This window comes from Malus sylvestris, chromosome 15 (assembly GCF_916048215.2).
Source record: "Malus sylvestris chromosome 15, drMalSylv7.2, whole genome shotgun sequence".
NCBI lineage: Eukaryota > Viridiplantae > Streptophyta > Magnoliopsida > Rosales > Rosaceae > Malus > Malus sylvestris.
In genome coordinates this window covers 41897956-41970044 of record NC_062274.1, presented here as the reverse complement: position 1 = coordinate 41970044, position 72089 = coordinate 41897956, and the positions used below count along the sequence as shown (strand labels likewise).

At 37.0% G+C, this 72089-nt stretch overlaps 4 protein-coding genes and 3 long non-coding RNA genes across 7 annotated transcripts; 3 read left to right on the top strand and 4 right to left on the bottom strand.

Moving 5' to 3' along the window:
- Positions 1–5130: 5130 nt before the first annotated feature.
- LOC126605024 (protein NODULATION SIGNALING PATHWAY 2-like) lies at positions 5131–6959 on the top strand. The gene has a single exon (XM_050272375.1). It carries the CDS (start codon positions 5271–5273, stop codon positions 6810–6812), a length of 1542 nt encoding a protein of 513 aa, XP_050128332.1. The 5' UTR covers positions 5131–5270; the 3' UTR covers positions 6813–6959.
- Positions 6960–13877: 6918 nt separating this feature from the next.
- On the bottom strand, positions 13878–15691 carry LOC126605025 (uncharacterized). The gene is made up of 5 exons (XR_007616821.1): positions 15521–15691; positions 15324–15389; positions 15143–15222; positions 14316–14360; positions 13878–14131 (listed from the first exon to the last, which is right to left on the bottom strand). It is a non-coding gene; the product is annotated as an uncharacterized LOC126605025 (long non-coding RNA).
- Positions 15692–58316: 42625 nt separating this feature from the next.
- Positions 58317–60633, bottom strand: LOC126604028 (uncharacterized). Its single transcript, XR_007616460.1, has 2 exons — positions 60313–60633; positions 58317–58593 (listed from the first exon to the last, which is right to left on the bottom strand). It is a non-coding gene; the product is annotated as an uncharacterized LOC126604028 (long non-coding RNA).
- On the bottom strand, positions 58888–60023 carry LOC126604029 (uncharacterized). Its single transcript, XR_007616461.1, has 3 exons — positions 60009–60023; positions 59542–59615; positions 58888–59183 (listed from the first exon to the last, which is right to left on the bottom strand). It is a non-coding gene; the product is annotated as an uncharacterized LOC126604029 (long non-coding RNA).
- Positions 60634–60821: 188 nt separating the features above from the next.
- Positions 60822–63633, top strand: LOC126604027 (uncharacterized). The gene is made up of 2 exons (XM_050271079.1): positions 60822–61141; positions 62101–63633. The coding sequence occupies exons 1-2, from the start codon at positions 60917–60919 to the stop codon at positions 63247–63249; spliced, it is 1374 nt and encodes a 457-aa protein (XP_050127036.1). The 5' UTR covers positions 60822–60916; the 3' UTR covers positions 63250–63633.
- Positions 63634–64419: 786 nt separating this feature from the next.
- LOC126602983 (uncharacterized) lies at positions 64420–66428 on the top strand. The gene is made up of 3 exons (XM_050269770.1): positions 64420–65023; positions 65600–65783; positions 66394–66428. Exons 1-3 carry the CDS (start codon positions 64742–64744, stop codon positions 66426–66428), a joined length of 501 nt encoding a protein of 166 aa, XP_050125727.1. The 5' UTR covers positions 64420–64741.
- A 408-nt stretch (positions 66429–66836) lies between these two features.
- On the bottom strand, positions 66837–68216 carry LOC126605013 (uncharacterized). The gene has a single exon (XM_050272364.1). The coding sequence runs from the start codon at positions 68204–68206 to the stop codon at positions 67478–67480; it is 729 nt and encodes a 242-aa protein (XP_050128321.1). The 5' UTR covers positions 68207–68216; the 3' UTR covers positions 66837–67477.
- Positions 68217–72089: the final 3873 nt, after the last annotated feature.

Below are 72089 nucleotides of genomic sequence, written 5' to 3'. Positions count from 1 at the left end.
TATAAAGTTAAAGATAATATATAATTGGTGCCAGGACTACTCTTGCGTAACAAGAAACAAAGTGATACCCTACATGGTTCCAATCATTAACCAACCATATGTTTCTCTAACCTACAGCTAGAAGATCCGCATGGGGTGGTGAAACCCTTGGTGTTGTCTCTAACACATTCACAAAGACATTCTCCCTGTAAAGTAGTAATTGAAAGTGAAAGAAAGCGAACTTAGTGGGTCAGACAATCAAGATTTGAGCAATTCAAACTAATAAACAAAACACCTCTCCCTCTTTCTCTCGTTTTGGACTGTTACGATTCAAACCCATCGCTTTCGCATAAAATTAGTTTGAAGTAAGTTGAGCTTGAGCCGGTCGAGCCGGCAAAAGTGACGTGACAAGGATGCTGATGTGGTGATTTTGCATGGCAGTCAAACAATCAGAGGAAGCTTTTGAACCCTTTGCAATAGCTGAATCGTAAGTGACACAAACAAAGGTTGTGTTTTATGGAGCTTTTGTCCAAAATCCCTTTTCGCAACGGAGCTTTCAGTTTGATGATTTCTACGCGAATACAAGTAGTCGCTCTCCTGCGTTACACTTCAGGGATTGCTTGCTTAATTTGCTGTGGAGGACTTGTTTTTTCTCGTATTTCCACTTGTTTCCACTATGCTTTTCTTAATTTTAACACTTCCCCATCACTTGGTTATACGGTTTAGTGATGTTTCTCTTCATTTGTAGATGAGAGGTCTTAAGTTTGAATATAATGGATGACAAATTCAATACCAATTTATCTTTTCACTCCTTATTGTAAATATATTGTTGTACAAAAAACATTCCTCCAACTCTCCATGGATGCTTAATAATTATTGTATTCTCACAGTGCATAAGCAAGCGAGTTTACTTACTTAATACATGTGGTATGCAAATATTTTTTGCTTTTATCAATCGGTTTGAATTTACAAAATCTCTTTCAATTTCAACATTGAAAAGAGAAACAACTAAACTCATAGGTAATTGATACAAATAAAATTCTTTTAGAGGTTTTACACAAATTCTTGATAACATCACACATTTAAGAAAAACACTTCAAACTCTTTCTTTACAATAACTTGTTCTTTCTCTTTCTTTGTAATTACAAGATTATCTACATTAAGAAGAGGAAGGTTTAGCTTTACAATGGGATAACAATAATATGGCTCAAACTCAAATCTCAATACTTTGTACCTATTAAGGGTAAAAATGTAATACAATTAGTAATATAGTTAGGTAGTTAGTATTTGGTTAAAGTAGTTAGGATTTCTATATAAACAGTATGTGTAATCTTCTTTTGATTAATTAATACAAAACCTATTTCTCTATCTAAACTCTCTCTCTCATATCTCTCATTCATCTTTCTGTTCATCTTTTCTACTTGTTTTTCCTTTCAATTCTCAACCATTGCAATGTAGTTAACAATACCTTCATAGGATTTCACAATTATAAATTAATTAAAAAATAACAAGCAGATGTATAAAAGTGATATTTCTTGTCAATTGAGCTGATGACATATTTTCTATAAAAACTTAGAATTATTTGCGGGTGTTTTTCTTTCTAATTTACTATTCACACACACACACACACACACAGAGATATATATATGGGACACTTTGAATGCGGTCCTTAATTACCAATGTTCTTTGATTGAAACCTTGGTGGTTTTTAACTTTTGATTGAAGTCCCTCACATTAATGACATTAATGCAATAATGTATTTTTATGTAGGTTATTATATTTTTAAATTAAAAATAAAATTTGTAGTTATTTATATTAATGAGATTTTAAATGAAACCCATATTTTATGGGATTAAAAATATTAAAGATGAATTATACTCTCCAATATATTTTGTGTGTGTGTGTGTATGTATATATGTGTGTGTGTGTGTGTGTGTGTGTGTGTGTATACATGGGTACATTCATCAAAACTAACCAAAAAATTATTGTACCAAAGCATGGGTATATTTTTCAAAAGCACAAAAAAAAAAGCCTTAATAACATTATTAAATTTCTTCTATTAAACTTGACATGGATACATTCTCAAATCAACGAAAATAGAATGTATCCATATAAGTTTAAAAATGGATTAGAGAAAAGTTTGAATGAAATTTTATATAAAAAAAAATGGGTACATTTTAAATTAAAAAAAGGGTACATTTTTAACAAATTGGTATATTTAAGAATGGATACATATAAGCTTAAAAAATTGAAATTTTTTTATAAAAATTTAATGGGTACAAACTTATTCTAGTTTTATTTATTTTTATTTGGGAAATGTTTGAATTGAAAATTAATTAGGAGTTTAATAAGGGTGTGAGTATTAAAACTCTAAATCAATTACTTTTTTTTTTTTATAAAGATTATGTAACTTACATGTAATTCATTAATATATTAATGATAGGGACTTTGATCAAAATCTAAAAACTGATAAGGTCTTAGTTAATGGACATTAGAAACTAGGGACCGGAAACTAATTTTTCCTATATATATATATATGAGATTTATCCTACCACCCTTTGCACTTCGCTATTCCATGAAAATAATGAAAAAATTGGTCGGGAGGTTTTTTCTCATGGAAAAAACGTGGAGTGTCGCACGAATATGTTTATGTACTGGAAACACATGTTTAAGTTTTTTTTTTTTTTTTGGTTAAATATAAGATATAAGTCTTTTTTTTTTTTTTGGTAAAGTCACATGTTTAAGCCTTAAATGCATCCAATCCCGCAGAAAAGGATCAAAATATATATATGTTTTATTTATGTGTGGCACTTTTCTCGAAGTTTGAGGAACAATAGTCTCGCTTTCTTAAATATATTAGTTAGCCACACTTTATTGACAAAAAATGGACACTGTTCTAGACTCTTGTACACGTTTTTGGTATGCTTATTATGTATCATAAAACTTAACATTTTTATTTAAGCAAAAATTAAACTGATAAACGTTTCTTTTATTTGGCAGAATAGCTAATGCAGAATATGAGAGATGGACGATGAGGGCAATAGAAAATAAGAAATTCATTGAGAGTAGTCGAACTATTAAGGATGTGTTTGGATGAGGAATTTTGTTGAAGTGATGAAGTAATAAACTATAAAATGATATTAAAAATGCACTACATGATCATTACAAGGGCACTTATGAGGAATTTATAAATGACTCATTTTATGTAGTTATTTACCAATCCCTCTCACATGTTTTTTGTTATTTTCATGAAGTGCATTTCTAGTCCTCTCTAACTAACATTGTGTCCTTAGAATTTGAAAGTCCCTCGCCAAAACATAGCAAAAAAGAGTGGTATTTAAATGAGGTGGAAAATAAATTTTTTTTGTTTTAAAACATTTTGACCTTAAACATCATTACCAGATTACCTTTAATATTTTCAATTATTTTATTTTACTTTTTATAAAAACAATATGTCATTAGTTAAACTCTTAAATATAGACGATATTATCTACATTTAGGGTGGAGAAAGCGGGCTATACTTTAATCATACATCTAGATGTTTACAGATATCTAAGACATTAACAACGAAAGTAAAAAACCCGAAATACAAAATCTACAAGCATCACCACTAAACTAAACTCAAAAACTAAGCTCATAAAACCCAAAATAACCCGAACCCTAAAGTAACCTATAACTCTAAACCTTGACTGCCACACGAATTGAAGCCAGGCCCTAGAACTCGTCACGTATTGCCATATACAATCTGTGAAACAATTGACGGATCTATCGAATGGAACTTGATCTCCAATAATTCAATTGCGTGTAAAAATAAAAACATTTGAAGTTCATGTGAAGTAATAAGTCTGCAAACTCCTCCTACCTATATATGTACTTGGACAATTTCTTATGTTTGATATTTTATCTTTACTCAAAAACTATATTAAAATTCTTTGACGTATTATGTTATGTTACCTATTTATGTGTCAAATGATGTTAAAAAAAATATATATCATACAAATAGAAAGAGAATCAGTCAACATTGCAAAAGGAAATGTGATCACTGGGTATAGCTTTCAATATGCAATCTTCTCAACTTAAAGAAAGCCTTAGTTTGAAATTTTTTGCTTGAATTTTCAAAATATGATCAATTTTGAAGACTTAAATAAGCGAAAAATAAAAGAAATGAAGTATTTTACTCATTAAATGAAATTTTATCTTTAGTACACCAAATTCTCACCGAAACACACAACAAATTCGCGCACCAAACTTATAATTCTACTTGCTCATTCACTATCACAAACATGTTTAGCAAAATAAGACCGATGCCAATTAACTCGAACGTTTACTGTATCCATTTGAAACTGCAATTTGAACTTAAAACAAACTATCTCTAATTAGTTGCTTAAACTGAATTATTAATTAGTATTGTCACTGATATTTTAAATAAAAAATGGTGCTTTGAGATTTGAAGTTAAACCGCATAAACAAATGAAAATAAAATAAACCATAAACATAAAAAGATACCCCCAATGCAAATTATTTTAATTAATTAGGTGGTTTGATTTTCTTTTTCCTTTTCTTTTTTTTTTTTTTTTTTTTTGTAAACTAGTTGGCTTAGGTTTGAAAAGAGTAATGCTATGAAGACAAAATTTGAAAACTAAATTACATGTTACCAATAAAAAAATTGAGCATGTTTATTGCCTAAGTAAAAATCCAAGTGTAATGGTAAGAAGACTAAATTTGCAAACGAAATGATATGGAATTCGATGATTTGATTTTGGGAAGTGTTATTGGCTCTCCAAAAATCTCATTTTACACTCCTCACAAGTGTATTTTTTTTTCCAAATATAGAAAGTTTGGAGTGTAAAATGAGATTTTTAGAGTGCCAAAAACAATTCCCTTGATTATTAATTAAATATTGATTACTGTACTTATTTCTTATTGGGTGACACACCATATGGTTTATAAATTTAATCTATAAATTTAGTTTTTCTAATATTACCCCAACAAATTTAATCACCTAACATTACTCGTTTGAAAATATGTTAAAACTTAGGGGCAGCAGTGTAAAGTGAATTAAATATATTTAACTAATCATGTCTGATTAAGTCCCGCAGTGTATAAAACCAAGCTCAACCTTGGGCAGGATGATCATGATGAGCCCATCAATTAGTCGATATTGATATCTTAAGTATTAGCTTAACATACTCCAAACTCTCTTGTTCCACATCCTTTTTCTCCTCTGATCCCTCTATCTACCACCACTTCTCCACCAAAACAAAAACCTATTAACCCGTTAACCTAACTGCATGACCCAGTTGCTGTTGAGCTCAGCTATGGCTATTGCCATTGATGGGCATGACCTCGATCTCGATTTATCCGGCTCCAGCACCACCACCACAAGCACCAACACCGTTTCCACCGACAACTGGTACAACTGGTCTCCGGTGGTGGACTGGGATGCTCTGGAACCGACGGACCATCTCACGGGCGAAGACTTTCATGGGCTCATTGAGTCGATGATGGAAGACCAAGACGGCAGCACCGAGGTGAACTTGTCGTCGGCCCAGAACGAGCATCTAGAATTAGAAGCATCTAATGACACAACGTCGTCGGCAGAAATGATGACGTTAACGGACGAAGATGGCAGCGCTAACGGCGAGGACTCGAAGGGGTTGAGGCTTGTCCATCTGTTGATGGCGGCGGCGGAGGCGCTGACCGGCGCAAACAAGAGCCGAGATTTGGCTCGGGTGATATTGTTTCGGCTCAAGGAGTTGGTCTCTCCAACTGACGGTTCTAACATGGAGAGGTTGGCGGCGTATTTTACCGAGGCCCTCCAGGGTTTGCTAGAAGGCGCCGGGGGTTTGCATGGTAAGAATTTGATTGGGAATGGGGCCTACCGCGATCACGGCCACCATCCGACTGACGACGTGATCGCTGCGTTTCAACTGCTCCAGGACATGTCGCCTTATGTTAAGTTTGGGCACTTCACAGCCAATCAGGCGATTTTAGAGGCCGTGGCCCACGATAGCCGGGTCCACGTTGTGGATTATGACATCATGGAAGGGATCCAATGGGCATCGTTGATGCAGGCCTTGGTATCCCGGAAGGAGGGCCCACCTACCCCACATCTTAGGATCACGGCCTTGTCGAGGGGTGGCAGCGGGAGGCGGTCGATCGGGACTGTTCAAGAGACCGGTCGTCGTTTGACCGCATTTGCAGTGTCGATTGGTCAGCCATTTTCTTTTCACCAATGTAGATTGGATTCTGATGAGACGTTTCGACCGTCCGCTTTGAAATTAGTTAAAGGAGAGGCCTTGGTGATCAATTGTATGCTAAACCTCCCACATTTTAATTACCGTTCTCAAGATTCAATTGCTTCGTTTTTATCTGGATCCAAGACCCTTAATCCGAGACTAGTCACTTTAGTCGAGGAAGAAGTGCGGCCAGCAGGGGACGGAGGCTTTGTGGCCCGCTTCATGGATTCATTGTATCATTACTCGGCGGTATACGACTCCCTCGAGGCCGGCTTCCCAATGCAAAACCGAGCCCGAGCCCTAGTGGAGAGAGTGTTCTTGGGCCCTCGAATAGCCGGGTCATTAGCTCGTATCTACCGTGCTAATGAGGAAGTGGGTTGCTCTTGGTGGGAGTGGTTGGGCGCAGTAGGGTTTAAGCCAATGCCAATAAGCTTTGCCAATCATTGTCAAGCAAAACTTTTGTTGGGTTTATTTAATGATGGTTATAGGGCGGAGGAGGTGGCCAATCATAGGCTGGTTTTAGGTTGGAAGTCTCGTTGCTTACTCTCAGCCTCCATTTGGATGTCACCCTCAGAACCTGATGTTATCAATTAGCTCCTTCAAGTTTTTTATTTTCCTTTCAGCCCCTTTTTTCTCACTAATAAATTATCTTTTTCCAATTTAGCTAAACTGCCAGCAAAATTTAGAACCAAATGGTGGTCAAATTATTGTAGCAAAACAAAATTTCGGGATTTCATTTCAGGCCAATGCAGTTGAGAGCTCTTTTAAGTATGTCTACCTTGTTGTGTTTGGGACTTTTAAAGCTTTAAGATAAAAAAAGGATTTGGTTCTCTTGAGAATAATGGGAAGGATGCAATATTTTGTGAATATATGTAAATGGCAGTTTATCAAGGAGGTAGACAGGAATGTACATGTTAATCTTGCACATAAAATATTAATAATATGGGAAGTAATTTTCGTACACATTTTTCTTTTTATGCACATCTCTTTTTACTTTGTCCATCAATGCACATATATCATTTTCATACAGATTAAGATGCTCTGATAAAAAACAATTATTCACGCACATAAACAACTAGGTGCGTTAGCATCTGAAAAATAAAGTAAAAAACCTTGTCGTTTAATTGGTTTTGTTTGAACAACTAGTAATAAACATTCCCAAAGGTCTTGCAAATAAGCTAGTAAAATGTTCCTCTTCACATTCTACCACTGCATGGATTAATATTCTATTTCACTTTTGAAGTCAATAGTCCCTTGTACTTTCGCGTTCACATTAGAACCAGAGTTATCCCCTTTACACTTTTTAAAACAAAAATTCATTTTACAGCTGGCCTTTAGCTCACAAAAAGAAATTTACTTTAGCAAAAACAGCTTAAGAAACAAGGAAATATGGGTTAGTCTTTGTTTCTCTCTCTCTCTCTCTCTCTATCTATCTTTCTCTCACTCTCTCACTCTCCAGCTTAAGCCTTAAGAACCAATGAAATATTAGGGGTGCAAACGGTTTTGTGTGGTTTAGGGTAAAACCAAAATCGAAACCAAAACCAAAACCAAAATTTAATTTGGCTCCATTCGGTGTAGTTTTGAGGTAGAATCAAAATGGAGTCAAACCATTTCGCTTTGGTTTAGTTCGGTATCAAATGGTTTTGGTTTCAGTTTGCACCTCACTTGTACCAAGTCACTACTTTGGTTTTGGTTTCATGCAATTCAACAAAAAAAAAAAGTTGGTGTTTCAAGTCACTACTTTGAAATTTTGAACCGTTCAACCCTTTCCCACTCGCTTTCCTTTTGGACACTTAGTCTTCGAAGGTTTAGGAAACCTTTGAGCTTGTGAAAGGGCTTGAGAAGGCACTCAAGCTTGAGAATGTACTTGAGAAGACCTTGAACTTTGTGAAAGTAAAACCGATGAATAAGAAGCCATTGAACCTTGTGAACGAGAAGCTTGAGATAGACTTGGAGCTAGTTGTTGGTATTGTGGATTTTATTAGAGAGGCAATGCTTGAATTCGAATTGATCAACTCTACACAATACAAAAATATAAACAATATAAATTACATTAGTTGTTATGAACTTTAAAAAGTCTAAAAATATTTTTATATTATGCGGTTTTTGGTTTGGTTTCAAACTGAAACCGTTTCAAAATTGTAAAAATCGAACTGTTTAGTGCGATTCGGTTCAGTCTGTATTTTGGTTTCGGTTTTCAGTTCCAAGTGTCCACCCCTATGAAATAGGTTAGTTTTTGGTTTTCTCTCTCTCCCAAAAAAGTTACCCTTAAATCGAACAATATTTTTGTATTGTGTTTATATTCACCCATAACATCGTAAATTAACAGTATAATATGATGCTGACATTGTAAACCAACTTGTTACAGTAACAACAATGTCATTCTATGTCATTCTATGTTAGTAATAATAGCGTCCTTATTCTATGTGACCTTGGACTATAAACTATGATGATTTTAGTGTAACTTTAAATTTCTTGTCAAACGTTACATGTTAAAACATTAAACGTTAAGATAGGAAGTCCAAAACTGAATAACAATAATGAGTCATTTCATGATATTCATGAATAAAAACTAATGTCTATGTACTATAACACGATGCTCATGGCATAACAATCAACTTTGGTAGTAAAATAACTAATATCTAAACAAAGATAATCACTTAGCACTACGGTCTCGTGATATTCCTCTTCACTTGGAAGTGAGAGGTCTTAGGTTCGAATCTCGTGGATGACGAATTCAATACCAAATTAGGCTGCATATTGTGTGACTTAGCCAAACTCCCCCTCTCCTTAGTGTAAAAATATCGATATAGATAGTGAGACATCAAACTTCAGATGGCTTTTTTTTTTTTTTTTCAAAAGTTAATTTATCAAGTGAAAGTTTTATTCATAACGCAAAGGAGTTCAAACGTCAAACAATTGCAAATAAAACTGATTTTGAACCTACATGGAACCCAATAATTTAACCCTAGATTATTGACTGATATAAATAGAATTAATGGGTGTTGGTAGTTGGGATATATCGATCTCCTCCATGTGTTACCCATCCCTACTTATGGGACAATATCGTAGGCAAAGCAGATTATTCTCGGAATATGAATTTAAACAAGCACTAAATTTGGATTTTCAGTACACCCGTGTACGTACATGACAAAATAGCTTGAGATGCTCGGTGTTCCCATCCAAAGCACACGTCACCAGAAATTGTGCTCCCAGGCAATTGCTCAGAACCTTCAAACAATGCAGCGCCCACTCTTTCATAGATTAATGGTAATTAGGGTTTTTTAATTACACCAGATGCATTAATTATTTTCGTCAATAGCTCGTAAACTTTAGATAACAACAATTTAAAGTACATTGTTCTCTGCCCGGAAAGAAGTCTTTTCAACTGCAATAAAAAAGGATGGAATTAGGTCATCGGATTGGCGCTTATGTGGTGCTAGTTGAAGACTCTCCGACACCAGTTAAATCTTGTTAATGAAATGAAACAATAGTTGTTTTTAGGAGGGTTATGCATGAGAGTATCTTTCAAATCCCAATGAAAAAGTGCATAGTACTACGGTAGGGGCAAATGTTATAGGGGTGTGATATCCACACACCCCATTTTACTTCTCACACACATTTTTAATTTTCGGCCGTCGGATCGGATGAATTGAAGAAGATCAACGGACATAAATTATCAAGAGGTGTGTGGATAACACACCCCAAATTATATTACATCTTAACTCGTGTAAATGTTACTTATTATCTTGGATTTCTGTTAAGGGTTGTTGCTAAATTCTCAAATTAAATGTTAACTATTATTTTTTATTTCTGTTAAGGGTTGTTGCTAAATTCTCAAATTATAACACATGAATTTAGAATTTAGCATTCATGATTATACACATGGTAATATTATGTGAGCGAATTGTAACACTATATGGGCTTGCGTTATCGAAAAATTTCTTTTTTGCACTAGGTGTGTTCAGAGCTTACTTATCTATAAATTGTTATCAAAGTTCTAATTCTTGGAAGTTCTCTGTATTATCAAGCTTATAATATCCACCTAGTGAAGGATATATTTGCTTCATATATACCCTATGAAATTTCCCATCAGATCTACATTAATTTGGGAGGCTCCAATACTTCTAATTTCGTAACCAAGAGTTTTTTTTTCCCACTATCTATATATTGGGTTTATTTTATAGTTTTTATATATGTTTTATGTTGCAATGTTGCAAAGTCTACCTCAAATTTACTTATGATGTTAGTGTTAAAAATCAAATGATGGATTCAAATAAAACTGTTTAGAACTATATTTGGAGCAGAGACCTTGTTGGCGAGCTAATACTATTAAGTTTGTTTCTCTAGGAATTATTTTCGCACGTTATTTGGAGTTGTTGCTAATTATGTGAGATTTAGGGGGTTGTTAAACTGTGGTAGGGTTAGGGTTTAGAGAGAGAGAGAGAGAATGATTGAAAGAGATGGAGCTGGAGGAGGATACAGCATTTGATCTGCATGTGTACGAGAGAAAGATGGCCATATCGTTTTATGCATGGGTTTTGGGATTTGACCAACCCCTACAGTTGAAAGCAGGCAACCGGTATCTGGATCAGTTCTCCCAGCGAGTGCAGCGAAACATGAACGATTTGTGTATTAACTTTTCCTTTCTTTTTTTTTTTTTTAGCGCAAAGGAGCCCTTCTAAGATATCTGAGCTCCAAAATCTCATAATAAGAGGCTGCAACGGTAGCTGGTTTTACTTTAATATATGCAAAACCAGAAATAAGAATTGATCTCTATATACTTTTTCTATGGCCTCCCTCTGCTATATATTTCACATGTAGGGGGTCAAAACTAGGGATGGGCAACGTTTATGGTGGCCGAGTAACCGCGGTTATTTATCCATAACCGTTTATTCTCATACCCGCATAACCGTTTACCCGTTGGGTAATTGTCTAAACATTTATACTCATACCCATAACCGTTTATAAACGGTTAGCCATACCCATCATCGTGTAACCATTTAACCATAACCTTTTAATACTCATTTACCCATTTATCATTTTTAAACCAGTTTATCCTTTCTTTTTTACCATTTACTCATTTTTCACCTGTCTACGTGTTTTTTAACAACTTCAAAATTAAAAAAGAAAAATTTTTCAAAATTTATTTTTCTAACAATTAAACACCATTATAGATACATTCATAATACATTTATGCATTTTAATATTTTAAGTTTGTATACCATTCCAATAATTGAAATAATAGTTTATGGACGTTAGCAATGAAGGTAATATAAAATTTGCTAAGTATTCTTGGGTTACGAAAACTGTTAAAGGACAGTATTCTTGGGTTATTTGACTCACAATGTAAAATATTAACATAATATATATAATGGACCATGAAATTTAAAGTGGTTAAGGAAAACTATATTATATTAGCTATAGAAATCATGCACTATAGTCAATAGCATTGATCTAAGTTTTGTCCGATAAGGAACATGGTTTGTGTTAATTTTACATATATAAAATAAATGGGTAAATGGTTACCCATTTATAACCACGACTAATACCCATAACCGCCCATTTAAATTTCGCAGGTAAACGGTTATATCCATAACCGTTTATTTATCTAAACAGTTACCTATAACCGTAACCGTGAAATTTAAATGGACGGGTAACCGCGGTTACCCATAACTGATGGATATTTGCCCATCCCTAGTCAGAACTCAGAAGAGCTACTAATAAGGGTGGGCACGGTTTGGTTCGGTCTGTTCGATTCACTGTCCAAATGAGGACCAAACTAGTTTATTTTTAAGGTTCTGATTCGGTTTGGTTTTTCATTTCGGCTTTGGTTTAGTTCTAGTTCTTGTTCTGTTCGGTTCACTTTCCGGGCAGTTTTGGGCCTAAGCACATTTAACTCTTTTTTCTTTCTTTTGTTTGGGCTTTAAGAAAATAGTGTCATATCTAATCAGCAACCCAAATATCCAAACTGAAGGCCTGCATTCAATTAGTCCAAGAAGCAAAACAATCAAATCCTAAATCAATATACAAACCAAATCAAAGCAAATCCTTTTTAGATACCAAATCAAAATGCATAAGATAAAGTCTTAATTATACAACTCAATTCATAATTTAAAAACTGAAAGATCATAATAAGCACAATGTTGTCACGTATTTAACTGAAAGGGAGAGGGGGGTGGGGCGACAAGAGAGAGTGGAGAAAGTGTAGGGATTTCTTGTATATATGTTTTTCCCTCCACACAATGCCTTTATTTATAGTAGAAGATAAGGAGAGGATTAACTTGTCCTCCAAGTAAATACAATCCTAGAGGAAAAAATAAATAGTAACCAAATCTATCTAGGATTTATATAATCATAATCCAAGAATATCTATAATACTCCCCCTTGAGTGTGTAGATACTCAAGTAGATTCATGATCTGTAAAAGTTCAGAAAGTCGACTCGTTGGCACTAAATGGATCAAAACTACAACTTTACCAAAACAATAGATAACGTCCCAGCCTCTACATAACCCATCAACATAACTTCATAAGTTGACAATGTACCCTAATTTGTAAAAAAAATTCACATATATCAACAAATTCTACTTAATTAAATCAATGAACATACATAATTAACCTTAAAGCTAGCCTAATTTATACTACTTAACAGAAATAACAAAATTAAATTCCACTGTTCCATTTTCAAAACTCACCAAATTTGAAATTCACGAGGAAATCAAATATGACGATGGTTATTGCAGAAGCAATCTAAGCTTAGCTTGAGTGAAGCGAAAAGCACGTCCTTTCTTTGGAACCCACTGCACAGCCTCCAACCAAAGTCCCTTGATTTTCTTCACTGCTGTCTGGAATTTTTGTGAGACATAAGCACAGAGCAATGACGATACCAGAAACAAACGAAGCGAAAGCCCAAAAAAGAAAAACGAAGCGATCGAAGAAGAATGGCGATGATGTAAGACAGTTGCTTAGCAATTGCAACAATCCCTGCCGTTACATAGGTCTTATCGATCATCTGAAGCTTCCAATTAACACTTCCCATCAAAGCATTACAAGAAATATTATTACACATTCCAAAATAAAGGAAATAAAAAATTCAAAAAATATTGTACAATTCAAAAAATTCAAGTTTGCAACTGGGACGGTGACGGATGAACATGAAAGGAAATCAGGTTGGCAGGTTCTATGTCTGGAAGAAAATGGAGAGTAAGAAAGAAAGATAGAGAAAGAGCGAGGGAGTTGAAAAGAAATCCTAGGGGTGGTGGTAGGATTTTGTTATGCTTAGAATCCCTTCTCAAATCCTACAAAATCTCTTATTGAAAGAAATCCTTCAAAAAATCTATGAATTTTTTAATACCTATAGATTTGCAAGGACTTTATAAGAATCCTTGAAAATCCCAGTTAACTACATCAGGATTTTAAAGTCTTTTAAAATTCTTTAATTGACTACCCCTGTATTTGAATGGATTCTTTTAAAATCCTTTAAAATCCTCATTTGACTACACCCCCTTACTTCCTTTTTTGAAAAAAAAAATTAAAATCATTTGACTACACCCCCTTAATTCCTTTTTTTGAAAAAAAAATTAAAAACAAATTATTATTACTTAAGGAAGGAGTAGGGTTCGAAATTATTACAATAATGTAAGAAAGAGAAGAGTTCAAAAGTATTATAATAATTCAAGAGAGGAGAGCTTTGAACCTAGAATGTATGGTATAAATACAACGCTCTATCCACTAGAATGTTGAACCACACATAAAAACTAAAAACAAAACATAAATCGCAGCACACAAGTGTAATGTACCCCGATCAAGAAGAGAAGATATTTACCCGTAGAGAGTTTCAAAAATATACTTCAACTGTGCAATATTAACACCACAATACCCATTCCTTATCTTTAATGAAGACCACCGCTGGCTGCAAAAAAAAGTGCACATTATCAGGAAAGTAATTTTCCCTTCTCAGATAAACGCAGGGATAAATCGATCGTTTAAAAGTTATTTAATTAGCCTTTAACTATTAATTAGTGAGGATATATGGTAAAAAGACAGACCAATTATTTGTTTTTAATTATATTACTGTTCTAAGGGCGGGCACTTACCACAGCACGGACATTGAACCATTTCATTGCGTAATCAGAGTCTTCCTATAGGTAGAATAAACCAACGTCAGGACTACCAGTTTTTAGGCATAACCAGAAATAATATCATAACTGCTCTAAGTACAGATGCATATATAGCTAATGCAAGTACAGATGCATAGCTAATGCAAATACATTTGTTTCATCAGGTCCAGAAATAAGCCATCCTTAAGCAAGGAACATGTAAATCAGCTAAGCGCCCATCAAACAAATGAAGAATTGGTGAATGAAAATGCAAATATAGGTTAGTTGATCATGGTCAATGACAACATTTGGTCTCCGGGCCGGTTTATCTAAATTAATGAAGACAGATAACTTACAAAGATAAATGAGGTAAAAGTTCATAGTAGCCATTTTCCTAAAAGTGCATGATTCAAAGCCAAACATACTACTTTAAGAGAGGGGGAGGCAAGGAGGGCAAGGCCAGGCCCGGTGTTACAACGGCTCCGCCTCTGCTTAAGAACCATAAGAAGATAACTATACAGACAGCTGTTTAGTATTTCTAATCTTAAACTTAGAAACGGGATCCAACACTTAACAATGAGGCATGCATACTAACGAATGGGAAACCCGAGGAGGCCAACGGGTTTAAAATTCCCCTTTTCATGTATATATATATACCATACCCATGCATATAAATGTAACATGTTCTGAAAACATGTACTTACCAAACATGAGAATGATCTCAATCCTCTATTCAGCAAAGAAAATATGGGCTCAAACTTTTTAAAAGGATAAGAAAAAGAACGAAACAAGATAACAAAAGACCAAGTTGCAAAATGGCGCACCTTAGAAGCATCAATCTCAGATCCTTTGACATTTGAGCGTCATTGAATCAACTCTCGAAGGACTTGATTCATGATGGAGCCTGCACAGAAGAATTAAATTAATACGCACCGATTAACTTGAAGGAGGAAGGTATTTAAATTTGAAATTTGATTGATAAAAAATAAATTCTTTGGAACTTACAAATATGAGAAGCATGAGAGGCGGCAGGTGCAGTGAAGAAGAAAACTAGTGACATATCTTTTGAGCCTAAATGAATGATATATTTGCGTCAATGAATTGGGAAAGGAAAAAAATAAATAAAAACAAAATTAAGAACTTGACGAGACTATATATAAGTCCTAAGTCGCAAATCAAAAAGTAAACATTTACAACCGTACACCGAAGTTTGAACATTGCCCTTCGAAATTGGAGCTCTGAGTTAAGGCTAGTAAATCTTGAGCGACCTGAACTAGAACGTCCTGAGGGTGAGGAGAGGCTCCGGTGCTGCTGCAGCAGAAAATAAACATTTGGGGAGCGGAGGGAATTGGAGAATGAATTGGATCGTGGAGATGGTGTAATTGGGTTTGAAGCTAGGGTTAGGGTTTTCAGAGTACGGTGTTGGATACAATTAGAATTGGCAAGAAAATTCCGTACCAAAACCTCTAACACTATGTTTGGATGAGGGAATTAAACTTGAAATTTAGATAAAAGTCAGAATTTATAAATTGACATACACCAATTCCCTTGTTTTGATTCATAAATATAGAAATTTAGAATTTCCGTATGGAAAAAGAACTTGGAATTTGGGACCTCCAATTTTCAAGTTTAAATTACATGTAAATAGGTTTCATTTCCCAATTTCTATGATTGAAGGCTTAAAATAACAAATTCCGTATTCAACTCCATTGTTTTTTAGATTAACCAAACAAAAAAATTCACAAATTCTAAAAAATAAAATCTCGTCATTTCAATTTCTGTCATTTTAAAATTTCTTAGTAATCTTAAATTTCTTCATCCAAACATAGTGTAAATTCCTCGCCATTTCCCTTTCCCGTTTCACTTCTCTCTCTCTCTCTCTCTCTCTCTCTCTCTCTCTCTCTCTCTCTCTCTCTCTCTCTCTCCGTGTAGCAAGTTTAACTGAACCAACCCAATTGAGCCGAACGAAACAGTTTTGGTCGGGTTAAGTTTAGTTCTTGGGTTTGCCACTTACCGAACCAAACTGGTTACACTTACATGACTTGAGTTGGTCTACTTTTCAAAATTTGTAGTTTGCTAATATACCGCTCGATGTTTACTAAGTTTCTAAAATGCATAAAACAACGAGCAATATTTGACCAATCCATAAATTTTTGAATGTCAGGTGAACAATCTAAACCGTTCATCTCTCGCAATCCACCAAAATATGAAACTTTAAAAAAACATGACTGAAAAACCTTAACGGCGATGACCAAACCAAGGCATAAACATAAACGACAATCTGATAGTTACTATTGGCTGCAACGGATTTTGCATTATGGGTACATGATTTGTATTTCCGTCCTTCATGAAAGTTGTATCCCTTGTCTGTACCAGCGTTGCTATTATTTTTCACATTTTTCCATTTATGAAAAAAATTACTTCATTTTTTACAAGTTTATGGCCAATCTAGTGAAAACACTATTCACCACCATTATAATCGTTCCAAAATTTCACATTGCCATATGACCATGACCATCACGTAGAGGATGTGATCCCGAGCCTCTCCATAATTTTTTGGATTTTAACATTTTTATTTTATTTTTTATCAATTTTATTCATAAAAATTCAATATTCCAAGGGAATTTTCATGTGACGTTATCTGACCACGCCATGTGGATAATTCAGGGGGTAGTTACAGCTGAAGAAAATGCAGTTTTTTTAGGAGAGAAATGTTTATGAAGACAATAAATCTTTGCTGCCACATGGTAAATCTGGTGGTGGAAGGGAGTTTTTACCTCAGCCTTTATTGTTGGCTTAAACATCCAATCATACCCTACCATGTCTCCAAATCAGGTGGTTTCTTCTTGGGAGTTTCTTTTCTAGGGTTTTGTGTCATAATATGTCATAAACTATCATCCCATGCATAATAAAGTTACGACTGCAGATTTAACACCCACGTTGGCAGATGAATGGTTGGGAATAATTGTAGGGACCTCTACTCTTGGCATGCAAAATATTGGTGAGGAGGTTATGCCCTTTATGTGCCTCGATTGGGTAGCCATTATCAAATATGGATAGCTTTCATTTCCCCTAGGCACCTTAGGGGTGCAATGTTTGCATGCATAGATGACTTCACTATGCATATATAACTGCTATATTGGTCATCATTATTTGGATGTTGGTTATGTTGTACACACCACCTTAATCCTCTATTTAAGGGTGGTGTTGTTAAGTTTGCATGCCATAATCTCCTTGCTATCTCATCATTCAAACCCCTAAACTGAAAACTACCTCTTAGTCTTTCACTTTTCCAATGGCTTTCAACTTACGAGTTCCGAGAACTTCCTTCTGCCGTACGAGATCAATCTCATTGCCCGATCTTCCTTCATAGGCAAACCCATTCTCAATCCATAACCATGGTCAACCCCCAATTGTCGGGGAAAAAGATAACTGTAAGTTCACATTGGAGAGGGGTGTCACAAGGATTGACACCAACAAGATCACTGTGAACGTGACCCATATGAAGTCTAGGGTGTTGATGGGAAAATGTTTGGGAAATCCAAGGACGAAGAGTTCTCCATAGGAAACTTGCTCTGTGTTGGAAACAATGTGTTAAAAACAACTTCTTTGTGGACCACTTCAGCAGCAAGTGGTTTATGGTGGAGTTCAATGACGAGAACAAAGTTGATTACGTCATCAAAAATAGTCCTTAGTATGTCAAACAACAGATTTTCCACTTCAAAATGTAGACATAGCACTTCAAGGAATCAGACCGGGTAACTTACTGGAGGGTGGTTCAAATCGCTAGGATGCCAATGCAGTTTAGGGACCGAGATATCATGATGACCATTATAATCGATTACGAGCCTTGTAAGGATGGATGATGGGTCTATTAATTCCTTTAATGCAATCCTCATCAGGGTTTTAATAGAAATTGACGTTTGTCTGCCGCTCAAGCGAGTACTAATCATGAATGGGGATGGATGAGTTGTCAACTTTTATGAGTCACGAAAAGTTATTTGAGGCATGCTTCTATTATGGGAGAAGGGCAGTTGAGAAATATGGATGTGGTATGGAAGAGCTAGAAGTAAGTTGGTTCCTCGTGAATAAGATGTTCGAGGATGAGCTAATGTGCTGCCACCTAGTGTTAAAGATGACTATATTACATTGGTAGACTTAGAAGATGATCTCATCCTTTGCTTCCCATAAATAGCAAGTACCAAGGATGATGGTCTAGGGGATGAGTTAAGAGTGGGTCCGAAAGGGGATGATCAGGAGAGGATGATTGTTATTTGCAGTTCGTTCAATAAAAAGAAACAGAGATGCAATGGCTGAAGGTGCAGGGAGTAATAAGATGGTCAGTGATGACAACTGATGATGGAGTTGAACATTTTACAAGTGCATATGGTTTAATTTCTTGTTTTAATTTATGATGTATTACTTTATGGTTTAATTTCATGTTTAAGATGTTTTAATTTATTCTTTATGTTTTAAGTAGTAACTGTATTTTGCATTTCGTAGGTTCTTTAATATCTCTCAACTTTTCTGAAATTTTGTTTGAATATGGGAATTTAACAATCCAAGCTCAAACTCATTAGCCTTACTTATTATATTTGCTTTTTTCATCGCTATATGTCCTTATTTAGTCGCAGAAAGTATTTGTGAATGAGCCTTTCATAATCCTCATTGGTTGAACATGTTAACGAAATAAATGTCACTTACGCATTAATCGTAGTGATAACTGAGAATGTCACTTACACATTAATATTTCATAACTTGTCACATACATTCATTCGTTATACAAGTACCAATATGGAAAGATATTAACAAATAAGGGTTGGTATCATAAACTGTCATAAACGTTCCTTCAGCATAATAGTTGATTTCATAAATTCTCATCAACATTCATCCAACATATAAAATTGCAAGGGTTACCACTTACGTCATCCAAAACAAGTAGCAAGTCCTCACACAATTGTCTAACACATTAAATTCATCCCACAAAATTACAAACGCGTGAACTAATGGAAAAAGATCTCCAACAAAATATGTCAACAATATAATAGTTGTTTTTGGACTAACATTGTTCATCATATTATCTCCCTACACTAACACTACACTAAAATTCTTACTTTTAACTCACTCTACACTTTGTGAACCCCGTGCAACATGTCAATTGCCATCCTCAGTCACAATGCAGGTATGTTGGACTACGTAATTACATCCAAAGGAAGGCCAGTGGGCAACAACTCAATCACTTTTAAGGTGAAAATACCGTAATTCCCCCTGTGCAATACAACAATTCAACAAGTTCATAAACAATTAAATAATTTAACTAAACTGAGTAACAAATAAGTGAAATTTCAACTCATTCGTTCTCTTGTTATAAGGACCTTGTACTTACGTAGATTGGTCAAGGTCTCTTCTTCACATCCCTTAACGGACTAAGGAGGACATCCAGTAGGATGTGAGTAATGGGAGCCAATTTTAAGCCTCTTGCCACGTGTGAGTGACCGTCTTCATTGAGTCATACACAGATATTGTCCTATCTTTAAGATTCATCTCTACCAGCACCCAATGGTGATCAAGATTGAAAGGCATGTACACCCTATCCACATCATCCACCCATGATGCACCAAACTCTACTCCCTTCCCCGTCACAGTTATGTACATTACTAACTCATACTGTTTGGACTCAACCATTTTCTGCTCTCTACTTTTCAATTTAGCATTCCTCTCATCGCAGCTTTGTTGACAGTAAGACTATCCACAACTATAAAATGTATCAAAAAACATGTACAACGCTTCATTGAAATGAAAACAAACTCAACATCACAATTGCCAAACTTTTCAATATTATGGGAAATTAAGTGGGATGCATTACCAGAAACCAATCTGTTGTGTTAGTGGTCACCACTTTCCGAATCCTCCACGCCTCGTCCTCATGGTTCCGTAGAAGATTAAGCTATAAGGGAATGTGCTGCAATATACAAAATTTAATTCAACTATTACACCAACGCAATCACAACATATTTATATCACTTCATAACATATAGGGTTTAATCACTTAAATTTTTGGCAGCCAACCTTCCTGGTCTAAAAGCTGCCTTTAGAAATTGGTGTCTCCAATCGTCATGAACTCCAACTGGGCAACCAGACTAACAATGTAAACAAAAAATTATTCTTTTGAAGCTTACATAAAATCTTAATGTTAGTGAGTAACTTACTTCTTCTCCTTCTCCTTCAAATTATTGAAGTGATAGAAATATTGCATCACCTCAACTGCAAAATCCATGGCTTTATGTCATGCTCTGATTCTAGATTAAGTTCTAATTCAACATTAGGACATGATAGACACCTTAACTATAAATTCTAAAATTATACACTTAAAACATGAAAACTAAAATATAAATAAATAAATAATGAATTTATTTATACACAAACTATTGGAAACAGAGTTGTATTTGAGTATTCTACATTAATGATACAACTTCAAAACTAATCAAAACAGAGTACAAGTAATCTTTTATTCAACAAAAAACAAATAAAAGAAAAAGGTTTTAAAGCAATCCAAACTACCTCATTATTTGATATGAACAAACTTCACATCTCATAAAAGTAAACATCCAGTTCTCTAGTTCAGTACCTACAAAATCTAGTTAGGATGAGCCTACAAGCTCAGTAGGAACATATACCTTTATGTAATATAAGAGTAAATTATTATAATTTGAATCCAAACAAATCAAAAGCAGAAGCACTAGAATATTAAGATGTACTACGCCACAACATCACATCTACCACAGCTAATTGACCACAGGTATAAAGAAGTCCGTTGTAAAACATTCAATTTAATCACAGACGTTTGAAGTCCGTGATAAATAAATTAGTTTAACAAGGGGCGTAGAGTGGCCCGTGGTTGAAGGTGTTAAAGTAAAAACGTGCATTTAAAGCCCATTGTAGTTTGCCTAAATATTATCACGAGGCATGTTCGTGGTTACAAAATTTTTTACAACACCTTTGTAAATTTATCATGGACGGTAAGTGTTATTGTTATAATTTTATTTTAATTTTATTTTTTAATCAACCAGTATAATAATACACACTCAAATTTCAAATCTCAGTGAAACTTATTTACCGTTTTCATATTAGACACCGCCAACCAGCAGGTCTCACCCCCTATTCTTATGTCGATGATTACTCCGAACCCAAACTACTCATTTCTTCGCCTTGCTCGCATACACTATTCGAACTCTAATTTTTTTCTATTTCTTTGGGCATGTCAAGTAATCCTAATCTACAGGATGTTCATCTTCGTCTCCAACTAGAGAAAACGAGATCTCACCGGCGTATATCTCGGTGGATATCAAAGGCAGTGGTGGCTTTGGCACAATCACCGTTGTCAGTCGAAATGGGAATCAATCTCTGAGATCGATTAAATTTTGGGTGGTGAATCTCCACCATTGATGAAATTGTGATTCTTTCTTTCTATGTTATAACTTTTGCAGGTGTGTGCTCTGTATATTTCTCTAATTTCAATTTCTCAAATCGCTATTGTTTATTAGATTTTGCTTTCGATCTGATTCTAATTGAGTTCAATTTCGAACTTGAATTTATATTCCATTTTGATTTACATATGTCCTAATTTTCCTCAAGGTATTGCTTCTTTGATTTTGATTTCAAGTTTTAAAATCGAAAGATTAGGGATCGGGGATTGGGCTAGGGTTTCAAAACCAGAGAGATGGAGTTGATTTCAAAACTAGAGAGATGGAGTTGGATTTAGGGATCAGGGATTAGGCTAGCACTCTTCTCCACAGATAGTTTTTAACTTTTTATATGTTTAAGTTTTTTTAATATAATTTTGGGTAAATTACATATTAACCTTTCAGGTTTGAGGTCTATTACAACCCCATACAACATCTTTAAAACATTTCACTTTCATACCTTACATACTATTTTATTTCAAAATAATACATCCGTTACATTTTTCATCCATTAATCTGTTAAGTGCTGACACGGCTGCCACATTTGTGCCACGTGGCAAAATTTTTTATTTTTTTTAAAACCTGAATTAATAAAAAAAAGAACAAACCTAGAAAAAGAAGAACCCCACCCCGCAACCTTTCCCCACTCCTCTTCTCCCTCCCAACTACCTCTCTCTCCTCCACTCTCTTCACCTCCCCTCCCATCCAAAAACCCACCCCATCCCACCCCACCCTACCTTCTCTGAGCCCTTTCTCCTTTTCACCCCCACCCCCTTTCTCCCTTCTCTCAGCTGCAACCCCACCCATAACATTCCAACATATTCAAATCATGAAATTGAACAACAATTTTCTCAATTCATACATAGTAACCACCATACCTTTCCATCCTTGAGAACCCTAGCCCTAGAGTTCCTCTTTAGCACGTATTCCTCATCGTAGGACCGCGCCCTTTCTCCTTTTCACCCCCACCCATTTACTCCCTTCTCTCAGCTACAACCCCACCCATAACATTCCAACATATTCCAATCATGAAATTGAACAACAATTTTCTCAATTCATACATAGCAACCACCATACCTTTCCAGCCTTGAGAACCCTAGCCCTAGAGTTCCTCTTTAGCACGTACTCCTCGTTGTAGGACCGCGGAGGGATGTGGCTCTGCGGGTGGGTGGGGTGGGTCTTTTTTTGGGGGGGGGGGGTAGAAGAAGGTGGTTTACGGGGGAAGAAGGTGCTTTCGCGGGGGAGGGGGGAGGTTTATGGGCGGTTTGGTGGAATTGGCTTCTAAGGTTCGGGGGGGGGGGATTAGCTTTCTGGGGTTTGTGTTTGGGGGGGGGGGGAGGGTTTGCTGGGTTCTGGGCGGGGATAGGGAATGAGGTGGGTAGGTGGGGGTGGGGGATTAAGGGATATGGGGAATCAGGTGTGTTTTCAGCTTTTTGTTTTTTTTTGTTTTTAAGAAGATTCAGGTTTTAAAAAAAACAATTTTTTTTGCCACATGGCACATATTTGGTAGCCATGTGGCAGCCACGTTAGCACTTAATGAATCAATGGATGGAAAATGTAACGGAGGTATTATTTTGAAATAAAATAGTACATGAGGTATGAAAGTGAAATGTTTTTAAGATGTTGTATGAGGTTGTAATAGACTTCAAACTTGAGGGGTTACTATGTAATTTACCCTATAATTTTGAATCTGTGATTTTTTATGTAATCATTACATTGTAGTAATTATGCAATTTGTATATAAATATTATATATATATATATATATATATATATATATATATATATATATATATAATATTTATTTTTGGGAATTGTTTTATAACGGGCATTGGTTATTGTCAATTTGGAATCCACAACGGCTATAGTGCATGTGGTGTTAGATTCCAATCTACCACGGGCACAATCTGTGGTTACATCACATTAGACAACGACCCTATCCTATGGTCGAAATTGTGACTTTTTATCACATCTAAATTACTAACATGCACATTGTTCGTGGTAGATTGCAATCTACCATAAGCATCAACTGTGGTAGATGAGTTTTTTTCTTCTAGTTATGGATGCAATGCACCAGAGGAAGTCGAATGTCCTACATTAGAAATATAATTTAAAGTATCAAAATTCACACATAATAACCAATAAATTATTACTAAGATTAGGGTAAAATATAGGGAATTGTTATTGGCACTAAAAAAATCTCATTCTACACTCCAAACTTTCTATATTTGGAAAGAAAAATACACTTGTGAGGAGTGTAGAATGAGATTTTTGGAGTGTCAATAACCCTTTTCAAAATATATAGTATAATATCGACTTATCAGTACACTAGTGCCAGAGCATGGTGTCACCTCTAGTGACCTATAATATCGACTCATCACATATCTCATCAGTTATGGCTATCATATAATAGTCGGAGTCACCTCTAGTGACCTATACGACATATCGATATCTCATCATATATCTCATCAGTTATCTAATATCGTATACTTACTTGAATTTATCTGAACTTACCTGAACTTACCTGTGTGTCCTGCGTACCTTTGCACTTCAGAACATTCACAGCACCACAATTATATATATGCAAACAATTCAACTCATCGTTTAAGCATTATTCAATAGGCATGGCATTTTTAAAGCATAAATCATTTAATTGCGCCTTCCAGGAAAAACATCAAGCGTATACATATATACTTAAAACCAAAAGTCCACACACATTGCTCAATTCCTTAAACAAGGCTATGGTCTTGACTATTTAATCTCATTTCTTATATGGCTGCATCTAACGTCTCATTAAACTGCCTACGTACCCTAAACAGGGATCAAGCCATTCATATTTCGCAACAATCATTTATAGTAATACGCATATGGATAGATCACAATGAAACCTAACTCAACCATCTCATAGTATTTTATAACATATAAATATAAATATATATGTCATGGCATAAGTTCTCAGTTTTATTTAAAAGCATTTATAGAATTATCAATCATGAAACACAAGATGAGCAAGGAAAGATCCACTCACCTGGAGTCCGCTCTACAACTTCTTAGCACGAACATCAAGGTGTCATAACGATCGGCGCCTGTGACCAATTATCAAACCATATCTCAGAATTCTCGTGGATATAATATATAACTTACATCACACATAAGTCTACGCAATTCAGTCTAGAAGATCTACAAATCAGATCTCTGATCCGTAACTTCCAAGGATCCACATTATGCTTCTAGAACAACATACTAACGTTTCGGAACGATCCAACGGTCGGATCTTCGCCAATTGCCAAAACTAAGTGCCAGTTAGCATTTTATTTTACGAACTTACAAATCCAATTCGAGGAGATCCATACGTCAGATTCCTAATCCGTAAGTTCCTACATTCCTCAAATATTATGAATAATAATTTATTAAAGTTTGATGACGATCTAAAGGTCGGATCGTCAATTCATATAATGGCCTATTAATGTATCTTAGAGAATTTTGGCTCTAACAATCAATCTACGTCATTCACTTCTCAAAACTGAATTCAAGACATCACATATAGCCTAAAAGTAGAATTGGCTGCCTTTAGGCCACGCGCCGCCGCACCAGTCGCCCTGGCTCGCTGGAAAATTCAACTATTTCTAAAAAATTACCAAAATTTGTAGATTTGAAGATCTCAATGAGTAGAACAACTTTCATACATGTGACCAAGGCCAATTTGACCTGGAAATGCTCCAATTTCATCAAAACCCGTCGGAACCTTATAAATGGGTGTGTTTCAATTCGACCTCCAAACGTGTTCTGACGCCTCCACCACTACTTGGGCTTTGTTCCTGGGTTTAAGGGGAGTGTTTTGGTTGTGATAATTGAATGAAATTGTTTCAGGTTTGGTGGATTTCGAACAATCTTTCCCGCGGCACCCATGGTGGTTTTTCCACCAAATTTCAACCAATTTCCTTCAAATTTTGGATGGAAGTGGAAGAGGGAAGGCTATGGTGGTATTTCCAGGTAGTGGTTCGAGACAATTCATCGGAAAGTGGCCGGGAAATGGATGAATTCGACCTTGGAGCTTGGCCGGGTCACGCGGGTCAAGAAGAAGACCCGGCGGTTCCCCTCATTTTCCTTCTCCCTCCTTTCCCACCTTCCCCTCTTCTGGTTGGCCATCCACCCATTCTCTCTTCTCCTGATTCGTTTTCTCCTTCTTTTTCCAGATTGGGCAGCTTTGCCCAATCTTGTTTTTTCCCCTCTTCTTTCTCCCGACTCCCTTCTTTTCTTTTCCCTCTTTCCCCTCACATACACACACACACACACACCCACTCACACACATACACTTGTCCTCTTAATTAGTATGCCATAATATAATATAATTAGAAAGGTTATTTCTTCAAAATACTTTCGGTTCGTCTCTCCAAATTCACTTCCACTTGCGCATACTCCTTCGTATCGCGTCAATTACCTCAAAAATACGCTAAAAGAATATTTAGTACATCTCATAACACGCTAGTCAATGAAAGTCAAAACCTTCGTCTCTAGGGCGTTTTTGTAATTTCACATTTTAAAATTTATAAATTAATAAAATCTGGGACGGGTTGTCACAAGATCGCATACGTAAAAAATCACAAAAAAAAAACATTCAGAGATTAGGTAACAGAACAAAAGTTTTTTATGGTTATAAACGAAAAATCATAATTTAACAGTTATTTTAGCTCCGATTTTGATGATTTTTTACAGATACACTCCTCGACTCTATAAGAATGCAATGAACGAATTCGATCTTCAATTTAAAATATTTACACTAGTGGATACTACAAAATCTTATTGTATACTTAATGGAAGTATAATATTAGGGGTGTGATATCCACACACATTTTTTTACTTCTTACACACCCTTCTAATTTTCGGCCATCGGATCGGATGAATTGAAGAAAGATCAACAAATAGAAATTAACAAAGGGTGTGTGAGAAGTAAAATGGGGTGTGTGGATAGCACATCACTAATATTAACTTTAAGCGTTTGTTTAATCTATCGTTTTGACACGATATGCATTCTACGAAACTTTTTTCAACGATCCAACCGTCAAACTTATTTGTACACACCCCAAGATTGCATATGTAAAAAATCGTAAAAAACAAACATTCACAGATTATGTAACGGAACAAAAGTTTTCAACGGTTATAAACAAAAAATCACAATTTAACAATTATTTTAGCTTCAATTTTAATGATTTTTTATTGCTACACTCCTCGACCCTTTAAAAATGTAATGAATAAATTTGATCTTCTATTTAAAATATTTACACTAGTGGTTACCATAAAATCTTATTTTATACTTAATGGAAGTATAACATTAACTCTTTAAGTGTTTATTTAATCTACCGTTTTGACGCGATACACATTCTATGAAACTTTTTTCAATGATCTAACCGTCAAACTTGTTTGTACACACTCTGAGATTGCATACGTAAAAAATCACAAAAAACAAACATTCAGAGATTAGGTAACAAAACAAAAGTTTTCGATGGTTATAAACGAAAAATCACAATTTAACGGTTATTTTAGCTTCGGTTTTGATGATTTTTTACAGCTACAGTCCTTGACCCTATAAGAATGCATTGAACGAATTCGATCTTCAATTTAAAATATTTACACTAATGGATACCACAAAATCTTATTTTATACTTGATGGGGAAGTATAACATTAACTCTAAGTGTTTGTCTAATCTACTGTTTTGATGCGATACGCATTCTATGAAACGTTTTTCAACGATCCAACCGTCAAACTTGTTTGTACACACTTCGAGATCGCATACGTAAAAAATCGCAAAAAACAAACATTCAAAGATTAGGTAACGGAACAAAAGTTTTCAATGGTTATTAACGAAAAATCACAATTTAAAGGTTATTTTAGCTCCGATTTTGATGATTTTTTATAGCTACACTCTTCGACCCTATAAAAATGCAATGAATGAATTCGATCTTAAATTTAAAATACTTACACTAGTGGATAAATCTTATTTTATATTTAATGGAAGTATAACATTAACTCTTAAGTGTTTGTTAAATCTATCAATTTGATAGGATATGCATTCTACGAAATTAGTTTCAACGATCTAACTGTCAAATATACATTTAAAACTCTTGTGGTGAAGACCGTTAGCGAATTTAACCCAAAAATGATAGTTCCGTTAACGACAAGGATAAAATATGGATTTTTGTCTAACCCACACTTTCTCCTGTTCACTTCACACTCTCTTCATCGATCTCTGTCGAGGGCCATATTTGTGAGCTATATAGCACACACTCCACACTCTATCCATCGACATAGTGCGAAATCTAGAAACACATACATCCATCTAATTCTGAGAATTTGAACTATACTTCTCAAGTTCTTTAGCCATGGTTTCTCTCCGTAGAACCACAAAACCTTGTACTCTCCACCACCAACCTAAGACCACCACCAGTTCCATGAACAACCCCTCCCTACTACCAAAAGCCGCCCATATACTATCCCTTTCTAGTCACACGTCACCCAGTACCTAGATGCATATCTCATAATCACAAGTGTGATTAATTTTATGAATGCAGATTGAATTTAATAAATTGGATTGACCTGGGTACTGAAATCAATCAGATGGGGTAGGAGAAGGTGTGAGCACATTTGAAAGAATGGAATTTGAAATTTTTGGATTTTGAATTGTCAATCCGTGATAAATTGAATAGTGAATTTGAATTTCTGGAAAAAGATGAATGGGTTGTGAAATTGGGGGACGATGAAGCTGAAGGATGCAGAAGAAAGGAAGGGAAGGAACTTAAATCACGTGTTCGTGTCGATTATAGCCGACAAGGCCATGAGTGAAAAAAATAATATTTAAACCATGTGTTTATTTATTTATTTATTTTTAATCAATATAACATTTTAAAATAATAAAATAGTCAATTTCTGTCGGTTATAACTGCCAAAATGCTAAAATAATAACCGCCAGAAACTTAAATAATAAAATAGTCAATTTTTGTCAATTATAATCACCACGATTAACTTAAAAACCGCCGGAATATGTTAAAAATATATTTTTTTTAAAATTCAAAAATACTGGCGGTTATAATACTTTTATGGTGGTTTCATTCGACACTAAATATCCGCCAGGAATTTATGTCGGATATAACACACAATATTTTGTTGTTATCCGACACTAACTGAATTATGTGTAAGACATCTTTTATCCGACATAATGGCTTATTAAACCGCCACCATCATTCGACACCTAAAACTAATGTTGTAGTAGTGTTTGCCGACTCCTATTTCGAACTCCAGTCTAACTCCGAACACCATAAAACAAATAAACTAAAATCAGAATGCAACCTTACAATTTATAAGTATCGAAAAAGTTGAAATAAAATCTACACTTAAAGCTTTAGGCTTACAAGACAGAGCTGAGAGTTTCTTCTCAAAATACTTAGGAACTCAAATTAGGGAAAAACTAAAATTAAGGTTTTCATATGTAGCTATTTATAGGAAGGAAAGAAACCATTATCACCTAAGCCTAGACCCTCCAACTATACCTAATAGGCTGGATTACTCAGCTAATTATGGAGGATGAATAAGCAGGCTAAAACCCAAATTGGAAGACACCTAGGTATAAACTTCTTCCTCTTGCTTTATATCTCTAATTCATCTAATAGGAAAACATCTTTCCTCCACTTAACTCTCTCTGAAATAATTTTTTTGATAAGGATAAGAATTTGAGAATACTTGAGAAGGCTAGATGTTGTGTCTGTTCTTCGTTTCTAGAAGAGATGGGAGGAATAGGGAAAAGTCGAGGGAGAGGGAGAGTAGGATGGAAACAAGATAACACTACTACAATATAGGGTATCACTGGCGAAGCGAAAACCAACAATAAACTCAATTTCTGTCTGAAATATGGCAAAAATCCGACATAAAACAATGTAATGTCGGATTGGAATAGCGACACTAATGCTAGCGTCACAAAAGGGCTTCAATGTCGGTTTTTACCCTTAATCCGCCATTACTCAGCGTTGGTTAAAAGCGACATTGATATTAACGTCGCTTTAAAGCAACGCACACTTCAACATTACGTCTGTTTAAAGCGACGTTCATTAGCAATTTAATTATTAAATATCCAACTTACTGTCGGTTTTAACCGACATCGTGATAAAATTAAATAAATAAAATATCCCTTAACCGACGTCAGATAACAATTAAATCAATAAAATATCCAAACTAGTAACGGTCTTAACCAACACCACCTTTGTTAATAATAATTAAAAGTACACCAAAATCTGCATTCGTTTTCAATTAATTGTAACTAAAAAAAAATTATATAACCAAAATAATAAATTTCAAATTAATTGTAACTAAAAAAAATTATATAACCAAAATAATAAATTTCAAGTATAGCCAAAACAAACATTAATAAAAATAATTAAATCTACAAACATTAATAAAAATAGTGCCAAAATATACAAATATTTTACATCTAACATTCCACACAATATACAAAAACTTATCCGTCAGAACAAACACTAAATCCGACATTACAAACATAATATACAAGAACAAAAAGATAGTACGATCAAAGTGTCGAAAGCGAACCAAATAAACTACTCAACCGAATATGAGCCTGAATGTGGCACATATCCTTCTCTTCCTTGAGATCCTCCATCTGATCCAAAACCCTTGTCAAGTCCACATCAAATCCACCACCCGCAAGCATTCCAGAAAACCCCCCAGTTGGAACTTCAGGACAAAATGTAGCAGGAGCAGCCATCTTGGGTCAATATATTGGCATTTGATAAGGCGACGGTTGTTGCATGTATGACATGGGAAGCTACTGCACATATGGCATGGGCGGCTGCTGCATGTATGTCTAGGCATCGGATACATAAGATATGGAGGTTGCTGATTATGGCCAGCATATGGATATGCAGGGGGAGGCTGACTTTGGCCCAATTGTTGAGGAAGAGGAGGCTGACTCTGGCCTAACTATTGGGTTCCCGGGCTATATGGTGGTTGCGGCTGAAATCTTTGGAGAAACAACACAAACAACTGATTTTGCCGATTCTCTGATTGTTCAATCTTAACCTCTAGGTTCTAAATCCGTTTATTATCATTTTCGTTCCTCATTCTCAGCTCATTATTTTGAGTCATCAGCACTGCCATTGCACTCTTAGATGACCTCATGGAGGAATTTGATGTAGAAGATGAAGAAGATGCATAGGACACCATATCAGGAGTCACCCCATGACCACATCCTCTGACTCTATTATGACTCTCAAGACTCATTGTATCAACATAAACCTGAGTCCTAAGTTCTTCATTATCCTCATGGCCCGACTCAATCAAAGTTTGCAAATTGCTCTCCATTGTTGCCTTGCATTACAATTTTTTAAAATAAAAATTCAAACAATCATAAAATAGAAAAATAAGCTATAGATAAGAAAAATTAATAACAATAAAATATTAACACAAAAAAATCAATTACCCCTGTATGCTCCGATGTTTCATCAATCCAACTTTTATCTTTTCATGTATGACATTCACGAAAAAAGGTTACAAGATTTGCCTCTTTACCATGCTTCTTCCGTTTTATCAAAAAATAAAATTTCTTACATGACAATTTTAAGCAAACCTCATATTAAAAATAAAATTTATAACAACTATAGGTTACTTAAAATTAATAACATTTCTTCAAAATGTACAATCCTTACAAATTCTTGCCGCACCCATGGTAAAAGATTTTGTACCAGTAGTATGGTTCATTGTTTTTAATTGCCGATTAATCTTGTTTTTTTCAACAACCTCCTGAACAAAAAAAAAGGAATTTATTAGACAAATTTCAAATTTAAAGTTATAACGAAATAAATCATATAACGATTACCCTTGTTTTTTTTGTATTCCAGTATGCCACCAACTCAGCCCACTGTGCAGGATTCACTTCAGGAGGAGGGTGACCACGCACCTCTTCTGCTCTTTAAGTATAATATTTTTTTAACTTATTTCTATACTCTTTATGTGCATGCTCAGCAACTTTAAGCATCATATGGCGGATCATAGGCATTTTTACTATATCTGCATCTTCAAAAAAAAATATTTCCCTACATCCATATAAAAAAAACAAGCTAATAAAGTATTATTACAATCTTTGACTTATTCTTCTATTTTCAAGTAAAAATAAAAATATCTGTACCTTTATTCTATTCCAGAAAACTTCCTTATCTTCTTCCTTAATCTTACACCAATCCTTCGTCAACGGGAGATCGTGGGGGTCTCTAACCTCTGCTGCTACATGCTTTGAAAAAGCACTAGCATTATCACTAATGCATTTTCCGGACAAATCAAACGAACAAAGCTGTTTCGTCTATTTGGGAATTGAGGATCCACGCCTCCGTTGAGATGTTCCTTATTATCACAAAAAAAAAAAAAAACAATTAAAAACCAGGAAACAAATGTAAATTTTCAGTTTAAGCATAATACTAGTTTAAACACAAAACAAAAACTGAAATTAATAATAATTCAAAAAAGAACTAGCTTCGAACTCCTCCTCTTCCAAATGAAGTTCCTCAGAACGTTGATCTTCACCAGAATAATCCATAGCAAAAGTTAGTGGAAGGAGAAGGAATTTGGCTGAAATGGGGGAAAAAGTGGTTGAAATGAGGGAAAGGGTAAAGCTAAAATGGGAGAAGGAGAGGGAGTAAACGAGAGAGAGAAATGGAAGCACGGAAGTAATGGGAAAGAATGAGGTTTAAATATGGATAAAATATTAGCGTCAAAATATGAACACATTACGTCAGAATAATTGGACTTTGCGTCGGTTCAAACCGACACTATATCTGAGACGCCCTAGATAAACCTAGCTTGACAACGTTTTGATTGAAATGCCTGACACACTTTTGACTGAAAGGCAATGGCGTTGAAATAAGGTAACATTACATCGGATAAAACTGACGTTAGGCTGACAGATTTATGTGGCGTCGAAATAGGGAAAATCTTACATTGGTTAAAACCGACACTACCATGACAGACATGTCATCGTAGCAGGTGGCCTCGAAAGAGGACAAGTTTACATCGGTTTAAACCGACGTGAGCCTGACATGTTAGTGATGGTGTCGAAATAATTAAACGTTTCATCAAAATAATAAAAGGTGTCGTCGGTTAAAACCGACGTAAACTCTGACGCTGATTGAAACAGCTTTTCCAATACATTTCCCCGTGCAAAAAAAGGGGGAAAATTCCCACCCACAATATTTGATTTATACTGACACAGATGACATATGCCGTCGGCTAAAAGCGACAGGAAACAAGTTTAAAAAAAAAAAAGTTTTAACCCAAAGTTAAAAATTAAGCAGTTATGTTATCTTATATAATATTTTAATAAATAAAATTCAACTTATATATAATCCTTAATAAAAAACGGAAACATAATTTTATGAAAAGATTTCATCACACACTAATTGAAATATGGTCTAATTAATACATAAAATAATTAATATACTTATTCCCTGTCATCATCTGTTAGCTCGTCGATGGCATTGGCATGATTAACGAGCTCGGTAGGCAACAGTAATGATTCAAGGAAATGAGTCTCTTCCACGCCAACCCTTGTATGGAAATTTTCATTATCAAGAATTCGATCAACCAAGTTAGGTATGGCATAATCATCAATTGCATCACTATCCTCCAATACGTCAAACAAATCCCTCGGCTTGGTTCGAACAACTACTTGCCAATCTTTTTCAATTATGTCCTCCACGTAAAATGCTTGTGATGCTAATATGAAAGGATCCTCTTTAAATCCCAATTGATTGAAATTCACCATAGTAAAACCATATTGATCGGTCTTCATTCCTTGTGGACTTTCACTATTAACCCATTCGCACTTAAATAACATCACAGCTCAACCCCTATCTCCTGCCTCAGTAGGACCACAATATTTAACCTTGAATATATCTACAACTCTGCCATAACAATTCACTTGCTTAAGTGCTTCAAGAACATTTGTAGGTACAAAGACACCACAATTTTGATTCTTATGCTTATCATCCACAGGTTTTATACGAAATCTAAACCCATGAACAATATGACTTTTATATCTACTCACAACCCTACTAGGATAATTAGCTAGCCATTGCAAGTCTTGAGATATCAACGTGTCATTAGCATGACATCTTGAATTCATCTGTAATAAGTATGAAGATAAAAATTGACAGAATAACTATAAACATGTTATAATTAAAATGCAAAACAATAAATAAATAATGTGATTGTTATATCAACTCACATGTTGCTTGAACCATTCTGGAAATTCTTTCTTGCTTAGCTCATTAATTTGTCGCATAGTTAACCTTTCTCGACGATGTTTAGTTTTCAAGAATTCCTCATGTTGCCTAGACAATTATGTCCAAATTTAGATAATTAATTTTTCAAAGTTAAGAAAACCAATAAAACATTAACATGTATGATTAAACGGTCTTACCTTCTAAATGGGCTAACTTCATTACAATTATTTAGAATGTACTTATGGCACTGATCAAGAACATTTAGATCGAGCTCCACATTTTCTCTTGAACCCATATAACATCCTTTCAAGTAAAAAATTGATAACCCACCAAATACTCCATGTCTAATACCATCTTCATTTCGGCCTCTATGGGTACGACGAGATTCAACATCTCTAAGATACATAGAACAGAAGGACAAGCACTCATCCACCAAATATGCTTCAGCAATAAAACCTTCAGGACGACCCTTATTACGAACATATCGCTTCAGTGTTTGCAAATACCTACAATTATAAAACGAAATACAAATTATTATAATTATTAATTAAAGTTATGACTACAATTGTAAAAAATTTATAAAAATTTATTCATTACCGTTCAATTGGATACATCCATCTAAATTGAACAGGCCCTGCAAGAGCTGCTTCATCTGCTAAGTGAACTGGGAGGTGCACCATTATATCAAAAAATGCAGGAGGGAATATTTTTTCAAGTTGACATAATGTTAAGGCAATTCTTGAATTCAGTTGCTTGAATCTTTCCTCAGACTCCTTCTTACTACACAATTGTCCGAAAAATTGCACTAAACTTTAATAATACCATAGTAACAGCTTTAGGAAAAATCGGACGTATTACAAGCGGGCAGCCAATCCATCTTTAGACTTTTCTATATCTAGCAATGTTCCTATCACACCGTCACATATATTATTCTCGATATACATAACATCAAGATTGTGTCTAATCAATAGATGCCTCCAATAAGGTAGTTCATAAAAAATAGATTTCTTCTTCCACTGACTGTTACTACTTGTACTGCTCGAAGTTCTTCTTCTGTGTTGCCCAACTGAGGCATCTTTGTTTGGTTTCCAAAAGTAAATCTCAATGTAGTAAGTTCTTCGAGACATTGTAACTCAGTCCACTGCCTTGGTGCATAACAATGCTCTCGACGACCATTAAAAGTTATGGTTTGTCTTCAAAACCTATGATTATCTTCAAGAAAGCGTCAATGCCCCATATAACAAATCTTACGACTCGCCGACAAGTAAATAGATTCTTTATCATGCATGCAATGTGGACAAGCTTTATAGCCATGTGTACTCCATCCTGACAACATTCCATAAGCCGGAAAATCACTTATAGTCTATAAGACAGCAACCTTCATCGTAAAACTTTGGTTAGAATACGCATCATAAGTGGGAGTGCCCACCTCCCACAATTCATTCAGCTCGTCAATCAATGGACGCATGTATACATCAATCTCTTTACCAGGATTGTGTGATCCTAGTATTAACAGAGACAACAACAAATTTGGTTGCTTCATGCACATCTAAGGCGGCAAATTGTAAACAGAAAGCACCACAGGCCATGTGCTATGGTCATTCTTCATTTTCCCAAAAGAATTAAATCCATCACTAGCCAACCTTAATCGGACATTTCGAATTTCTGATGCAAAATTCGGATATAAATTATCCAAATGCTTCCATGCTGGAGAATCTGAGGGATGTCTCATAAACTCATCCTTAGGACATTCAGTTGTATGCCACCTCATATGTTCAACCATATGCTTCGACATAAAAAATCGTTGCAATCGTGGTTTTAAAGGAAAATACCACATAACCTTAGCTGCGATCTTTTTTCTCGAGCTATCCTCTGCGTTGGTAATTTTATATCTTGATTTACCACAAACCGAGCACACGGTCAAATTCGAAGTATCTTTCCAATATATCATGCAATCATTGGGACATGCATCAATTTTCACATACGTCAGATCCAAGTCATTTAGAAGTTTTTTTGCCTTATAACAGGATTCAGGCAAACAATCCCTTTCAGACAATATTCTTTTGATTAACTTCAGTAAAGTCGTGAAGATCTTGTCTGGTATTCCCACTAAACACTTGATCTGATACAGCCTTACAACTGCTTCAAATTTCTTAAACTCCTTACAACCTGGCCACAAACCTTGATCTGCCTCTTCAAGTAACCTAAAAAAAGTCTCCACCAATTATGGTCGCCCTTTCCCAATAAGGGGTTCAGTAGATGGCCCAACACCTTCTTCTATTAATGGTTGAACAAATACATCATTAAGAAAATCATGCATGCCAATCACCTCATCTCATGTTTCTTCTTCTCCAATTGCTACATTTTTCTCTCCAATGTTTTGCTCGCCATGATGTCGCCACCAAGCGTTTTTATAATCTTTATCCATATCATACAATACGAGATGTTCAACAATAATGTTCCTAACAAAAGTATATCGATTACAATATCTTTTGCAAAGACATCTAAACTTATCAGGACCAACACCATTTGCAACTGCTTGATCCAAAAACAAATTAATTCCAGCTGTATACGCTTCCAAATTTCGAGATATCGTCAACCAACTCTTGTCCATGTTTTACCACTTTATGAGGGCAAAATATTACGTTGATACTAAGATACTTACAATCTTTCAATCCCTATCATGTAGGCATAACTATTAAAATTTTCAATTTCTATCTTTCAACCCTCAAACTCAACCACGATTGCAATCTTTTAATTTTCAACACCTATTATTAAAAACGAATTAAAATAACAACAAAAAGTTATCAAAATTATACTCATCTAATCCATTCTAGTAAATAACAACCAAAAGTTATCAAAATTATCAAAATAACAACAAAAACAAATTAAAATAACAATTAGAGTGCAAAACAAATTAATTTAACATAATATATTCTTATATTACTAAATATTACAAGTTCATGTTATATTTAATATTGTTAATTTAGCAGAAATGCTTATAAATATTATTCATTTCCATTTTCTCATAACAATTACAACAACAACAACAAAGCCTTTTCCCACTAAGTGGGGTCAGCTATATGAATCCTAGAACGCCATTGCGCTCGGTTTTGTGTCATGTCCTCCGTTAGATCCAAGTACTCAAGTCTTTTCTTAGGGTCTCTTCCAAAGTTTCCCTAGGTCTTCCTCTACCCCTTCGGCCCTGAACCTCTGTCCCGTAGTCACATTTTCGAACCGGAGCGTCAGTAGGCCTTCTTTGCACATGTCCAAACCACCGGAACCGATTTTCTCTCATATTTCCTTCAGTTTTGGCTACTCCTACTTTACCTCGGATATCCTCATTCCCAATCTTATCCTTTCTCGTGTGCCCATACATCCCACGAAGCATCCTCATCTCCGCTACACCCATTTTGTGTACGTGTTGATGCTTCACCGCCCAACATTCTGTGCCATACAACATCGCTGGCCTTATTGCCGTCCTATAAAATTTTCCCTTGAGCTTCAGTGGCCTACGACGGTCACACAACACGCCGGATGCACTCTTACACTTCATCCATCCAGCTTGTATTCTATGGTTGAGATCTCCATCTAATTCTCCGTTCTCTTGCAAGATAGATCCTAGATAGCGAAAACGATCACTTTTTGTGATCTTCGCTAGATTGCTCCGGTCATTAGTGTGGATAAGTATATAAATGGATAGAGATAGGAAAGCAAACACAAGATGTACGTGGTTCACCCAGATTGGCTACGTCGACGGAATAGAGGAGTTCTCATTAATTGTGAAGGGTTTACACAAGTACATAGGTTCAAGCTCTCCTTTAGTAAGTACAAGTGAATGATTTAGTACAAATGACATTAGGAAATATTGTGGGAAAATGATCTCGTAACCACGAAACTTCTAAGTACTGGAGTGTGGTATCGTCTTGACTTTCCTTATCTGTCTCATAGGTAGATGTGGCATATTCTCTGGAAGTACTCTTCCTCCATCCAGGGGTGGTATCTGTAACTGGTGGAGATGCACAAGGTAATGTATCAATGTCACTTGAAGCTTACTTGTAGTTTCAGGCTTGGTCAAGCGCGATACAAACCATGTAGTAGGAGTCCCCCAAGTCGCCGAGCTAGGGGATCTGCTGAAAGAGGTGACAAACAAGGTAAGCAATCAGAGCTCCGGCTGATTGTTCACATTCTCCCTATCTTGCAGGCAGCATGAAGGATAAAGAGAAGAAAAATGAGAAGAGATGATATGGGATACTTTTGCTTTTGAAGAAGTAACTTTCCACAGGCTTATTCTTGAACTGGGCTGGAGGGTTTTTTGGTTTCCTCCAGAGATAAGGCCGACTGAAGAATTTGAGGGTCAAAACAAGTCCATCAAATCTAGAGTACGTTCGACCCTGCTGATATGGGATACTTTTGCTTTTGACAGAGTAATGGATGTATCGGCACGTGTGCTGTTACGCTTGTCTCCACATGCTTCCTTGTATCCTTCTCACTTGCCCTATCTGTTCCTCAGGCAGATGCGGGATCTTCCCTAGAAGCATAAGATGTTGAAGATGAGTACTCGAGAGCAATGCCAGGTAAGTAATCAGGTAAGGGGTTCCAGGCAGTCAGTTCCTGGCTGGAAGCTTGATTCCAAGTGCTGACTGATTGCTCTCTTTCTCCTTGTCTTGCAGGTAAGAACAAGGCCAAAGGAAAAGACAGGGAAAAAGCATGATATGGGATACTCTTGCTTTTAACCCTGATGATATGAGATATTCTTGCTCTAGTATAGCTTGTTTACAGAGGTATTATCGGGGGGAAAGAAAGCTGAATATTTCGAAAGGCTTCGTTAGGAGTGCCCTCTCAGATAAGAGGAAGGGTTGAGCATTTTTGCAGGTCTGCCTGTCCGTTGGGGATGAAGGTCGACATATATAGGAGTCTCCCTAACATCAAGTAATAATGTTATTCCATTACCCTGCTTGGTCATAGCACGGTAGTGGGAGCTGCCAGCTTCACAAGTTTTAACTCTGTCAGAGCACTTTGAAAAAGTGGTCTGTGGTATCTGGAAAGCTGATGTTGCGTGTGAAGATTACAGACAAGCTTTATCCAAGGAGATCCAGCTCTTGAAGTTGGGAAAGTGATGCCTCTTCGGTTTTCGAACAAGCAATCCTGTCGGGGATCTGGCTCTCGAGATTCGGAGAACGATGCCTCTTCGATTTTTGAGAAAGCAGTCCTACTGGGGGTCTGGCTCTCGAGATTCGGAGAGCGGTGTCTTCGATTTTTGAGAAAGTAATTATGTTGGGAGTCTGGCTCTCGAGATTCGGAGGGCGGTGCCTCTTCGATTTTGGAGCAAGCAATCTTGTTGGGAGTGTTTTCTCGAATGTGAGTAAAGGTTGGGCATGTTTGCTAGTCTACCTTGCCACGAAGCACAGAGGTTGACACACAGGGACTTTCCAATTATCCAGCAGTGGTACTGTTCCTTTACCCTCTCTTCGATTTTTGAGAAAGTAATCATGTTAGGAGTCTGGCTCTCGAGATTCGGAGGGCGGTGCCTCTTCGATTTTGGAGCAAGCAATCTTGTTGGGAGTGTTTTTTCGAATGTGAGTAAAGGTTGGGCATGTTTGCTAGTCTACCTTGCCATGAAGCACAGAGGTTGACACACAGGGACTTTCCAATTATCCAGCCGTGGTACTGTTCCTTTACCCTCTCTTCGATTTTTGAGAAAGTAATCATGTTGGGAGTCTGGCTCTCGAGATTCGGAGGGCGGTGCCTCTTCGATTTTGGAGCAAGCAATCTTGTTGGGAGTGTTTTCTCGAATGTGAGTAAAGGTTGGGCATGTTTGCTAGTCTACCTTGCCACGAAGCACAGAGGTTGACACACCGGGACTTTCCAATTATCCAGCAGTGGTACTGTTCCTTTACCCTTGTGGGTAATAATATGGTAGCTAGACCTTCAAAGTTTATGTGTCTAAACTCTGTTAGTGTTGTTTCTTTGCTAATCTTTTACCCTTCTTGGTCAGAGCGATGTAGTGGGAGCTGCAAGCTTCACGTGTCTCAACTTTGTTAGAGAACTTTGGCAAAGTTATATGTGGTACCCATGAGCTACTGTTGCGTGTGGGAAGTGGGTGATTGAACAGTACGATTCATGTGCTTTCTACTTCGCCAGAAATCTTCGACAGAATGCCCATAATTTCCGCAAAGCTGAGTGTGCGTGTGACAGGTGCTGACAGGGCTGGAAAAGTAGGTGCCTCTTCGATTTCTGAGATCGGCCCTCGTGGTCTCTGAGCAGCCCAGCTTTTGAGAAAGCAAGCCTCTTCGATTTCTGAGATCGGCCTTCGTGGTCTTTGAGCAGCCCAGCTTTTGAGAAAGCACACGCCTCTTCGATTTCTGAGATCGACCCTCGTGGTCTCTGAGCAGCCCAGCTTTTGAGAAAGCAAACGCCTCTTCGATTTCTGAGCAGGCGCCTCTTCGATTTCTAAAGCTCCGTCAAGTGCAGATTTTTATAGGGGCTGACATTAAGTTCCAAAGCACACTTGAATATCCACCAGTAGAAGCTCCATTCTTGCACTTCTAAGATCTTTGTTTGTCCGACCTCTTCTCTCTTCAACACCTTTGAAAATGTCTGGCCCCTCCGACCGTCGTTTTGACTTGAACCTTGTTGAAGAGGCAGCCCCGCCTTCTCCAGACAACATATGGCGCCCGTCCTTCGTCTCCCCTACTGGTCCTCTTACCGTTGGGGATTCCGTGATGAAGAATGATATGACCGCTGCGGTAGTGGCCAGGAACCTTCTCACTCCCAAAGATAACAGACTACTTTCCAAACGGTCTGATGAGTTGGCTGTTAAGGATTCTCTGGCTCTTAGTGTTCAATGTGCAGGTTCTGTGTCTAATATGGCCCAACGCCTATTTGCTCGAACCCGCCAAGTTGAATCATTGGCGGCTGAAGTGATGAGTCTCAAACAGGAGATTAGAGGGCTCAAGCATGAGAATAAACAGTTGCACCGGCTCGCACATGACTATGCTACAAACATGAAGAGGAAGCTTGACCAGATGAAGGAATCTGATGGTCAGGTTTTACTTGATCATCAGAGATTTGTGAGTTTGTTCCAAAGGCATTTATTGCCTTCGTCTTCTGGGGCTGTACCGCGTAATGAAGCTCCAAATGATCAACCTCTGATGCCTCCTCCTTCTAGGTTCTGTCCAGTACTGAGGCTCCGAATGATCCCCCTCCGGTGCCTTCTCTTTCTGGGGCTCTACCGACTGCTGAGACTTCTCCTAAGCAACCTTTGTGAAGGCTCCCTCTTGTTTGTTTATTTTGACTCAAGTATATGTACATATTTGTAACTTATCGGGGATATCAATAAATAAGCTTTCCTTCATTTCAACGTATTGTGTTAAATACACCAAAGCCTTCTTCGCTAAGTTCTTTGAATTTTCTTTTGTTGAAGCTTGTATGTTGAAGCTTTGTGAGTGGAGCATGTAGGTTGAGGTAGTGTTCCCTTAATTTCCCGAGTGAGGAAAACTTCTCGGTTGGAGACTTGGAAAATCCAAGTCACTGAGTGGGATCGGCTATATGAATCTTAGAACGCCATTGTGTTCTGTCCTGTGTCATGTCCTCCGTTAGATCCAAGTACTCTAAGTCTTTTCTTAGGGTATCTTCCAAAGTTTTCCTAGGTCTTCCTCTACCCCTTCGGCCCTGAACCTCTGTCTCATAGTCGCATCTTCTAATCGGAGCGTCAGTAGGCCTTCTTTGCACATGTCCAAATCACCGTAACCGATTTTCTCTCATCTTTCCTTCAATTTCGGCTACTCCTACTTTACCCCGGATATCCTCATTCCTAATCTTATCCTTTCTCGTGTGCCCACACATCCAACGAAGCATCCTCATCTCCGCTACACCCATTTTGTGTACGTGTTGATGCTTCACCGCCCAACATTCTGTGCCATACAGCATCGCCGACCTTATTGCCGTCCTATAAAATTTTCCCTTGAGCTTCAGTGGCATACGGCGGTCACACAACACGCCGGATTCAAGTGACAAAATTAATTAATTCGACTAAATAGTTATTAATTTAACAAAAATAGTAGAAATTTATCTAAGTACTTAAATTAGAATTTTTAAATAAATAAACTTGTGTATCATATAATTTAAAAATTAAAGAATTTAGTGATAAAAACCTGAATTATGGAAGAATTCTGTCGTCGATCAATTCTTTATGTACTCAACTAGCTCAAATAAATTCCCTACAAAAATAAATTGTAAATAAAAATTAAACATAAGAGGAGAAAATAAAAATATTACAAGCAAGAAAAACTTACTTCTTTGAAGAAGGAACAAATGAAGTTGGAAGAACAAATAAGAAAGGTGCAAGAGAGAACACACGGGGAGGGTTTGTAAATTGGAAGAAGGAATAAGAAAAATGCAAGAGAGGAAGAAGAAAACACAGGGTAGAGGATATAAAGAGCATCAATCTGTCGCTTACAACTGACACCAGGTTTCAAAATATTTTTTAAAAAAACAAAATATATGTCCCTCAAAACCGACACAGGTTTTAAAATATTTTAAAAACAATAATTAGTGCCGGTTAGAAGCGACACCCATATTTTATGTCGCTTAAAAGCGACACTGTTTTATTTAAAGCGACACTAGTATTTAAAAATTATTAAAATGTATGTCGGTTTTAAGCGACATTAAATGTTTAAATCAGTTTAAAAGCGACATTAAATGTTTATGATGTTTATAAGCGACAGTAAATCCGACGTTATGTTCAATAAGTGTCGGAACTGTCTAGTCCGCCACTATATTATATTAATCCGACACCACCTACTGACACTATAAAGCCCTTTTGTAGTAGTGTAAAATAGAATATAGGAATGGTTGAGGTTTGAGGTTGATGGGCACAGGACAACTAATTGTCCAAGTGGGCTTTCCCCTTTGTTTTGTTTTTTTTTCTTTTAAATGGGCTTTAGTTAATATTAATGATCTTATAAAAACTCGATACTTAAAATACTAACATGCACAAACAGGTTGTATGGTGAATTAAATTAAAGCCTAGGTAATTAACAATTAAAACACATTACACCTACAAAAAAGAAAACATACTATTTAACAGTAATTATAAATAGTAATTTAAATGAGGGTCTTCAGACTTTAATTAACTCTTCTCTTTGCACAACATCCTCATTGGGCTGACCAGCAAGGATTTTGTAGCACTTTGTGATGTCAAATATCAAAAGGGTATGGCGGATCACTTTCATCTTATTTTTCTACCCATTTTTGGTTCACACAGACTTAGACATTGCCCTTTTGCACGAAACCTTCCTCTTGGTTCCCATATGCTGGCCCTCGGGTGTGTATATCACCTCCTCATTGTCATCATCCAAACTCGTGACATCTTCATACTCCTCCGTTGGTCGTTCTCCAACCAAACCAACCAATCTTGTGCATAAATCTAAGGGATTGACCCAATCACATTCCCTGTAAACTCATTCCAACCCTCTTTCTTCACATCTCTTGTTACCTCATCTGTAACATCTCACATCGCCCAAGGGAGTGGATCCTCTAAGCCTTATATGTACATACCCACCTTTTTCTAGCACGAGGCTTTTTGGGAGCTCACTGGCTTCGGGTTCCGTCGGAACTTCGAACTTAAGCGAGTTCGTGCGAGAGCAATCCCATGATGGGTGACCCTCTGGGAAGTTCTCATGTAAGTTCCCAGAAACAAAATCGTGAGGGCGTGGTTGGGACCCAAAGCGGACAATATCATGTTATGGCGAAGTCAAGGCAGGGATGTGGTAGGGGCTCGGATTGGGATGTGACAATTTGGTATCAGAGCCAATCATTGGCCGGATGTGTATTGACGAGGACGTCAAGCCCTTGAGGGGGTGGATTGTAGCATCCCACATCACCCATGGGAGTGGATCTTCTAAGCCTTATATGTACATGCCCACCTCTTCCTAGCAAAGGCCTTTTAGGAGCTCACTGGCTTCTGGTTTTATGGGAACTTCAAAGTTAAGCGAGTTCGCCTGAGAGCAATCCCATGATGGGTGACCTATTAGGAAGTTCTCGTGTAAGTTCCCAGAAACAAACCGTGAGGGTGTGGTCGGGGCCCAAAGCGGACAATATCGTGCTACGGCGAAGTCGAACCCAGGATGTGGTGGGGGCCCAGGCTGGGATGTGACATCCTTCCCTCTCGATCCTTCACATTCCCTCCCTCCCATTACTTTTTCCTTCATCCTTTAATTCCTCATCCTGAATCCCCTCCTTACCCACTAGTTTTTCCTCCCCTCCCTCTAAACCATTTTTTTTTCATCACCCTTTCACCATCCACTTCTTCTTCTTCTTCACAATAGTTTATATATTACTACCAATTTGACCAATTTGGTCTTCTTCTTTTTCCTCCTCTTTATCTCCTTATTCTTCTTTTGCTTCTTTATGTTTTGCCTCTTCATCTTCTTTTCCCTTTTCTTCATCTTCTCATTCCCCTTCAACTTCTTCTCCCACATCATTTTTCCTTCTTCTTCTTCTTCCTTGGTATTCTCCTCCACATGTTTTTTCTTCACTACGCTCCTTAATTCCTCCACCACCTTCAACAACTCTTCCACTTTCTTCACCAAAATCATGTCTGATATCTCCTTCTCATGGGCTAACCGTGCAAATGACACCTTCTACTCTTTCAACTACATTATCAATTGGGTAAATTACACAAAACTACCTTAACTATGGGTCGAACTACAATCTCATACCTCATGTTTTAAACATTGCAATGTCATACCTCAACTTATGAATTCGTTGCAATGTCAAACCTTCGTTAAATTTTCTGTTAATTTAGTTGTTAAATGATGATGTGGCATGAAAGGGGCCCACCCCTTCACCAACTAGAATAAAAAAATTAATTAATTACTATTTTTTTAATTTTCAATTAACAAAAATTAATTTAAAAAATTTCAAAAAAAATTCAAAAAAACCTCTCCTTCTTCCCCAGAAATCATCCACTTCGTCCTCCCCACACTCCCTCCTCCGTTCCCTTTCTTCCTCATCGTCCTCTCACTTTCTCGCTCATTCAACCTTCTATAAATCCTAAACCTCACTCACTTTAGCACAGTAGTACTAATTTTTCTACATGTTTTCACCCTCGATTCTTGATTTTACCTCCGACCAAACACACATCTCTAATTTTATTTCCTCCTTCTCGAAATCCATGACACCCTTCCAATCCACCTCGTCTGCCCACTCAACTGTCAAATTTTCAGAGCAAATCACCATTGTGACAAAACCCGTGATCTACGAACTCGATAAACCAACCAGAGTTCTGTCAAAGCTCGTCCAGATCATACTCATGGGTGCTAACGCCATCAACTCCTCCAAGGATGACGAAGACAATGGCTTATGCATAGTAAAACGACATTCAAAAAGATCAGCCTTGAGCTCTCCTTACTTCCTCTTCCTCTTCTTCATCTTCATCGTTGTTTTCTTTGGGTCAGTCAAAGCGAGCCAGGAAAGACCTGAAACCCGTGTTTTGATCGGCATGTAAGTCATGCCCGGAAGAAGATTAAATTTGGTTGTGCTTAAAGAGGAGGAGGAAGAAGAGGAAGACGAAGGGGCGAAATCTAGGGAGAAAGTTGGGGAAAGAAAAAGCAAGAGATGATTTTTTTTTAATTCATTTTTAATTCCTAAATAATAATTATTAATTAATTAATATTTTATTCCAGTTGATAAAGGGGTGGGTCCCTCTCATGCCGCGTCATCATTTAACTGCAAAATTGACATAAAATTTAACAGAGATATGGCATTGCAACAAATTCATAAATTGAGGTATGACATTGCAATGTTTAAAATATGAGGTATGAGATTGTGGTTCGACTCATAGTCGAGGTAGTTTTGTGTAATTTACCCTTATCAATTCCCCGACATCATTTGTGTCAAGAGTCAGGTTCTCAGGAATCACAACATCCACATCATCCCCTCATGTCCAGTACACTCGTTCCTCTCTGCTTCAGTCAAAACAATTTCTCTAATCCCCATAATATGCCATTTAAAGCCACGCAACATAAAATTTAGAAGTTTTGCAGTACAGTTATACCTCTCAGCTCTCGGTTATATATAATTGCAACTACTTGTGGATCGATTGCTTCTTCGTTGTCTTCCAATGTAAAATTCTAGGCGAGCTGTTGGATCTTCCATCTTGCATTAACGTATGGGCGTCTCAAGTTGGGGAATTTTTTTGTATACCCACACCTGCACATATTTGTCAATAAAGAATATTCAATCACATTAATAAAGCTAATATTACCATTGAAAGCAACACATATTACCTGAAATGCATAGGAAAATCTTTTGTTGCCCTATCCAGACCGTTGCACCCTCTTTATTCCCCTAACTTCTTCTTCTTCTCTACCTCTACCTATCTTTGAAGCAGCAAACGAGAGGCTATCATGAAGCTGTTCAAAGGAGATGGAACCTCATGCAAAGCTGTTGAACTTATCCATATCCTCCACGAGGTTGAGGTAGTCTAGATTCACAGAAATATTATTCTTTACCCCTATCAATACAGCCTCAGCAAAGTATACCAAGCCTAACTTGAAGGCATCGTCCCTGTCATTACACTCCTTAAACACCATTTCAAGCTCCCCGTAAGTCACATATATTTTTTTTTCCTGATTTTCTTGGGGATGGCCTTGGCTTTACCTTTCCTCTTCTTTTTTTTCTTCCCCTTGCTACTTTCACCTACCAACCCTAATGTTTCGGGAAAATACTCCTACAACAGCCTAATCATTTGTGGCTAAACCTCTAAGTCATGAGGTTTGTTACATCGTAACCCAGTAATAAGGTAGAAGTCCTTCTTTGGGAACCAGTCAATTCACAACCTATTAAATAGGTCATCCCTTCTAGGTTTTTAACCCCTTGATTTGCCACTCTACATAGTGACAACTCATTGACCAATTGGCCACTAAAGGCTAATTCATCCACACCTGAAGGTGGCCAAAGTAGGTTGCCCCAAAGGCACCAACATGTGCCTCATTAAACTTCTCCCTAATCAATCCTAACACATGGGGTGCTTGGGATAGGTTGTTAACCCTTCCCTTATACGCTTCTTATTCTCTAGTTGCTAGTTGAACACCTTAGGTTGCAATATCCTGTCCACTGATAGACACAAAATTATTACATTTATTACCCTTATATTTATATTTATTAGTGCTTGATTCTGATTATTTGGAGTAAATCGTAATTTATAAGGATTATGAGGCTTATTGATAAAAGTGGAATTTAACATGGTCTTAATACATCCTATACGTTTTAGCCTTCACTTTGGCTTCATCCATTTAATTAAATGTTGTTTTATTCTTAGGTTGAAGACCAATAGGCTGGGTGATTCTTTTTACTTATGTGGCCCAAAAACCAAATTCCAGTCAGTGGCTTTTAAGTGAGGCGGTGGAGATGTTTTAAAAAATAGGAATCTCAACTTGATTTGTATTCCTATTTTATAGAAAACTTGGAACATAGAGGCACAAATAAAAAAGAAGGAGAGCATCGGAATAAAAGGGGACTCCGACTTCTTCTTCTGGCGTGGAACAAGGCAATGGAGAGCACCAGTAATTTGGTTCTTTCCAGTTTTAGTTTATGCATATTTTCTATAGAACTACTATGAATTCTTCGTTCATGGGGTTCTAAATTCTTAGCTAAGGCTAAGAGTAAGCCCTAATTATGATTACTCTAGTTATTTGATTGTTTAATTCGTGGATTTCAGATTGATGATTAGTTTTCATTCACTAGTGGAATTATAATTTTGATATTTGGTTCTTTGTGCTTGACCATAGCCTAGGATTTTGATATTGAAATTATTTGCATATGAATTTATTTCTGACCATGAATTGGATTCTATCGATGCTTTGTGAATGAGAATCATGAACTTATATTTTGATCCGACCGTAGACGAATATTGGTTTGTGTGGCTTCCTAGAAAATTAGCTATTTGTTTGACGTGACCAAGTTGATAAGTGGTTAATTTGTTTCTCACTTTGCTTAATTGGATTTCTATATGTTTGTGTATACCAGACCATGGATGTAGAGACTGTAGGAATAGTTGAGTTTAAGCCTGACCACGGTAAAATTCACATCTATTTGGAAAATTATTGGCATGTGTACCTGACCACGGACATATGTATGGAAGTTGTTTTCATTAATTTGATAATTCATGAGTTGACAATTGGATATTAGGGTATGACAATTAGTGGTGGAATCAAAGCCTTAGTGTTTTCTTCCATTTGTTCTCAATCAGATTTTTGTTTAGTTAATTTTAATTATTCTTTGATACAAACCCAATCTTTATTTCAATTCGTTAAGTAATAGTTATAGGATTAAATTGTTAAATCAACTCCGGTGGATTCGATCTCGTATTTACATATTTCCACTACAACTGATTTGTGCACTTGCGAGTAAATTTGGTTTGAATTAATCTATTTATTAGGTTAGTTTAAATTCACATCATACACATAACAAAACACACACACCAACAATCAACACATAACTTTACAACAACCTGCCACCTAGGGATGGCAATGGTTTGGTTTGGGGACGGAAATACTATATTCATCTCCATAACCAAGAAAATTAACCATATTCATAGCCATAGATTAATCATCAGGGATTATCCATAACCATACCCACCAGGTAACGAATTTCGGATCAGTTAACAGCTATATTCATCTTCGTCAAAAAAAAAAAAAATTATATTCATCAAATTGACGCACAATAATTTAGTACATACTAATTTCGTCATTAAATAGCCACGTTCAATAAAAAAAACACATAACAATGAATGAATTTTGTAGAGTATAAGAATAAGAATATTGAATTGATGATGTTGGTTGTTGATATCTCCCATAAGTATGATGTTTGGTGCATAATGAATATAGCGTAGGGTTCGGTAATAGTATTATATACTAAATATATTATGCGGTTGTTGGAGCGGAAAAATTTGGGTACTCCAATTCTCCACAAACAAATAATCTTGAAACCATGTTGAGAAGCTCATGACATAATCTTTACTTACCATCATTGAAAGCGGGGGGACCTGCAAGAAAATATTCGGGACCTGCAAGAAAACATTTTAACGCTCAAGTCAGTATTTGTTCAAGGTGCTTAGAAAATATAGAACGAGGTCATACCTCTCCCTTTTTCCCTCCTTTGCTGATGGGATTGTTGCCCTTTTATAGGCATTCAAGTCTTGGGCACCAAGTTCCACTTTCCTTATATTTCTCCATGTTCCACATTTCATGGATCTTTCCTTTACTCTAGCCCACTCCTCATGTTTAGCATGCTAGTGACTTGTTTAGTGGAGGAGTAATTTTTGGCTCCCACAGTGGTGAATAATGAATATGGTAATAATAGTATGGGTTCACTTAAATATATATATATATATATATATATATATATATATATATATATATATATATTATTCGGTGTGAATTCGAGGACGGATACGGATTAGAGACCCATACAACCATATCCAAAACCATAACCAAATACAGTTCACGGTTTTTCCCCATATCCATAATATACCCGAATTTTCACACCCAAATCTGCTCCAATCAAACGGTTATCCATAGTTATAGGGTTTAACAATTTGAATTGTCATCCCTACTGCCACAAAAGCTTCATAACTTTACATCTACTGTGAAGAAAGCATCATTACTTAAGCAATTTCAATTCCCACCATAAATTATCAATAATTCAGATACAAAAATCAATCCCTACCACCATAAAATTTAAAATTAACAATAATTCAAATACAAAAATCAATCCCTACCACCATGAAATTAACAATAATTCAGATACAAAAATCAATCCCTACTCAAAACTACAACTTTACCAAAACAATAGATAATGCCCCAACCTGTCAACATAGCTTCACAAGTTCACAACGCATAAAAAAAATTCACATATATCAACAAATTCCACCTAATTACATCAACGAACATGCATAATTAACCTTACACCTAACTTATTTTATGTTGCCTAACAAAAATAACAAAATTAAATTCTTGGGTTCCATTTTCAAAACTCACTAAATTTAAAATTCACTAAGGGAATGAAATATGACGACAGTTATCGCAGAAGCAGTCTGAACCCAGCTTGAACGAAGCGAAATGCACATCATTTCTTTAGAACCATTGCACAACCTCCAACCAAAATCCCCTAATTTCTTCACTCCGGTCTGGAATTTATGTGAGGCCGGACAACACAAGCACATACCAACTATAACTAGTTTGGAACGGGAGAGATGTTTTCACGGCAATGAGGTTTGAGCAAATGTGGGAGGAGTGTTTTTGGTGGAGGACAAGACTTACTTAAGACGGTAAGTGTTGATGTCGGGGGGAGGACAATTTAAATCCTAAGATATTTTGAATTCATGTCAGGTATCATTTTAATTAAGTGAAATGACCCGGTTTCATCCTAAGCTCATTATGATGAAATCGTTTTCAACTGTTCAATTTTCGTTCAATAGACAACATTCCATCCACACGCGCGCAAAGTGTTGTCCACACGTTGAAAATTGCGATTTAGTTATTAATTAGAAACATAATCCATGCGTTAAAAATTTGCGATTTAGTTATTAACTAGGCAATGCTGCCCGTGCGTTGTAGCGGGATTAAAAACTGTGTTGATGACTATGCTTGAAAAATGCAGAGATAGTCGAAGAAAACAATAACATAAATTTAGATATACAAAACACTGTAATCATTCACTGTGGTTCATTGTTTTCACCTCATTTTCAACTGGGATCAACATTTGTACTCAAAAGATTAGAAAATGCTAGCCTATGTACATGCATAAAATATTGGTCAAACCTAGATTACATATTTTTGCCAGCATTTAGACAGAGCATTGGAAAATGCTGGCCTATGTACAACAACAACAACAACAACAAAGCCTTTTCCCACTAAGTGGGGTCGGCTATATGAATCCTAGAACGCCATTGCGCTCGGTTTTGTGTCATGTCCTCCATTAGATCCAAGTACTCTAAGTCTTTTCCTAGGGTCTCTTCCAAAGTTTTCCTAGGTCTTCCTCTACCCCTTCGGCCCTGAACCTTTATCCCGTAGTCACATCTTTGAACCGGAGCGTCAGTAGGCCTTCTTTGCACATGTCCAAACCCATTTTGTGTACGTGTTGATGCTTCACTGCCCAACATTCTGTGCCATACAGCATCGCCGGCCTTATTGCCGTCCTATAAAATTTTTCCTTGAGCTTTAGTGGCCTACGACAGTCACACAACACGCCGGATGCACTCTTCCACTTCATCCATCCAGCTTGTATTCTATGGTTGAGATCTCCATCTAATTCTCCGTTCTTTTGCAAGATAGATCCTAGGTAGCGAAAACCGCCGCTCTTTGGTATTTCCTGATCTCCGATCCTCACCCCTAATTCATTTTGACCTCCATTTGCACTGAACTTGCACTCTATATATTCTGTCTTTGATCGGCTTAAGCGAAGACCTTTAGATTCCAACACTTCTCTCCAAAGGTTAAGCTTTGCATTTACCCCTCCTGAGTTTCATCTATCAACACTATATCGTTTGCGAAAAGCATACACCAAGGAATATCATCTTGAATATGTCATGTTAACTCATCCATTACCAATGCAAAAAGGTAAGGACTTAAGGATTGTTGATGCACAAAATCAGTGAGGACTTTAGTACAACAGAAAGTATTAAGTTTGTGATCTTCGCTAGATTACTCTGGTCATTAGTGTGGATAAGTATGTAAATGGATAGAGACAGGAAAGCAAACACAAGATGTACATGGTTCACCCAGATTGGCTACGTCCACGGAGTAGAGGAGTTCTCATTAATTGTGAAGGGTTTACACAAGTATATAGGTTCAAACTCTCCTTTAGTGAGTACAAGTGAATGATTTAGTACAAATGACATAGGCCAATGACATAGGTTCAAGCTCGCATCTTCACTTGCCTTATCTGTCTCATAGGTAGATATGGCATCTTCTCTGGAAGTACTCTTCCTCCATCCAGGGGTGGTATCTTTAACTGGTGGAGATGCACAAGGTAATGTATCAATTTCACTTAAAGCTTACTTGTAGTTTCAGGCTTGGTTAAGCGCGATACAAACCATGTAGTAGAAGTCCCCCAAGTCGCCGAGCTAGGGGATCTGCTGAAAGAGGCGACATACAAGGTAAGCAATCAGAGCTCCAAGCAATCAGTCCTAAATCAGAAGTTTGATTTCGAGTTCCGGCTGATTGTTCTCATTCTCCCTATCTTGCAGGCAGCATGAAGGATAAAGAGAAGAAAATGAGAATATATGATATGAGATACTTTTGCTTTTGAAGAAGTAACTTTCCACAGGCTTATTCTTAAACTGGGCTGGAGAATTTTCTGGTTTCCTCCAGAGTATAAGGCCGACTGAAGAATTTGAGGGTCAAAACAATTCCATTAAATCTAGAGTACGTTCGACCCTGCTGATATGAGATACTTTTGCTATTGACAAAGTAGTGGATGTATCGGCACGTGCTTGTCTCCACATGCTTCCTTGTATCTTTCTCACTTTCCCTATCTGTTCCTCAGGCAGATGTGGTATCTTCTCTGGAAGCATAAGATGTTGAAGATCAGTACTCGAGAGCAATGCCAGGTAAGTAATCAGGTAAGGGGTTCTAGGCAGTAAGTTCCTGATTAGAAGCTTGATTCCAAGTGCTGACTGATTGCTCTCTTTCTCCTTATCTTGCAGGTAAGAACAAGGCCAAAGGAAAAGACACGAAAAAAGCATGATATGGGATACTCTTGCTTTAACCCTGATGATATGAGATATTCTTGCTCTGGTGTAGCTTGTTTGCAGAAGGATTATCGAGGGGAAAGAAAGCTGAGTATTTTGAGAGGCTTCGTTGGAACTGCCCTCTCAGATATGAGGAAAGGTTGAGCATTTTTGCAGGTCTGCCTGTCCGTTGAGGATGGAGGTTGACATATATAGGAGTTTCCCTAACAACAAGTAATAATGCTATTCCTTTACCCTGCTTGGTCATAGCACGGTAGTGGGAGCTACCAGCTTCACGTGTGTCAGAGCACTTTGAAAAAGTGGTCTGTGGTATCTGGAAAGCTGATGTTGCGTGTGAAGATTACAGATAAGCTTTATCCAAGGGGATCTGGCTCTCAAAGTTGAGAAAGCGGTGCCTCTTCGGTTTTCGAACAAGCAATCATGTCGGGGATCTGGCTCTCGAGATTCGGAGAACGGTGCCTCTTCGATTTTTGAGAGAGCAATCCTCCTGGGAGTCTGGCTCTCGAGATTCGGAGAGTGGTGTCTCTTCGATTTTTGAGAAAGTAATCATGTTGAGAGTCTGGCTCTTGAGATTCGGAGGACGGTGCCTCTTCGATTTTGGAGCAAGCAATCTTGTTGGGAGTGTTTTCTCGAATGTGAGTAAAGGTTGGGCATGTTTGCTAGTCTACCTTGCCATGAAGCACAGAGGTTGACACATAGGGACTTTCCAATTATCCAACAGTGGTGCTGTTCCTTTACCCTTATGGGTAATAATATGGTAGCTAGACCTTCAAAATTTATGTGTCTAAACTTTGTTAGTGCTGTTTCTTTGCTATTCTTTTACCCTTCTTGGTCATAGCGATGTAGTGGGAGCTGCAAGCTTCACGTGTCTAAACTTTGTCAGAGATCTTTGGCAAACTTATATGTGGTACCCATGAGCTGATGGTGCGTGTGGAAAGTGTATGATTGAACAGTAAGATTCACGTGCTTTCTACTTCACCAGAAATCTTCAACAGAATGCCCGTAATTTCAGCAAAGCTGAGTGTGCATGTGACAGGTGCTGACAAGGCTGAGAAAATCAGGTGCCTCTTCGATTTCTGAGATCGGCCCTCGTGGTCTCTGAGCAGCCTAGCTTTTGAGAAAGTAAGCGCCTCTTCGATTTCTGAGATCGGCCTTCGTGGTCTTTGAGCAGCCCAGCTTTTGAGAAAGCAAACGCCTCTTCGATTTCTGAGATCGGCCTTCGTGGTCTCTGAGCAGCCCAGTTTTTGAGAAAGCAAACGCCTCTTCGATTTCTGGGCAGGTGCCTCTTCGATTTCTAAAGCTCCGTCAAGTGCAGATTTTTATAGAGGCTGGCATTAAGTTCCAAAGCACACTTGAATCTTCACCAGTAGAAGCTCCCTTCTTGCACTTCTAAGATCTTGATTTGTCCGACCTTTTCTCTCTTCAACACCTTTGAAAATATCTGGCCCCTCCGACCGTCGTTTTGACTTGAACCTTGTTGAAGAGGCAGCCACGCCTTCTCTAGACAACATATGGCGCCCATCCTTCTTATCCCCTACTAGTCCTCTTACCATTGGGGATTCCGTGATGAAGAATGATATGACTGCTGTGGTGGTGGCCAAGAACCTTCTCACTCCCAAATATAACAGACTACTTTCCAAACGGTCTGATGAGTTGGCTGTTAAGGATTTTCTGGCTCTAAGTGTTCAGTGTGCAGGTTCTGTGTCTAATATGGCCCAACGCCTATTTGCTCAAACCTGCCAAGTTGAATCATTGGCGGCTGAAGTGATGAGTCTCAAATAGGAGATTAGAGGACTCAAGCATGAGAATAAACAGTTGCACCGGCTCGCACATGACTATGCTACAAACATGAAGAGGAAGCTTGACCAGATTAAGGTATCTAATAGTCAGGTTTTACTTGATCATCAGCGGTTTGTGGGTTTGTTCCAAAGGCATTTATTGCCTTCGTCTTCTGGGGCTGTACCGCGTAATGAAGCTCCAAATGATCAACCTCCGATGCCTCCTCCTTCTAGGGTTCTGTCCAGTACTGAGGCTCCGAATGATCCCCATCCGGTGCCTTCTCTTTCTAGGGCTCTACCGACTACTGAGACTTCTCCTAAGCAACCTTTGTGAAGGCTCCCTCTTTTTTGTTTATTTTGACTCATGTATATGTACATATTTGTAACTTATCGGAGATATCAATAAATAAGCTTTGCTTCATTTCAACGTATTGTTTTAAATACACCAAAGCCTTCTTCACTGAGTGGGGTCGGCTATATGAATCTTAGAATGCCATTGTGCTCGGTCCTGTGTCATGTCCTCCGTTAGATCCAAATACTTTAAGTCTTTTCTTAGAGTCTCTTCTAAAGTTTTCCTAGGTCTTCCTCTACCCCTTCGGCCCTGAACCTCTGTCCCGTAGTCGCATCTTCTAACCGGAGCGTCAGTAGGCCTTCTTTGCACATGTCCAAACCACCGTAACCGATTTTCTCTCAATTTTCCTACAATTTCAGCTACTCCTACTTTACCTCGGATATCCTCATTCCTAATCTTATCCTTTCTCGTGTGCCCACACATCCAACGAAGCATCCTCATCTCCGCTACACCCATTTTGTGTACGTGTTGATGCTTCACCGCCCAACATTCTGTGCCATACAGCATCGCCGACCTTATTGCCGTCCTATAAAATTTTCCCTTGAGCTTCAGTGGCATACGGCGGTCACACAACACGCCGGATGCACTCTTCCACTTCATCCATCCATCTTGTATTCTATGGTTGAGATCTCCATCTAATTCTCCGTTCTTTTGCAAGATAGATCCTAAGTAGCGAAAACGATCGCTCTTTGGTATTTCCTGATCTCCGATCCTCACCCCTAATTCATTTTGGCCTCCATTTGCACTGAACTTGCACTCCATATATTCTGTCTTTGATCGGCTTAGGCGAAGACCTTTAGATTCCAACACTTCTCTCCAAAGGTTAAGCTTCGCATTTACCCCTTCCTAAGTTTCATCTATCAACACTATATCGTCTGCGAAAAGTATACACCAAGGAATATCATCTTGAATATGTCTTGTTAACTCATCCATTACCAACGCAAAAAGGTAAGGACTTAAGGAAGAGCCTTGATGTAATCCTACAGTTATGGGGAAGCTTTGGGTTTGTCCTTCATGAGTTCTTACGGCAATCTTTGCTCCTTCATACATATCCTTTATAGCTTGGATATATGCTACTCGTACTCCTTTCTTCTCTAAAATCCTCCAAAGAATGTCTCTTGGGACCCAATCATACGCTTTTTCCAAATCTATAAAGACCATATGTAAATCCTTTTTCCCATCTCTATATCTTTCCATCAATCTTCGTAAGAGATAGATTGCCTCCATGGTTGAGCGCCCTGGCATAAACCCGAATTGGTTGTCCGAAACCCGTGTCTCTTGCCTCAATCTATGCTCAATGACTCTCTCCCAGAGCTTCATTGTATGACTCATTAGCTTAATACCCCTATAGTTCATGCAATTTTGTACATCGCCCTTATTCTTGTAGATAGGCACCAAAGTGCTCTTTCACCACTCATTTGGCATCTTCTTCGTTTTCAAAATCCTATTGAAAAGGTCAGTGAGCCATGCTATACCTGTCTCTCCCAAGACTTTCCACACTTCGATCGGTATATCGTCTGGGCCCACTGCTTTTCTATGCTTCATCTTCTTCAAAGCTACAACCACTTCTTCCTTCCTGAATCGACAATAAAAGGAGTAGTTTCTACACTCTTCTGAGTTACTCAACTCCCCTAAAGAAGTACTCCTTTCATGTCCTTCATTGAAAAGATTATGAAAATAACCTCTCCATCTGTCTTTGACCGCATTCTCTGTAACAAGAACCTTTCCATCCTCATCCTTGATGCACCTCACTTGGTTTAGGTCCCTTCTCTTCTTTTCCCTTGCTTTAGCTAGTTTATAGATATCCAACTTTCCTTCTTTGGTATCTAGTCGCTTATACATGCCGTCATAAGCCGCTAACTTAGCTTCTCTCACAGCTTTCTTCGCCTCTTGCTTCACTCTTCGATACCTTTCACCATTTTCATCGGTCATGTCCTTGTATAAGGCTTTACAACATTCCTTCTTAGCCTTCACCTTTGTTTGTACCTCCTCATTCCACCACCAAGATTCCTTTTGGTGTGGAGCAGAGTCCTTGGACTCTCCTAATACCTCTTTTGCTACTTTTCGGATACAACTAGCCATGGAATCCCACTTTTGGCTAGCTTCCCCCTCTCTATCCCACTCACACTGGGTGATTACTTTCTCTTTGAAAATGGCTTGTTTTTCTCCTTTTAGATTTCACCATCTAGTTCTTGGGCACTTCCAAGTCTTGTTCTTTTTTCTCACTCTTTTGATATGTACATCCATCACCAACAAGCGATGTTGATTAGCCAAGCTCTCTCCCGGTATAACTTTGCAATCCTTACAAGTTATACGATCCCCTTTCCTCATTAGAAGAAAATCTATTTGTGTTTTTTACGACCCACTCTTGTAGGTGATCACATATTCTTCTCTCTTCTTAAAAAATGTGTTGGCTAAGAAGAGATCATATGCCATTGCAAAATCCAAGATAACTTCCTCATCCTCGTTTCTCTCCCCAAAACCATGGCCACCATGAAAACCTCCATAGTTGCCTGTCTCTCTACCCACGTGTCCATTTAAATCTCCTCCTATAAATAACTTCTCCGTCTGGGCAATTCCTTGCACAAAGTCTCCAAGGTCTTCCCAAAATTTCTCCTTCGAACTCGTATCCAACCCTACTTGAGGTGCGTACGCACTAATCACATTGATGAGTTCTTGTCCTATTACAATCTTGATTGACATGATTCTATCTCTTACCCTCTTGACATCTACAACATCTTGTGTCAAGGTCTTGTCCACGATGATGCCAATATCGTTTCTCGTTCTATTTGTGCCCGAATACCAAAGTTTAAACCCTGAGTTTTCTAGATCCTTTGCCTTAAGACCAACCCACTTAGTTTCTTGTAGGCACATAATATTTATCCTTCTCCTCACTATAACTTCCACTACTTCCATAGATTTTCCCATTAAGGTTCCTATATTCCACGTTCCTAAACGCATTCTACTCTCTTGAACTCTACCCTTCTGTCCTAGCTTCTTCACCTTCCTCCGTCCAATATGATCAAAGTACTTATTTTGTGTGTCCTGTGTAAAGTTGATAGGAGCATATGCTCCCAAACAACTTTGAGTGGAGTTGTTCGAAAAGAAGTTTCTATGGCCCCCTTGCTCATTTAACACTGCATCCGGGTGCCGATGGAGATACAGCGACCCTTGCTCACTTATCACTGTGCTCGAGCCACACAGCGCGCCACTTACGGGTGACGCCCTAGCTTTAGCGCGATTTCGTTCTGGATTCATTTTCATAAGGATTCGACGTAACTGAGGAGTGTCGGCTGTCGACTACCTGACGCCCTCTCCCTCCTCCTTTACCCGGGCTTGGGACCGGCAATGTAAGATAAACTTACACAAAATGCTGGCCTATGTACATGCAAAAAATATTGTTCAACCTAGATAATAGATCAGGACCGGTATTTACATACAAAATATTAGAAATGTTGGGCTAGTGCATGCAAAAAATATTGTCTAACCTAGATTAGAGAGATATTTACATACCAAAAAATAAGAGAAACGTTGTTGATGCATATAGATTAGAGATGCGAAAGTAACATCTGTTCAAAATGGATTCAATGTTCTTTGTGCAGCAAAAGGGACAGGAGAAAGTTGATAACCACATTTTTGATGATCTGAGATAAACAATATAAGCAAGAGTTGTTTCAAATAAGAAGCTAGAAAAAGACAGTGAGATAAAAACATTTAGCAACTATTTTTCATTAAGCATGTGCTAAGAATCTTAAATTTTCGACTGTAGTAAGTTTGATAGACAACTTCTTAAAAACTTGGTAAACAAATTTGGCCAAATTGAAGCCTACCCTGAGCAATTCCAGTTCGTACAGCCTCAAATCACCATCACCCAGACGAATGTTAAACATGAGAGAGAGAGAGAGAGAGAGAGAGAGAGAGAGAGAGAGAGAGCATACTTGCTAAGAAGTCGCTGCAGCAGAACAATGGATTCTCAAAATTATCCGATTCTCAATACCATTTTCTCAAAAACTTGCATACAACAACTATATGCAAGTTGTCTGCAACAAACCGAAAAGATTTAGGTTTATTTCTTACCCAAATCCATCAATTTGAATAAAATCTCTGTCCACCAGTCTTGGATTGAGCACTAAATCTCTGCATGTTGTGCCAAAAAAGCTTCTCACCAGATTTGCCAATAATTAAAGCATTCATTTCACTGGTTTCGTCCTCAAGGACCAAGTTTAGTTTGTACCTGCGTATAAAAGTTTAAATTAGATAAGATTGATCATCAAAGATATATTTCTTAAACAAAGCCAAAGAAAACACGTTAAGAAAAATTGTTTAGTGTTTACTCTTTCTGATCAAGACATTTTGAAGATCAATTGATATGAAGTACGTGAAAAAGAAGAATGAAAACTTACGGAAGAAATGAATTTGAACAAATTATTTGACATAGTGGATAACCATTTGAGTAAATAATGAATGCCAAATATTTTTAATGAAATTAGTTTTTTAGCACTATTGTTTACATCTATTTATTTTGATTTAACATTTTTCATTTATATATTGACTACTTGAATCGGGATTTTGAGCATAAATATTCCACTGACCTGTAAAAAGTGGACCTAATCCTTGGGCATGTGGAAATACATCTAAGAAATTATTCCATCGAACATTTTCTCCCCTGGATCCGGGAACAAACTGTTTAACTAACATATGCAATGAAAGACAAATGCAGAATCTAGATTTTTAAACCCATCATATGATAGAAACTTTGATTAACTAATATCAATTTAGAATTTTCCAATACCACTTAAGTGGGAAGCATAGATTTTTCATTTGTATATAACTATAATTAAACTGTTTCTATGAAAGACACCATTATGACAGCAATAATTTTAACCAATAAGATGAAATGGATTTCTAATTGCATAACATTGAGATTTAAAAAATTATTAGAACACCAATAATTGTAGGCAGTAAATTGTAACATGAGGCATAGGCCAAAAAGAAGAAATGCAAGAAATATTTTGTGCAATTGGTGATAAAAGTTAATCATAACATGTTAAAAAATTACCAAGGAGTTGGTAGCTTTTTTTTTTGGTCAATAAGGAGTTGGTAGCTGGTTTGCATGTTTTTGACAAATCAATTGCCCAATTGTTGGATCTTTGTGCATTTGTTTGGCACAGTTTAGGCAAGCACTGTACCACCAATCATAGTGTGCGTCAAATTGCTTGACAGATTCTTTACAGAGAAAGGTTTCGTTATGTAAAACAATTTAACAAAGACTTGTATAAGCAGGATAAATAATATAGATATTTTTAACCAAATGTGTCAACATGCATTCAACATTTTTAACAAAAGATAAACAGATTTAATACCTTGTACAAATTTGGATCTAAAAAAGCCAACTCTTTAATTGTTACCTTCTTTGCTGTCTGTAATATTTGAGCTTTACTGGCTTGTTTGGTAGAGGGTAGCAGTATTTTTAAAAGGCTCTGTGCATTTGGAAAAGCTGCAGAGTTTAAAATAGCACATTAGTTGATACATTTTGTGAGAGTAGCCTTTCTTGTATTGTAAGAGCATATAACTTTTTTTTTAAATAAATTGTAAACAAACTTACACTGATTTTATGAATTTACTTCCGAAATATCTGAATCAGTGAAGAAAAGCGAAGAACCAGTGGTGTTCAAGACTATCTTCCACTGTTTACAAACAGTGAAAAACAGTGCCTTCCGAGTTTGGGTTTTAGTATATGTATAATTAGCAACATGATCCATGCCTACCCAATAAAATTCACAATGGCCCACTAACTTATATGTTTTGGTTTGGGCCACACTTGGAAACCATTCCCACTAAACTTAACAAATTCTCCTTCACAAAAAATAGTGGTCTGTTAAAGGATACTAAACTTATCCCAACTCCCAACTCCAACTCCAACTCCGATTCTTCACTCGCCTTTCGTTGTCATTGAGGCATTTTGTCATGCAGATTCAATGCACCTGGCCATCCCATGAAATGCGCCTCAGCCCTTCCACATTCCTCAACTTTTCCAAGAATTTTTGTGCAGACTTTAACTTTATCAGGACCAGAAGCGTATCCTGCACTCCTTGCCCTTCTTTCTCCGCCGCCATGTCCACCGTTCCCACCCAAAACGATGTCGTTCCGGGTCAATCGGAGTCGACCCAGAAGACCCAGCAGTCTTTACAGGTATTACCCAACTTGTCATCGTTCCAATTTCATGGCGGATTGTTAAAGTATGTGGCTTGAATCGAATTGGGTGTTTGGGGATTTTTGTTATTTGGGAACTTACGCATGTAAAAACCTTCATTTTTGTTATATGGGTTTTGGGCTCTTTGATTTTCTTATGATCTGCAGTAGGATTCATTATGCAGGTTATGTTGGGATCCTTAACTTGTAGAATGATCCTTATGCTTTTTCCGCTGTACTGCAGATTGTAAGAATTGACTGCAATCCATCTTTAATCCTGCTGAAGCAAGATCATAATTATAATTAACAATGTAATTAGATGATGTACTTGTACCATTAAATATAGGTTTATCATTGGATAATGGGGTTATTAGATGCACAAGTTTAGTGCCACAAAGTCCAAAGGTTCATATTTTAACATCAAGTGAAGGAGTTGCTTGTTCTGCCAACTGCAAAACAAAACCATAAAAGTTACGATTGAGAATTACAAGATGACTACTAGTGATCCCTAATTAGAGTTTTAGGGAAGTCAATGCTGGGTTTTCCAGTTATGTTTTAATACAAGATGACTATCCTTTTATCTCTTTTTTCCGTTCCTTTTTCCCGCTTTATGCGCTTAAGTTTCATGTATACAGACTTAAGCCTTGCATTGTACAGTTTATTCATTTGTTCTTTTTCTATCTCTACGTCAGTGCGTGCTTGCATCCAAAAGCTTTTGGCATACTTGTAATGCTAATTTATTTTTACTGGGGGTCAGAGGTGACAATATCATGGGATGGTGATATCCAATTGAGATGAAATATAGGCGGTGGTCATGACTTATACCATGTGAATTTTGATGAGGCTTGTGCATAAAGTATTGGGTTATGATTGAGCTGCATTTGTAAATGCTGCTTCCCTGAATTGCTCTGCAGTTGCAGAGTTGAAGTCTTCCTTATGTATGTGCATTTTTTTGTCAGGTGGCAAAGCGCTTGGAAAAGTTCAAGACAACTATCTTCACTCAAATGAGTAATCTTGCAATTAAACATGGAGCAATTAACCTTGGGCAAGGCTTCCCCAACTTTGATGGTCCAGAGTTTGTAAAGGAAGCAGCAATTCAGGCTGTTAAAGATGGGAAGAATCAATATGCTCGTGGATATGGGGTTCCAGACCTTAACAATGCCATAGCTGAGCGATTCAAGAAGGATACGGGACTTGTTGTGGATCCTGAGAAAGAAATAACTGTCACCTCTGGGTGCACAGAGGCAATTGCGGCAACTATGCTGGGGTTGATAAATCCTGGTGACGAGGTTATCCTCTTTGCTCCTTTCTATGATTCATATGAAGCTACTCTATCCATGGCTGGTGCTAAAGTAAAAGGTATCACATTACGTCCTCCGGATTTTGCTGTTCCCATTGATGAGCTCAAATCCACAATCTCGAAGAATACTCGTGCAATTCTTCTAAATTCTCCACATAACCCTACTGGAAAAATGTTCAGTCGAGGGGAACTCGATGTGATTGCATCACTCTGCATTGAAAATGATGTGTTGGTATTCAGTGATGAAGTTTATGATAAGTTGGCTTTTGAAATGGATCACATTTCACCGGCCTCTCTTCCTGGAATGTACGAGCGTACAGTAACCATGAATTCCTTGGGAAAAACATTCTCCTTGACCGGGTGGAAGATCGGTTGGGCTGTAGCTCCTCCACACCTGTCATGGGGAGTTCGGCAGGCACACTCTTTTCTCACATTTGCTACCTCCACTCCAATGCAATGGGCAGCTGCAACTGCTCTCAGAGCTCCAGACTCCTACTATGTGGAGCTGAAAAGAGATTACCAGGCAAAGAAGGCGATTTTGGTCGAGGGATTGAAATCTGTCGGTTTCAAAGTGTATCCATCAAGCGGTACCTACTTTGTGGTTGTTGATCACACGCCTTTTGGACTGGAAAATGATGTTGCCTTTTGTGAGTATCTGATCAAAGAAGTTGGAGTGGTGGCAATCCCCACCAGTGTATTTTACTTAAACCCGGAAGATGGGAAGAATCTAGTAAGATTTACCTTCTGCAAAGACGAAGGAACTCTTAGGGCTGCCGTTGAGAGGATGAAGGAGAAGTTGAGAAGATAATTCGAATGGTCGGTTAGAATAAATGGAACTCAAACTTGTAATAAGCATCTGAACGGAAGGGATCTTATTCCTGTGCCCTGCAGTTTGAAGCCATAGTTTTTAGGGAACTTTAACGAAAAGCACCCGGTACTGTTCACTTTAACGAAAAACCACATTTTTACACTAAAAAGTCAATCCTGGTACTATTCACTTTACCCTTTATTTTGTCCTTATCATTAAAACTCAAAGTTTTCATGCTATTTTCATTATTTTTCCTTAGTTTTTAAACCTCTGTTAAATAAGATTATTTAGCTAAATAAGTTGTGTGGAATTTTATGTTTTTGTTGAAACAAACAAAATCAGCAAGACGACTAATGAACGGCACGGAGCCCATTTTTGTTGAAATCATGTTCATTTACTTAATAATTCAAAGAAAAGATAACAGCATGTTTCAAATTGTCAAATCAAGACAACTGAAGTCTAATTTCAAAAGGACGAAATGGTAGCAACGATAATCAATTTTAATTCAATTAGAGTAATGGTCTCTTAATTAAAAATTCATGACCATTGATCTCTTAACTCGTTAAAACGTGTAATTATGATCATTTCCGTCAATTCCGTTAAAAATTCAGTTAAAATAAGTCACGTACCACACACGTGAGGTTGAATCAATGGACAAATATTAAAAACCAAATGAGAAAATTGTAGCAATGGTCTTCTTCTTCAATTCTTCAGTTCATCGAATCTGGCGGACGAAAGCTAAGAGTTCATAAGAGCAAGTCCAACCATTGGACTTGGACGGGGGACAGGCCCCATGTGGGAGCCCGAGGGCCAGTCAATCCAATTCCAGCGTTGAAGGGCCCGAGTGAGGGTGGGAGCCCGAGCTCAAGGCCCGTGGAAAATCGACAGGCCTGTGGCCCGAGCCCAGTGACGTCAGCGTGACGCAAGGGCTGGGTCCGGCCTTTTTTTTTTATTTTTTTGTGTCAGGCGCGTGCCCCTCACTCGCGAGTGGGGGCGCGTCGCCCGACAAGATTTCAGGCGCAAGTGGCCGGCGTCAGTGACCGTTGGGAAGCCACGTGGCTTCCCACAGTCCGTTCGATCCTAACGGATCTTTAATAACAACCGTCCGATTTACAACGGTAAAAAAAAAAAGCTGATTTAATATCAATCGTTCGATCTGAGATCAACGGTTGATATTAATCTGCTTTATAAATTTAAAAAAAAAAAGAAAAAATAGTTTTAAAATTAAGAAAAGTTACCGTTGTGACACGTGGCACAATCTGGAGTGTTGGAATTCAAATTTTTTAAATCCAACGGTAGAGATTAATTATTTGAATAAAAATTTTAAAAAAAATGTAAAAAATCCGAAAAAATTGTAAAAATTTGTTTTTACTTTTCTATAAATACCACTTCTTCTCCATCTACCTTACACCACAATTTCATATTTTCTCAACTACTTTCAATTAAATTCCTATCTTTCTCTCAAAGTTTCAATCCAATTTTTTTCCACAAAATGGCTACTGATGCAGGTTCGAATTGGTTGCTTCTTGAAGATGTTGCGTTGTGCACTAGCTGGGTTGAAGTTACTCATAATTCCTTTACGGGTAATGAGATGCAATTGCGAGAAATGTGGAGTTTAATTCATACCAAATTTGTTGAGCAAATGAGTGGGAAAAGAACCAAAGAATCGATATCCAGTCGTTGGAAAATACTTAGTCATTCCTTTACTACGTGGAGAGATGCCTTGACACAAGCTAGTAATAATGTTCGAAGTGGGGCAAATTATGCGGATGAGGTAAGAATATATTATAATTATTTGTTTGTATTATTATTTTGTTACCTAATTTGATTATAATTATTTGTTTGTTTCATTTATTTGTTACCTAATTGTTTGTATTATTTCTTTGTTTGCAATATTTATTTGTGACCTAATTTCATTATTATTATTTGTTTGTATTATTTATTTGTGACCTAATAATTTCATTATTATTATTTGTTTGTATTATTTATTTGTGACCTAATAATTTCATTATTATTATTTGTTTGTATTATTTAATTGTTACCTAATAATTTCATTATTATTCATTTGTTTGTATTATTTATTTGTGACCTAATAATTTCATTATTATTATTTGTTTGTATTATTTAATTGTTACCTAATAATTTCATTATTATTCATTTGTTTGTATTATTTATTTGTGACCTAATAATTTCATTATTATTATTTGTTTGTATTATTTATTTGTGACCTAATAATTTCATTATTATTATTTGTTTGTATTATTTAATTGTTACCTAATAATTTCATTATTATTCATTTGTTTGTATTATTTATTTGTTACCTAATAATTTCATTATTAATCATTTGTAGCAACTTCAAGCACAAGCATGGTATGGTGCCAAAATCAAATCAAGAAACAAATCATTCACCCGGTGGGAATGTTGGAATATTGTTAAAGATTGTCCTAAATTCAAAGTTGTGTCTGTTGGTCCAGAAGTATGCATGAATAACATCCCTCTACACAGCCCCCCTCCACACTCTACACCCGATCATGGCCCCCATGTTGATGAAGAAGATGGAGAAGAAGTGCCTGAAACGCCCATTCCTGAACAAGCGTCGGGGTCGACCCGTTATCCAATTAGGCCTCTAGGTAAGAAGGCTTCAAAGAGGAAAGGGAGTGCTTCCAAGAATGATTATGGAAAGTACATGCAAGAACTTGCTCGTCAAGGTGAATTGACGTTGGCGCGGGAATTGGCGAAATATGAAGCTGACAAGGCTAGAGATGAGGTAAAAGCTGCAGCTATTCAACAAGCATTTCAAGCTGAACAGAGGGAAAGAGAGCTACTTAGGCAAGAAAGGGAGTTGCTTAGAGAAGAAAGAATTGCACAACGAGATCGTGACATTATGAACACGCGTTTAGAAGGGATGTCTCCAAATTCTAAATATTTTTGGCAGTCGGAGAAGCGAGATGTGGTGCAAAGGAAGCGTGCAAGAGAAGCGAGATCAAGACAAGATGGTCCTAGCACAACAAGACAAGATGATCCTAGCACCACAGATTGGTTAAGTGGTGAGGAATAGGGTACTTTTGTAATCGGAGCCCATAATTTTCCAATCACTTTAGGTTATAATTTATTATTTATGTTGTTTCCATGTAATCGGAATAGGGTACTTTTGTAATCGGAATAGGGTACTTATGTAATTTATTATTTATGTTGTTTCCATTTTATTGAAGTTAGTACTTTATTAAAAGTGAGAGTACATGTATTTAATTTCGTAATATATTTATCCTAATAAAATTACATAAACATACCAAACAATTCACACCAAATAAAATTACATAAACATACGAAATAATAAAAAACTCACTACAAAAAACACACCAAATAAAATTACATAAACACACCAAACAATTCACACCAAATAAAATTACATAAACATACGAAATAATAAAAAACTCACTACAAAAAACACACCAAATAAAATTACATAAACACACCAAAAAATTCACACCAAATAAAATTACATAAACACACCAAACACAAACAAACATACTAAATAAACTTAAGTATCTTCAGCTTGTTTCAATGCCCACTGGTGCTCTATCAAGTCAATTTGTCGATCAATGTGCATAGATGACCTTTGAAGTGCAGTATATCGTTGAATGACCCTTTCATTGTAACGTCCATCCCTTTCTAATGGGTCGTGTTGCACGGGTTCTTCGGTGGCATCATGCGCAAAATATATCCGTGTTCTTGAATTGTTCATCGTGTCTGCCTCTGGCTCATATTCATCAACCGCATCATAATCGAACTCATCTTCCACAATCATGTTGTGAAGAATGACGCACGTCATCATGATGGATCGAAGTGACTCTACATCGAACATTCTGGCAGCACCCCTGACGATCGCCCAACGAGCTTGAAGGATACCAAAACAACGCTCCACATCCTTCCTGCACCCCTCTTGACAGGTTGCAAAGTGTTTTTCCTTTGCACTTCGCGGACGTGGCACTGTTTTGACAAATGTTTCCCACCGTGGGTAAATGCCGTCAGCTAGGTAGTATGCCCCTTCGTACCTACGTCCGTTGACGACGTACGTGACTTTTGGTGCCTTTCCTTGCAGGGCGTCGTTGAACACTGGGGATTGGGCAAGGACGTTGAGATCATTTTGAGCCCCTGGAACCCCGAAAAAGGCGTGCCATATCCATGTATCAAAAGATGCCACTGCCTCCAAAATGATAGATTTTGATCATTTTCTGTCCCCATATGCACCTTGCCATGCACTTGGACAGTTTTTCCACGTCCAGTGCATACAATCGATGCTTCCTATCATCCCAGGAAAACCTCGCATCTCGCCCTTCTTCAGAAGCCTTTGCAAGTCCCAGCGAGTAGGTTTTCGGAGGTACTCTGCGGTGTACAAAGATTCGACTGCTCCGCAAAACCTCATCAGGGCCTCAAGAATGGTTGATTTCCCCATCCTCGTTATCTCATCCACTTGGTCTGCAGATGCTCCATACGCAAGCATCCGCAACGCAGCAGTGATTTTTTGCTCAGGCAGGAGACCCATAACACCACAAGCATCCTTCTTTTGCACAAAGTAAGAATCATGGTTGCAAACATCAGTCATGATTCTGTTGAACAAATGTCGTTCCATTCTAAAACGGCGTCTGAAGTACGTATCAGGAAATGCACTGTTATGGACAAAGTAATCGTCCAACAGCTCTTCACCCCGTCGTTGCCTGCTTCTATCAAGGTTTCTTGAGCGGTTGGGCCTGCATATCTGAGCAACAGTCTGGATGACTCGACGGGAATGTGAGGCTCTGGCCATTCTTGTTTCGTCATCTCTCCTTCTACGCTCCTCATCCTCTTCCATCTCATTTTCGACTATCTGAAGGTTGAACATTCCTTCAGATTGGTTAAACAATTCTTCCTCTTGCTGATCAATTTCCCACATCATCCTTGATGAAGAAGAAGACATTGTAATGATGGATGGTGAAGAAGAAGCAGAAACTATGATTAATGAGATAGAGATGTTGAGAAAATTGGTGTGAGATTTGTGAGGATGGATGGTGGATTATATGGACGATTCAGAAAGGATTGGATTGTATATAAGGCCACGCGGCATGCCGTCATTCGTTAAAAATCTGATCGAAATCTATCCTCAAAGATTCTGAAAAGATAATGACACGTGGCACGATCGTATTGGATAAAAATCTTATCGAAATCGATCTCCAATAATTATATTTTCGGATAATGACACGTGGCGCAATTTTGAACGAGTTAAAATCTAATCGAAATCTATCGTCAAAGATTCTCAAAAGATAACGATACGTGGCACGATGACATTGGGTAAAAATCTTATCGAAATCCCTCGCTAAAAATAATTGTTTTTTTTATTAAATGACACGTGACGCAACGACAACGATTTAAAAAATCTTATCCGAAATTACAAATAATTTTATTTTGTATTATTTAAACAAACAAAAAAAACTAATATTTTATTGCCTATTGCCATGGGGGAGGGCTCCAAGGGTGGAGATGCAAATGGCAATTACTGTTCATTTATGGTAGTTACTATTCATTAAAGGCAGTTACTGTTCAAAATGGTGGATTCAATAGTGGATTGCCAAGGGGAAGGGCTCCATGGGTGGAGTTGCTCTAAGTAAAAACAGATGTGTGAATAGCACCACCCTTGAAATTAGAGTAAATTGTATAATGGTCCCTTAACTTTAACTCAATTAGAGCAATGATTCATCAACTAAAAATTCATTATCATTCGTCTCTCAACTCATCAAAACGTGCAGTTATGGTTCCTCAACTAAAAATCCATTACCATTGGTTCTCAACTTTAATCCAACTGGAGAATAGTCCCTAAACTTTAACCCAATTGGAGGAATGATCCCTCACCTTTAACCCAATTATAGCAATGGTTTTTCCAACATAATTCATTTTGACAAAATTCTGACGAGGTTGACGAAAAAGACCATATCTACACATTTTGATGAGTTGAGAGACCTTAATTGTAGCAATGGTCCTCCAACATAACTTATTTTGACAAAATTCTGACGAAGTTGACGAAAATAATCATAGCTACACATAGGGGTGGGTTCGGTTCAAATCGGTTCGGTTTTTTGCCAAAACCGAAATCGAACCGAAATTCGGTTCGGTTCAATTTTTTTTCGGTTTTTTTTTGTTTGGTTTTTTTTCGGTTTGGTTTCGGTTTTTTTTCAAAAAATGAAAAAATTTGAAATCTTAAATTTTAACATATCCAACACAATCATAACATAAATATTCCGACTAGACTTAAAGATAATGAAAATAAACATTTAAAGTTCAACTAGAATTATAACATAAAGGTTTTTTTTTTAAATATTTTGAGTTTAAAGTTTAACTGTAAATAGATTTCTTTTTAGACTATGATGATGAATTACGACCTTATTCATTCCTCTCTCTCTCTCTCTCTCTCTCTCTCTCTCTCTCTCTCTCTCTATATATATATATATATATATATATATACATGTATTCTTCATTAGCAATAAGATAAACATTCTATAATATACTATTTATTTTGATTATTGTCTAGGTAACAATTTTTGATATTTTCTTTATTTTTATGGTCCGAATTTTTTTTATCCATATATGTGGTTACATAATATAATTTCTACATTCTGTGTTCAGCTTCTACCACCAGCAAATTTTGAAGAGGTGTTCATCAATATTTTGAATATGTTGATATACTTTTCAAAATTGTTAGGCCACAGAAGCTACTATACTTGGCCATAGGTGAGAAAGTTTGAATTTTGTTTTTGATCTCGTAGTGTTTAATAAACTCATGAGACTTTTATACGCTGTTTGTTTTCCCTAATCAACTGCAATGCAGTTGAGATATGTGTTCTTATATATGTGTTGCACTTAATGATATAAACTAGAAATATTGCATGTAATGGTATAAGTTCTAATTTTTGTTGTAGATGGAGAAGCTGAGAAGACAATTTGAATTGGAAAGCAAACAAGTCCTACCAAAGTTGCAGTCCGAAGTATCATATTCTAATATAATAAAATCAAATAATTAAATAAATAAAATTAAAAAAATATTAAATTTAATTATTTCGGTTCGGTTTTTTCAATTCGGTTCGGTTTTTTTGTTCTATTCGGTTTTTTCGGTTTCGGTTCGGTTCAGTTTTCAGTTTTCAGTTTTTTGAACCCACCCCTAGCTACACATTTTGATGAGTTGAGGAACCAATGGTAATGGATTTTTAGTTGAGGGATCATTGCTCCAATTTAATAAAATTGAGAGACTATTACTAAAATTTACTCTATTAATACCTAAGTGATTAATGGGCCACTCCAATTAACTCAAAAAACAAAATAGATAAACCCAAAATTCCGAACTACGTTCGGTTTGATCCCAATATGGGTTGAAGGGAAAAAAGATATGTGTTTATAGAATATATTAAGTCATTCATATAATTGTAATACTTATAAAAATATCTTGTTTTTCCATGTTCCAATTTTTCACATTGTTGTTCAGTATTTCACTTTTCTTTCTTCTACCAAAAAGAAGATGCTTTTGTACCATCTGGTTTATTCAGATATTTGTAGTCCTTTTGAATATCATATGATTAAAATTGAAAACTCAGACAACATCTTGATATCAAATTAGGTTGTACCACCAGGTCATTTCGTTTGTGTTGTCCACTTGTTAGGCTTGAAAATTCGTCACATATGAGGGGGCATATTGAGAGTTTTAATCTCGTATTATAGAAATAAGGGATCTTGCATATACTTATAAGAAATAAGGTTACTCCTCTTATTACTAATTAGTTTTATAGTAAAACATCAACTTTCTTCACAACTATAAACACAACTTCTGATTTAGTTATGATCAATAGTTACAATTGTTTATCAAACAATCTTTTAACTGTATATTATATATGAGCAAGTGCTAATCTTCGCTCATATGCATTGTATGTAGTCTTCTTTGTACTTGGGAAAAGATTTTGAGTGTGATTGTAACACCGTGGCCGTTACCCCATATTCCCGTATACCAGACAAGAAGAAGAAGAAAAGTCTATTTATTCGGTCAAAATATATATCTAGGGTACATAATAGTACAGTACTATTGTTCGTCTAGAGGAATATCTAGTGAGGATGTTTCTTGGCCAACGAGCACACAGCTCTCCGAAGGATTGGCGTCGGTTGATATCGTCTGTCGGGTTTCTGCTTATTGGCGGGCTGTAAGAGAAGGACAGAGTTAATTCTGAAAGGTGCCTTTGTGGGGCCTTAGGTATAGGCCTTGAGGCTCACCATCAAAATTAACTTTAAGTAACCAGGCATGCCACTGCCATCTTTAGCATGACAGATGTAAAACCGATGTTAAGTTTTATTATATATATATATATGTGTGTGTGTGTGTGCCCGAGAGACCCAGTTAGTTATGAAAGGTGCCTTTGTGGGGCCTTAGGTGTAGGTCTTGAGGCTTCTCGTCAAAACTAACCGAATATTTGAACACATCTTGGTTGTTTCATTGTTGCAGAAGTATCACCCCCGTTATACTTTAATTGCCCGAGCCCGCAGAGCAGAATGAATTCAAATAGATGCCTTTATCAGGCCTTAGGTATAGGCCTTGAGGCTTCCTATTCGAATTAATTCTATACTCAAGTGTGCTGTGGGAATTATGATATAACAGAAGTAAACTAGAGAATAAGCTAATTACTTGCGCCCCAAGTAACTTCGAACTTCTTGTTATCAAGGATTGTCGTGGATGGGTTAAGTCCAGATAAGGTTCTTTTTATGCCTTGAGACTAAGGACTTTTTATTGATCAATCTTGTATTCCCGAATGGTTAGAACTTCGAAGTCT

Excerpts from the sequence above, each read along its gene's own strand:
- LOC126605024 (XM_050272375.1), top strand. The coding sequence starts at position 5,271 with ATGACCCAGTTGCTGTTGAGCTCAGCTATGGCTATTGCCATTGATGGG.
- LOC126604027 (XM_050271079.1), top strand. The coding sequence starts at position 60,917 with ATGCAGATTCAATGCACCTGGCCATCCCATGAAATGCGCCTCAGCCCT. Across the intron at positions 61,142-62,100 it reads AGACCCAGCAGTCTTTACAG|GTGGCAAAGCGCTTGGAAAA; the intron begins GTATTACCCAAC and ends TTTTTTTGTCAG.
- LOC126602983 (XM_050269770.1), top strand. The coding sequence starts at position 64,742 with ATGGCTACTGATGCAGGTTCGAATTGGTTGCTTCTTGAAGATGTTGCG. Across the intron at positions 65,024-65,599 it reads GGGCAAATTATGCGGATGAG|CAACTTCAAGCACAAGCATG; the intron begins GTAAGAATATAT and ends AATCATTTGTAG. Across the intron at positions 65,784-66,393 it reads ACACTCTACACCCGATCATG|GGTACTTTTGTAATCGGAAT; the intron begins GCCCCCATGTTG and ends TAATCGGAATAG.
- LOC126605013 (XM_050272364.1), bottom strand. The coding sequence starts at position 68,206 with ATGTCTTCTTCTTCATCAAGGATGATGTGGGAAATTGATCAGCAAGAG.